At 36.8% G+C, this 72,089-nt stretch overlaps 1 protein-coding gene across 2 annotated transcripts; it reads right to left on the reverse strand.

Moving 5' to 3' along the window:
• Positions 1–15,310: 15,310 nt before the first annotated feature.
• EIF4E (eukaryotic translation initiation factor 4E) lies at positions 15,311–59,678 on the reverse strand. 2 transcript variants are annotated; one of them, XM_041759367.1, is made up of 7 exons: positions 59,552–59,678; positions 34,270–34,376; positions 23,883–23,978; positions 21,159–21,222; positions 20,351–20,464; positions 18,925–19,064; positions 15,311–16,397 (listed from the first exon to the last, which is right to left on the reverse strand). In XM_041759367.1, exons 1-7 carry the CDS (start codon positions 59,567–59,569, stop codon positions 16,283–16,285), a joined length of 654 nt encoding a protein of 217 aa, XP_041615301.1. In that variant the 5' UTR covers positions 59,570–59,678; the 3' UTR covers positions 15,311–16,282. The 2 variants fall into 2 exon arrangements, with proteins under 2 accessions (XP_041615301.1, XP_041615300.1); XM_041759366.1 differs by lacking the exon at positions 59,552–59,678 and adding an exon at positions 59,068–59,160.
• Positions 59,679–72,089: the final 12,411 nt, after the last annotated feature.

A 72,089-nucleotide genomic window follows, 5' to 3' on the forward strand; every position in this document is an offset into this window, starting at 1 on the left:
ACATTTCACAATTCACTAAATATCTTTTTTAAATGGGCACATCAAAGATACTATCAGAAATAAAACAGTGGTGCCTGGGTGGCTTAGTTGGTTAAGCATCAGCCTTCAGCTCAATCCCAGAGTCCACATCAAGCCCCTCACGGGGCTCCACACTCAGTGGGGAATCTGCTTCTCCCTCTCCCTCTCCCTCTGCCCCCTCAATGCTAACAAATAATAAAAATTAAAAAAAAAATAAAAAAACAACAAAACTGACAGATGAAAGAATACTCCTCCAAAGAATATGAAAATTTATTGTAAAAAAAAAAAGAACAAAATGGTTTTCAAGGCTATTTTGGTAGCAACTGAAATCTAATGAATGTAAGTAAAAGGCAAAGGGATTTATTTGCCAAGTGATGCAGAAATTAGTGAACAAAAAACAGAAAGAGTAGGGAAATATATGGGCTTCAGGAACAACTGGAACCAGGAACCCAAAACCACCAGTTCTCACACTATCCTTATTGATTCTAGGGGATGCATGCATGTGCGTGCACACACACACATCTTGGGAAAGGCATATAAATGTGGCCAAAAAAGTTTTTTTAAGAACAGAGCAGGAATTTCCAGTCCTGCATGATTGATTACCTGGTAACTACCTGAGGGTCCATTAAAAATACCAGAATAATTATAAATAAGTAAAAGACAAGAACAATTTTTAAACATACACAAACTCAGCCCTTAAAATATATTCAACACCACTCAAGGTAAGAGAACACTAAAAGTATACCAAAATACCATTTCTTCATTTTCCACTGGCAAATATTCAAATATTAACAACATACTCTGTTGGTGAAGTCATTGGAAAACAGGCACTCTCAAATACTGCAGGTGGCAATGTACATTGATGTAAACTTTAAGGGATCAACAAAAACTACATACACTTATATCTTTTAATCAAAGAATCCTGTTTCTAGGAGTTTAACCTGAAGATATGTGAAAATTTAATTGCAAACAAATATTCATTGCAGCAGTTTGAAATTGCAAATATCGGAACACAAGGGAGAGTGGTTGAATAAACTATGGGACTCTGTAGCTATAAATAAAAATAAGATCTTTATGAATTGATGTGAAAAAATTTACAGGATACTCTCAGGCAAAATAAGCAAAATACAAAAGATATCTGTAGTACATTACCCTTTGTTTAAGAAATAAGAGGAAGCAAAAATATATATCTATTCCTTTGTACAAAAATAAATAAATATAACCTGGGTACTCATGAATTTAGTTACCCACAGGAGGTGGGCTGGAATGGGGTAGAAAGGACAAAAGGAATTAGAGGGAAGAAGATGTTATTTTTCTGAATATAGCTTCATAAACCATTCTGTCTTTTGGAATGTTAATGTTTTACACATTCAAGGAAGATGAAAGGAGAGAAAGGGGAAAGGGAAGGAAGAAAAAAAAAGGAGGGAACAGAATAAGAAAAATATTTGAACTAAATGCCCTACATCTAAAGATTAAATGAACTCTGAACATATCTTGAATTCTTAGATTTCCTTTTTTCTTTTGGTAAAGACAAAGGCTAGTGATTATTAACCTATTTTCTGTTTCAGGACTGAACAAATAGGTAAATATATTAGGGATAATGTTCTATTTTCTCACTGCACTCAGAAAAGAATTACACATATGAAAAGAGGGAATACAAAGACCCCTGTGGATGTTGCATTGGAATTAGAGATAGTTGAAACTCATGGATTAAGATATATATACATATATAAAATTATAAAAAGGCATGTGTGTAAATACACACATACTTCTATTTCCTAGTTCTGTCTACTGTGAGAACTTTTAAGCAGACACTTTGGTAGCAATGAGCATACCATATCAACTGTCCAGATCTTGGATAAATTCCATTCTCCATTAAAGGAAATCAGGCTCCATGGAGAGATCAACAATTTCAGAGCTGAAGTAGAGAAAGTACAAGAGGAGTCAAGAAAAGTCTGGGGGGGGATCCCTGGGTGGCGCAGCGGTTTGGCGCCTGCCTTTGGCCCAGGGCGCCATCCTGGAGACCCGCGATCGAATCCCACATCGGGCTCCCGGTGCATGGAGCCTGCTTCTCCCTCTGCCTGTGTCTCTGCCTCTCTCTCTCTCTGTGACTATCATAAATAAATAAAAATTTAAAAAAAAATAAAAAAAGAAAAGTCTGGAACATTCTTTTGTACTCAAAAGTAAATTCCACTCAAACAATGCTTTGCATGTCAAAAAGACAAGGAGCCAGGTTGAAAGAGTTCCCACTAGCCAAATCTGGGACAGTACAAACATCAAAATAATGATGGTAAAGGATTACTATCAATCAAATAGAAATCCTTAGCCTGCACTTAAAGAGAAAGCTCTAACAATATGAAACCAACTAACAAATACAGAAAGGTGATAAAGTAGAAAAATCACCATTTGTCAGTCATCATAACTGAACCAGTACCATCATTTGGCACTAAAACTTTGTGCATAAAATGTGTGGAGAAACAGGAAGTTCCACTACAAGATACTTATAAACTACAAAGGGAAAATTAGTAAGTTTACAATGGAGAAACTCAGAAATTATCTAACTCAAGTGATAAAATTAACATCACCAGTAATGGAACAAACTGGCATCATGAGTTCCTGGTAGGATGTCTTGAGAAAAATACATAACTTCTGTTGTATACTTGCCAAAAGTTCATAACCTCATTCTAATCATGAGGAAACATTATTCAAACCCAAACTGAGAAATATACTACAAAATAGCTGGCATGTTCTCTTCAAAAATGTTAATGCTATTATTAAACGAAAAGGAGAGCTAAGAACCTGTTCCAGATTAGAGACTGAAGAGATATGCCACCCAAATGCAACATATAAACATCAACTGCTATGAAGGAAATTACTGGGACAGATGATAATACCAGAGTAAAATCTATAGATTTATACTATTGCATTCTATAGATTTATACTATTGTATCAATACTAATTTCCTGATTTAAATCACTGTATTATGCTTATGTAAGAGAATGCCTTGGCTTTTAGAAAACATGCAGTAAATATGCTAAGAAACTTACTGAAGTATTTAGGGCAAAGGAGGGTATCAGCTATTCTTAAGAGGCTTGGGGAAAAGTTTTAAAGTTAAAAAAATTTTTTTTTTTTTAGATTTTATTTATTTATTCATGAGATAGAGAGGCAGACAGACACAGGCAGAGGGAGAAGCAGGCTCCAGGTAGGAAGCCTGATGTGGGACTTGATCCCAGAACTTCAGGATCAACGCCCTGAGCCAAAGGCAGATGCTCAACTGCTGAGTCACCCAGGCATCCCTAAAGTTTAAAAAATGTAAAGCATTTAAAGATAAATGCTAACATTGATGAATCTGGGTGAAGATATATAGAAATTTTTTGTATTGTTACAATTTTTCTGTACTTCGAAATAGGTCAAAATTAGAAATTAAAACAATATTTTCTGGAGTTCACACATAAATAATTATTGCTCTGGGATAAACCATTTAAGATTCTAATCTACACTAAAGCCATAGGGATGACTTCAGAAGTAGGGAGTAGAGGAGAGGGGTTCAAGGTAAGTCACATCAGTGATTATCTACTGCAACGGAGAAACATGAACCACTTCTCTGATGATAAAACATGCAATTAACAATGAAATGTCATCTGTTAGCATCAAGTAACTCTGCACTGAATTGTATAGGCATAAACTTTCACAAATACAAAGGGAAAATGAACATACTTACAAACCTATTAGAACAAGATTAGGTAAAATATTTTTGTTCTGCTTTGTTGTTAGTATAAACTACCCTGGCATATAGTAACCATTTAATACATGTTTTCATTTATGTTATATAAACCTACAGATTATAATCATCATGGTGGAGGGGGAAGCATGTCCTATTTTGTTTATCATTGTCTATTCAAGACTTAGCAATGCTTAGCGCATAATAGGTCCTCAATATTTGTTGAATGGCTAAATACTAAGCCTGCTTATTAATACTTGTGGGAGACTGAGTACTAAGAAACAACTTTAATAGATAAGAATTCCAGTGGGATAAAGTTAATGTGCATATTCCCTACACCTTCTTTTTAATTTTTAACTTAGTAAGTTAATACCACACTTGGATAAGATGAATATAGGCTCCTTTGTTATACAAAGGTAAGTAAGTTTTCAGGTTATTGCAGAGGATCCAGGTTTACTGTCATGAACTGTCACCTTCAATAGGCAAGTAGTTTGCAATATATTATTGCTCCCCCCCAAAAAATAATTCTATAGAGTACCTACCTAAAACCAGCATTACTGGGGCACCTGAGTGGCTCAGTTGGTTAAGCATCTGACTCTTGATTTCAGCTCAGGTCATGATCTCAGTCATGCTCCATGCTGCAGGTGGAGCCTGCTTGCGATTCTCCCTCTTTCTCTCCTTTTGCCCCTGCCCCCTCCACCCACTTGCGCTCTCTCAAAAAAATAAAATAATAAAACCAGTATTATCACTTCTTACAATGTTTTAACTATTTTAAGTGGTCAAGACTTAACACTGCCTACTGATTGCCTAGGAATATATTTTGTATTTGTTGGAGTCTAATTAAAATCTAAAAGAACTCAAATAGCTCAATAGCAAAACAAAAGAAAACCGCAAAAACCCAACAACACCCAAACAATCCTATTAAAAAATGGGCAGATGGGGGATCCCTGGGTGGCTCAGCGGTTTGGCGCCTGCCTTCAGCCCAGGGTGTGATCCTGGAGTCCCAGGATCAAGTCCCACATCAGGTTCCCTGCACGGAGCCTGTTTCTCCCTCTACCTGTGTCTCTGCCTCTTTCTCTCTGTCTCTCTCATGAATAAATAAAATCTTTAAAATAAATAAATAAAAATAAAAAATGGGCAGAGAATCTAAATATATATTTTCCCAAAGAAGATGTACAGACAGCCAACAGACACATGAAAGATGTCCAACATCATTATCAGGGAAACTGCAAATCAAAATCACAATGAGATACCACCTCACATCAGTCAGAATAGCTACTGTCAAAAAGACAGAAATAACAAGTGTTGGTGAGGATGTAGAGAAAAGGAGTCCCTTGTACACTGTTGGTGGGAATAGAAGTTGGTACCACCACTATGGAAAACAGTATGGAGGTTCCTCAATAAATTTAAAATAGAACTACAAGATGATCCAGCTATTCTACTTTGGATATTTATCCAAAGAAAACAAAAACACTAATTCAAACAGATATAGGAGCCCCATTATGTTCATTGCAATATTTAAATAGCCAAGACATGAAAACAACCTAAGTGTCCATCAATGGATGGGTGAATCAAAGTGTGGTTTACACACACAATGGACTACTACTGAGGCATTAAAAAAAAAAAAAAAAGACATCTTGTCACTTGAGACATGGATGGACCCTAAATTATGCTAAATGAAAGAAGCCAGAGAAAGACAAATAACATATTTCACTTATATATGGAATCTAAAATACAAACTTACAAACACAACTCATAGATACAGAGAAGAGATTGATATTTATCAGAAAGGAAGAGGATTGGAGGGTGAGCAAAATGAGTGAAGGAAGTCAATTGTATGGTGACAGATGGTAACTAGACTTACCGTGGTGATCACCTTGAAGTGTATCAAATTATGTCATACACTTCAAACTAATATATACTAATTTTACTTCAATCTTTAAAAAGTTAAACCAGGGCGCCTAGCTGGCTCAGTCAGAAGAGCATGCAAATCTTGACCTCAGAGTTGCTGAGTTCCAGCTCCATGTTAGGTATAGATTATTACTTAAATAAATATAAAACTTTAAGAAGTAAAAAACTTAAACTAACCAAAGATAAACAAACAATGAAGGCTTTATAAATACTTTTCCATGGCTAATGTGGCCAAATGGTATAAAATGCTTTATAATTTTAGGGGTACCTGGCTGGCACAGTCAGGTAAGCACTGGATTCTTGATTTGGACTCAGATCATGATTTCACGGCCATGAGATTGAGCACCAGGTAGGGCTCCGTGCTCAGCAAAGTCTACTTGAGGCTCTCCCTTCTCAGATAAGTAAATCTTAAAAAAACAAAACAACAAAACAACAACCCTGCTTTATAATTTGAATAGGCTCACATTACCAGGTATATTTCCTATGGTGTATTTTCAAACTGCAGATTGTGACTAAATGAAGATCAAGACCAGCATAAAAAACAAACAAACAAACAAACAAACAAACAAACAAACAAACAAACAGGGCAGCCCCAGTGGTGCAGCGGTTTAGTGCCGCCTGCAGCCCAGGGTGTTATCCTGGAGACCCAGGATCGAGTCCCACATCAGGGTGGAGTTGCCTGCTTCTCCCTCTGCCTGTGTCTCTGCCTCTCTCTCTCTCTAGCTGTGTCTCTATGAATAAATAAAAACTTTAAAAACAAAACAAAACAAAAAAACGAAACAGACTAGCATAGAAAAATCTCAGAATGGGTCCCTTACGGTAAAGTTGAGTACAGCTTAGTGATTCTCTTGTTTTGGGATATACATATACAGATAAACTGAGCCACAGTACAAAATGTATTTCTTATTGTAGGTTGTAGTAAGAGAGATTTTTGAAAAATGCCATTTTATGCCTTAGAACTCCTTCAGTATGATCTAGATCCGTCTGTGCATATTTGGTGACATTCCATTCACGTATGTGTCTTTATCAACTTTAACAAAGAGAACAGCAGTCTTATTCCAAACACTGCTCCTAAAGCATATGATCACAAACATAGCTAGTTTTTCAGATAAATGTCCAAAAGTAAAACTCATTGGTTTTGAGACCTATTAAAAGATCACTTGAGACACAGTATTCACTGCAGTTCCCTAATAGAACTTTCCACAATGATAGAAAAATGTTCAGTATCTGAGCTACCCTTTTGGACAGTGCAGACTCAGAATTGGGCCTGAAAAGTGTGGTCCATGGATTACAATAATCATCTGAATCACTCAGAAACTTCTTAGAAATGCAGAATTATAGGTCTGATACAGGTATAATGAACAGAATGGCCAGCTGATTCATGTGCAGAATGAAAACAATCTAAAGGACTGGCTGTCAATGGGCACAGTACCATTGAGCACTACCATATCAGTGGAAATTCACAAGATACTTTGGTTGTAGCAATTATAGGTAGAGTAATGCTGGCATTACAGATAAACATACACAAAACAGATCTACACACCTAAGGACTAGTATCTCAAACAACATTCAAATATCCTGCCAGACATTCACATAAACTTTAAAAAAATCTGTTTGTATTAGACTTTAGATCGAAAATTTTGAATCTAACCAATTTTTGCACAACCTTAACATACTCTGAATTTTCTAGAAATACCATATGTATATTGAAGATAGTTTTAGTCCAGAACTTAAATAAGTATCATTCACCATTTCAGTGTAACTTAGTACCTTACATTTTAGAATTGCCACATTCCTACTGATAATAGGTAGAGGTTCAATTATCAGACTTCATAATATAGTTATACTTGAGATAAAGTAATTTTCCTAAAAACTACTTCCCTCTAACTTTCCTTCTCTTGTTACTCTATTATTATCGCTATTGTTTTCTAGTTAGGTTATTTGTTAATTTTTCTTTAAAATGTGAGTAAGAGGGCAGTCCCGGTGGCCCAGTGGTTTAGCGCCACCTTCGGCCCGGGGTGTGATCCTGGGGACCCGGGATCAAGTCCCATGTTGGGCTCCCTGCATGGAGCCTGTTTCTCCCTCTGCCTGTGTCTCTGCCTCTCTCTCTCTGAGTCTGTTGGGAATAAAAATAAAATGTGGGCAAGCAAGTTGTTGTATTACTTTTGAATTTCACACTTCAAGATAAGAATGTGCAATAATACATTTCCTTTAACATATGTGGTACTATGCCTAACAGATTTAAGAACTACTGATTTAAAGATTTATGCACATTACCATCACCCTAGATCGGGAGTCCTTAATTTGGGGATACAAGGACATTCAGGCTAATAATCCATGGCATGGCTTCAGGAAGTCAACAAAACTCCCCAATACTACACACAATTCAATATATGCATAGCTACCCTGGGGGGGGTTAACACAGAACTTTGTTCCATCAAAAACTATTATATTAAGAACTATTACATTACACCCTGAGACTCTGTACTGGGTGGGATTATAAACTTGGATCTCAAAAGGTAGTTGAGCCCCCTACCCAATTACATTTACAGAACTACAATTTGCATCACTTCACCAGCTTACATTGACAAACGTTTTTAAAAACCCCATAAAAGAATTACTATACAATGTCAGTCATTGTATTATGTACACTACAGGTGTTCTAGCACACTAGTTTTTTATGAAGACCCATAGAAGATGACTAATATTCAATTCTCATTCACAACATACCAGGAACTGCACTATATTTTGTACATGTCACCTAAGTCAACTGCCCTCTGATGTTAGTATCACTCATATCACAGACGAGAAAATTGACTTAGAGAGCTCAATGAATTTGACTAAATTTATATACTTAATAGATGGCAGAACTGGACTCTGAGCGCAGGCTGTTAGACTCGAAAGCATGTGTGGTTTACTGGAGCAGTAGCTGTTTTTCCTTTAATCTTTCTATGGAATGCCTACTGGATCCTGTCTTCCTTTGGCATAGCCTGTTAGATTACTTACAGCAGAAACTGGCCACAAATGGCAGTTGCCCAAGCATGTTATTAGCATCTCTGAATTATTTGCTTCACCCTTTTATTTGGTCACTAGATTGACTTCATGGAATGAATGCATTTTGCATGCTAATCTTACTTCTGGCTTAATCTTTTCTCACATTTCCCCCCCTTTCATTCTTCTACTTCCTGTAATTTAACAAGGAACAAATAAATGCATACCATAAACTGCTTTAGATAATATAGTAAATATATTAGAGTCCTACAGAGTGAGTACAAGCTTTCTTGGATAATTCAAAAACCACTCTGCAATCATTTTTTTTTTTAGAATTAAAAACACCAGCTATCACTCTGATAACTAATACATAGCTCCAATATTTTCCAGTTGGCAAAAACTCTGGTTACTTTGTTTTCAAAAGAGCAATAAAGGAGTTCTTAACCTGTAGATAAAATAAGCATCCAAAGACATGGGCAAAAAGGAGAGAGTTCAGTTGGGATGTCTTTTAGCGTAAAAACCCAAACACTAAAAAAGGGACCATTAGGAGAAACTGCAATGGATTCAGAGATACTATAAGTGGAAGATGAAAGGAAATAAATGTCAATGCACATCATACTTACTTGACTGTATTAACAAAGCCATCGGGTGGGAATGGGGTTAGGGATTTGCCTAAGAGAAAAGGGGAAGAGGATAAGATACTTGGCTTTTGCCAGTAACATCACTGCTACAAAACATTTAGAGTAAAGATCAGACTTAAAAAAAGAAATGAAAAAAAGATCAGCCTTTTTTTCTGTTAAGGGTCAGGTAATAAGTATCTTAAGCTTTGCAGGCCACAGTCTCTAACTAGCCAACTCTGCCACTGTAGCACAAAACAGCCACAGATACGTAAACAAATGGATGAGGCTGTTTTAATAAAATTTCATTTACAAAGTGGAATACAGACGAAATATAGCCTATGAGTTGGTATTTTGCTAACCCTTGACATAAAAAGTCCAGTAAGTAGGGAGACACAGATCTGAAGCCCAAGAGGTAGGTGATGGATAAGGAGAAATATTTGGAAGTCACTGTCACAAAGTGATAGAATAGATAACCAAAGAATAATAGAAATGGAAAACATGAATACTTAAATACAGAAACTTTATGAAGAACAACACTTTAGGGGAGCCTGGGTGGCTCAGCGGTTTAGTGCCACCTTCAGCCCGGGGTGTGATCCTGGAGACCCAGGATCGAGTCCCACATCAGGCTCCTTGCGTGGAGCCTGCTTCTCCTTCTGCCTGTGTCTCTGCCTCTCTCTGTGTCTCTCATGAATAAAAAAACAAACAAACAACAAAAAAAAACACCACTTTATAAAAAGCATGAAGAGGAGGTAAATAATTAGTAGTTTCCTCAAAGTAGAGAAAAAAGATGTGAAATAAAATTCATGATTCCCTTAAATGTCATTCTGGCTCAATTACAAATCCCTTATGCCTGAAGAAGTGCAGAACACTGCAGTATTTATTTAACCATGGTCATTACCTGGAAGGCAGAGCCAGAACACAGAAAAGGCCCCAAATGTGTATATAATACATGCAGGGCCTCGACAAAGACAACACAAAGTAGGGTCAATTTGGAACAAATCTTATGCCTCACATATTTCATAGAGTATCCTATACCAAAACAAAATCCATACATATGCATTTCACAGAAACTATTTACACAAAATTGAGTCAGTGGTTGAAAATAAAGAAAAAAAAATACCCTTAAAAACAAAACCAAATGTCAAGGGAAACGGGTTACAATACATAAATGTATTTGGGAAATGCTCATTTCAAAAATTACGAAGTTAAATTCATTACACTGCTTAAAAATAAAACAGGGCCCAATATCAGTGTATTTGATTAGAGCTTTTTCAATATTTACAGGTGTAAAATATAACAGGTCTTATTGCTTGTCTTTGGGAAAAAAATACAATCCAGCAAATAAACTATAACTTGTATTTATAACAATGCTGGCTCATTAGAAGATAGTAAAGCAATTAAAAACCACTAAAAAAAATATCACAAGGGGCCCAGAATTGCAAAACTTGCAAAGAAGCACTGCAGGACAGTTACAAAACTGATGATTTATGTATGTGGATTAGAATAGTCTGGATGGGGAAGGGTAGAGAATGAGTCCCACTTAGTACTGCTAAAGAACAGAAAACTATTTCCTTTACACATACCAAAAAACTACAGTATAAAAAGAGAAGACTATAATTTACACTGGGGACCATAAAAGGCAAAAATGACAGGGAAAACAGGCAGGCAGTCCTCCAATAAGGCATACATTCATACAATGGGTCACTAGACAATGAACAAAAATAATGTTCTGTGTGTTCAATGACAGGTAAAAATGTCTAAATTAAATGAGAAAACACCAGAAAATGATTTGTGTTCAAAGAAAAGTTACACACACATGTATCTGGCGTGTGCACAGAAAATTTAGACATTTACAAGAGATGGGAGTGGTCCCCTGAAAAAGAAGAGTAGGATTAAACAAGACAGGAAATTTTCACCTTCTACCTTTCTGTAGTAAAAATAAGCATACACTATGTTTGCTCCAACATTAAAGGAAAAAACACTATCATTATTTTGGGAAAGTGGCTAGAGGACTGCTACCTATATAAACCACACCAATGTAGACATGATCACATCTAAAATGCTTCACCATACTCAATATGTTAAATGATAAAGTTGTACCTTTTTAAGAGTACAATCACATAACCAAAAAAGAACCACCAAATTTCTTGTGGACACTACTGAAGTCATAATTCACTAACAAAAAGTAAAAATTAAGTCTTGCAAAAGCTATATATTTGCATGTGAGGGTCTAATCCAATCATTATATAGTGTGATCTGTTGAATGTTAAACAACCTCATTTTATATGTACCTCTAGACTACTCACTCCTAGTAAGAGAGACCCAAGGAGTTCTATTTCAATAACAAACTATTTGTAGGAACACCTGGGTGGCTCAGAGGTTGAGCCTCTGCCTTGGGCTCAGGGCATGATCCCAGGTTTGGGAATGAGTCCTGCATTGGGCTCCTGCAGGAAGCCAGCTTCCCCGTCTGCCTGTGCCTCTGCCTCTCTCTCTCATGAATAAAATCTTTTAAAAAAATAATAAAAATTTAAAAAATTAAAAATTGTTTGTAGAATCTTATGGAGAGATTTATTTTTAAAACATGTCTGCTGTTAAAAGTTTACAACACAAGGGAAAGCCCTGGTGGCTCAGTGGTTTAGCGCCACTTTCGGTCCAGGGCCTGATCCTAGAAACCCAGGATCGAGTCTCATGTCGAGTTTCCTGTGTGGAGCCCTCTTCTCCCTCTGTGTCTCTGCCACTCTCTGTGTGTCTCTCATGAATAAATAAATAAAATCTTTAAAGTTTACAACATGAGCCAGGTCATTCCATTTTCTGCTGTATGCCCATCACCTAGAATATAATAAATATAAGTACTCAATACATATTTGGGGGGGGGGGTGTGGAAAAGTAGGAACAGAACCTGTGTAAAACTATGAGGTATTATAAATTATGAATTCAAGGAAAACAGGACAAGATTAAAACATGAAAATAGGTTCCTCTGAATTAAAAAAAAACAACACAGTACTACATGTGACACATGCCTGCAATTTCATTTCTTGCTTCTAACAATGGAATAGTGACAGCAATATTAAAATCTAAACTATTCAAAGTATTAGGAAAGCTGCCTAATGTCTACTTTAGAATTCATAGTAAGCAGGATACCACACAGTATTTAAAGATGCTACAAATTAGGACCGAAATTTTGACACAAATCCAAAAGGTGTGAGGAAATGAGGCATAGAGCAATAACAAACCTAGTTGTTTCAGGGAAGGATGGGCAAATGAGCTGGCTTTGGCTCCTGAGGAAAACCACCTAGGAGTAGTGCTTCTCAAATTATATGTGAGGGACCAGTCTTAACCCTTATGTTGTACTCTGTCAAAAACACACTTCTATAAAATATATTTTCCAAAATTACCAGAAAAATGATCATATGTTTTAATGTGACAGCAACATCAAACTGCTATAGAATATAACTATTCTCAATTTCTACACTGGTCCATAGAGAGACACTGTATAACAATGCCTTAGCATTTTGTTTAGTGTCAGTCTCACCTGAAATCTTGCATTTGTCTATAGAGTCTGACTCTGAGTGAGAAAATTCAGTTGTTTTTTCTCCCCCTACTAAAAAATGAAGACAATCCACAACAATTAAAAAGTAGCACAGAAGGACACCTGAGTGGCTCAGTCGGTTGAGCGTATCTACCTTCAGCTCAGGTCATGATCCCAGGGTCAAGGGATCCAGCTCACATTGCATCATCACATCATCCAACTCCCTGCTCAGTGAGGAGCCTACTTCTCTCTCTCCCTTTCCCTCTCTTTGCTGCTCCCCCTGGTTGTGCTCTCTGTCAAATAAATACATAAAATCTTAAAAAAAAAAAAAAAAAGTAGCACAGAGACTTGCCATTAACTTGTTTTAATTTTAAAATGTAAAACATTGCATTATCATACTACCTTAGAAAATTAAAATTATCCTTTTAAATGTAAGCTACAGCATTTAAGAATGTGGACTCCTATCAACTTGAAAATTTTGCTTTATTTTAGAAGACAAGACAGACACGTGAAAGTTGTGTATGAAAATATTCACTTAATTTTAGTAACTCCTTTATCTGTAAATTCCTGTTATCTTTGTCTCCATGTTCTCAAAACTCCCCCAAATGATTTAGTTGATTGCTAAAAGGATGAGCCTAGAGGGGCTATTTTAAGTTCCATTACCAGAGGAAGTAAACTGTCTGGTCTATAAAATGACTACAATCTGATGTAATTTACTATATAGCCTGTAAGAGAGGCTCTACACTATTTAGAGTCTAATGTGATTAACAGGGTCTCTGGAACCAAACCCATTTTGCACCTTCCAAGCTGTAAAGTGACTTACATCCTCATTGCTTCTGTTTTATCTATGAAATGGGGATAAAAGCACCCACATCAAAGGATACTTGTGCAGGTTAAAGTGCATGTAAAGTGCTTGGAACACTCCTTGGCACATAATAAGTAATATATAAGTATTGTAATTATTTAATTCTTACACAGTATATCTCAAATCCTTCTGTAGAACTGGGTTAACAATTAAATTGGTTAAATATGTCGCATCCCTATAATTAATTACAATTCTTCTGTTAAAAGACTTTAATTCTCTATTATGAAAATATATTTATTTATAATCGCCTATTGGACAGGGAGAAAAAAGTTAGAAAATCATATATAGTCTAATCATATTTAGAAAAGAGGCTAATGAAGTTAAGAAAAGTTGCAAATCATTGTAATACTTATGTGGCATCTGCCAAAAGTGACTCAGTAATTTATCATCTTCCCCACCCACTGGGAAAAGACTTAAAATAAAACTGATTATGATTCTAAAATGGTAATAATAAGGATAATCAAATGCATATAAACCAGGTTCTTAAAAAATTTAGAATAATGTGTACATTTAATTCATTATTCCTCCTCCACTCCTGAAAGCTGATGCTTCTTAAAATGGACTGCATCTTAGAATTAGGAAAGAGCTTTAATTTCTAATAGATATACTACTCCAATCCCACCCATTGCCAACACACCACAACCACCATCACTTATAAGCAAGCTCCTGAAGTGCTCACAACTACACATATCAACACAGACAATAAATAACCTTAACCAATCACTCAAGCTTAAGCAGCAGATATTAGATATATTCTATTGAGATTATAAACACAAACAATTCAGTATTTTTAGAATACTGAACAAGAGGTGTTTGTGGTATTGAGAATACTTAGATGGTAGCCTGTGGTACCCTTTAAACTGTTTTAAAGTTCTTCAATAAAATCAATACTATTAATATCATATTTACTTATATAAGATTTTTGTCAAACAACAGTTTTTAAGTTAATTCATAATCATCATTTAAAGACAAATTTTCCTCTTATCTAAATTGATTTTCATTCTCTAAGTTGAGCTTACCCTTTTGTCTATAATAGCCATATTTCATTTTACTGCATCTGAAATACACAATTATCTATTATATACAAAGTTTTTCACACGTGCTTTCAAATGCCTAAAAAGAGATCAAGTTTTAAAATTTACATAAAACCATACTACACCAATTTACCAATATAAATATGTCTTCATACCTATTTATTCCATTCTCTTTAGACAGCAATACTAACAAAATGTATAAGCCCCAACCACCTGTTCTCTTTCCCTATGCTATCATGTTGACACTTAGAAAACAACATCTCAGTTAAGCAACCAAATTTTATAACTGCCATTCCTACCAATCAAATGGTAATGCACCAAGATAACAATTCTCTTGAATTTTAACACATTAAGAGTACATTATTTACCTAAGACCGAAGGACTATGCCTTCTTGTATAAATAACAAAGATAGCCAAATCAATTTAATTCCATATATATGATGCTACCTATTCAATTTATTAAAAATTGTAATAAACATAATAATCAAACTAGTGCTCCAAACTTATGCTGTTCAGGTGAAGACACTACAAGAAGACACAATAGAGACTGCCTGGCAATAAGAAGTACAAATTCCTTCTATAGAGATGGAGAAATAAAAGGACAAATCTAGTTGTCTAAAAGACAATTCACTGTACACATTTTATTTACAGTTTTGTACACTGTCTTAATATGAATGGGACCGCTTTTCTACTTGAGCCATTTTTTTTAACCAAAGCAAAATAACCTAAGTAATACAAAGTGTTAAAATACAGCATAAAGATACAAAAACAGACATACTAATTCTAATTAGGAATGTAATTATGATGTTACATTTTTTATAATCCACAATTATGTTTAGGAAATCACACAAACATAGATCACTGATTTGAATGAAATGCATAAATTTGTACCAAAGCTTTGCAGTTACAAAAAAACAAAAAAAATTACCAAAGAATGCACAAAATTAATGTTTATTCCACCTTTGTGTCATATTCCTGGATCCTTCACCAATGTTACATGAGGAAAAAAAACAAAAGCAAAACAAATGAAAAACTGAAATCAGAATCACTAATGTTATCAAGTAGGGAAACAAATAAATTAAAATCTAGCAGCCATCAGCAAGAGTACAGCAAAGACAATGCTGTAAAAAGAAACAAAGAAAATTGCTAGAAAACTGTATGCATCATACTCTTTCAAACCAGCAAAATATGCTCCTGCATACAATGGAACATAAACAGAATTTTTTTCCTGTAAGGTATAGAAATGGAAGTTCTTTTTTGAATATTGTGGATGGGCAAAATGTGTTTATATGGTAATTCTACTAAGCTATTACAGAGTGGGCCAGGAACACATTTATGGATTCTGGGGACGATGTGTACTGTTAATTCTTTGATTGGGATAGTGGACACTCTAGCCAAAATTAAAAAAAAAAAAATATATGAACACAGAAGTACAAGACAAAGGTGAATGAGACTTCTCTTATATCTTAGCAACATTTAGATGGAAATCAAATTTAAATGCAGTCCACTCTGCTTTTGAAGAGGCTTTGGTTCAGCTCCCAAATCTCGATTGCTTGACGCAGTCTCCTATGAGAATACTCAGAAGGTGTCTTCTTAAACAACAAACCTATTTTTAGTAGTGGAGCCGCTCTTTGTAGCTGTGTCTGCATGGGACTGATAACCAATCACTATCTTTGGAGGAAGTCCTAACCTTTCCTTGTATACCCTCCTAGAAGAAGAAAAAGAAAAAAGGTAGTCATTAATTTTTATTCACATACACCAAATTTGATATTCTTGTTCTTTACATAAAAAAAAAAGTTCAGAGCGTGAAATAGGAAATTGCACAACTTTTTCCTTTTAGCAAATCTGACTCATTTTCACAACAATCTTGGTTAAACACTTAACCAATATTTGAGACTCCACTATGTTATCAGGTACTATGTAATTACTAATAAATCAATAAGCAAAGCATGGACAGTCCCTGGGTGTTTATAGTATTTGATTATTCACACAAACAAATAATCACAAATACATACAGTGGAGCTGCATCACATGCATAACTCATTTATACAAAATTTATTGCCTATATAGGTCTACTTTAATTCTTTCATCTAAAATGCTACAATTAGGGCAGCCCAGGTGGCTCAGAGGTTTAGCACGACCTTCAGTCCAGGGCATGATCCTGGAGACCTGGGATCGAGTCCCACGTTGGGCTCCCTGAATGGAGCCTGTTTCTCCCTCTACTTGTGTCCCTGCCTCTCTCTCTGTGTCTCTCATGAGTAAATAAATAAAATCTTTAAAAAATAAAATAAAATGCTACAATTATATTTTATATATAAACCATAATAAATATATTACTGCAAATCACATTTACCACTTATTACTTTATGATATTTCCAGAGTAATTTAAAACATACATCATTTCTGCCTTATATACTAACTCTGCAACCTAATTTTCAAATAACATGTGACTCTATTTTAAGAACAAACTATGACGAGTGCCAACGTGGGTAAGTACAGGGGCTGTGATATTGTATAACAAGGATGATCTAATCTTGTCTGTGAAATTAGAGAAATCTCCCCTTTAAAAGTCATGAGGTTAAAAGTAAAATGCTGAGAGAATGAAGCACATCTGAAGGCTGGGAACTAAATAAGGCTGTGTGGCTACAGCTCATAAAGAAAGGGAGTATGAGTTAAAAAGGTTAAGTAAAACTGAGGCTAGATCACAGAGAGCATCACAGGTAAAGTTAGGAATTTGGACACTTATTCTAAAGAAAAGACAGCAAACCTTCAAACATAAGCACCCAAATAAAATAAAAGACATACATTTATATATATTGGAGCTAAATTCTCCAATATGATACTAGGATAGTTTTATTCATACTCATACCTTCCAGAAGATTCTACTACCTTCCTACAAATAGTTTCTAAAAATAACTTTCTAACTAAAATAACCATTATCAGATTTATATGATGATACAAAGTATTCCCTTCCATTACACTTAATCATAAAAATGCCAGAAAGCCAGAGCACTCAGCCATGTAACTTGGGTCAAAAACAAAAACAAAACAAAAAAAGTTCTCCATTACAAAACTGAAGTCAAATATTTCACAAAGACTTCAATAATTTTAAATACTGACACAAATACAATATTTTCAGAGGAAAGAACTTCATACTTATTTTTTAAATTGTTTTTTTTTAATAATCAAAACTATTAAGTTTTGATGCTGAAAGGTTAAGAATATGATGACAAATCAACTTCTTCTCTTCTTTTTTTTTTTTTTTTTGATTTTATTTATTTATTCATGAAAGACAGAGAGAGAGAGAGGCAGAGACACAGGCAGAGGGAGAAGCAGGCTCCATGCAGGGAGCCTGATGTGGGACTTAATCCCGGGTCTCCAGTATCAGGCCCTGGGCTGAAGGCAGCACTAAACTGCTGAGCCATCCAGGCTGCCCTCAACTTCTCTTTTAGAGAAAACCTGGAAAATCTCCATTATCTTTTAATCTAGAAAGGAATTATGTTCATAGGAGAATTCATATTGTTTGAAAACAATCACGAAGGGCAAACCAATTACTTTGTGACCTATGACCAATACTTAATTTTAACACAAAATTAAAAGTCAAATATTACTAATTTAAAAGTAATAAAAAGAGGATCCCAGTTAATACTGATCAATGTTTGGGGGATAGGGAAATTCCAGGCAATTATTCACCGTGCCCCAAATTTAAAAACTTACACATGTAGGTTTTTAAAATATGGACACAACTAAAATACTATTACTTAAATGTCACTGAAAATTTTACACACATGTGCACAGAACAGACATTTAAAATATGGACAGAACTAAAATACTATCATTTAAATGTCAGTCACTGAAATTTTTACACACATGTATACAGAATATATACTATTTGCAAATACTCACTGAATTACTATTCCTATGAGTATTGTAATACTAATGTTACGATTTTAAAGTAGAAAAAAGACTTAATATTCTCATAAATAAAATGCTACATGCCAAAATAGAATACTCTGGTCATTGATTACATACTCCATTGCGAGGAAAAAAGAAATTTTAAAAAATATGGACAAGACAATGAAAACCAATAGAGCAGGTTCAAGATTATAAGTTTTCATGAAAACAATACAAGGAAAATAATGATCTACAAATCCAAGTATTTTTAAAGTTGTAACAGTACTTTGCTTTTAGTTATCTTAATATTTTAAAGGAAGTATAAAAATAGCAAAACTTACCCTATATGTGTAACAGCCTCTCTGTTTTCACATTCAGTAGTCCATATTGCTATCTTATCACCTTTAGCTCTAACATTAACAACAGCTCCACATACATCATCACTGTAGTCATCAAAAGATTCTCCAATAAGGCACAGCAGCTTTAAAAAAATTCAATCCCAAATTACATGAAACAAATTATTCACTGCTTATTAAACTACAAATGTTTCTTACATTTGTATATATACAAAACTGAAAACAGTTTTTAAACCAAAAGTTGACTTTTTCAATGTCTAAATTATATTTATATATATTGTTCTTTGTCCTGACTTTTTAAAGATTCATTTCTTTGTTTAATATCAAGAACATTAACAGTTGATTTTAACTTTTTTTAGCAAATGGGGCAATTGATGTCAGGGCACATATGAAAGGTAAATTATGTTAATATTCAATTGCTCTTCTGCTTCTACTTGCCAGCAAACAAATAATGGAAGGACTGAATCGTTGTGCAAGGTTAAATTAACTGCCTTATGATCTTGCTGTTTTTCATGAACACAGTTTTTTTTTTTTTATTGTGGCAAATATATATAAAATTTACCATTTTAACCATTTAAATAACGTTTTTTATTTGAGTATAGACAAAATATGACATTAAATCACTTAACCATTTTTAAGGGTATGGTTCAATGGCATTAAGTATACTGACAACATCGTATAGCTATAACAATCATCCATCTCCTGAACTTTTGTCATCTTACAAAACTGAAATGACTAATTTTTAAAGTGGAATTCTAAATGGTATTTACTGATAATCTCCAAAAGCAAACTTAAGTTTCTTCATTCAAAAAAAGAAAATTCATGCAAATATTCACTGTTTAACTCATTAAATGCTAACTATAAATTAGACACTGTGATGAGTGCCACGAATCCAAGAGACTATTATCCCTACTCCTAATAGCTTAGAGCTTCTAACTTCTCACTATAGAAAATGCCAATTATCTCATATTTAATATATGTCTTAAAAAGCCGGAAGTTTTAGATTATAGTACAATACATAAGGTAAATAATATCAAGCTATGCTTTCATTGTTTGCTTCACTGACCTAAAAAATTTATACACAGTAATACTCTAAAGAAGGTTGTAAAAACTTACACTATGCAAAATGTGAAGTTCTGCAATTTTGAAGTTAATGAAATGACCAGGAGAAACTTACTGTGGAAGGTGAGAATCAACTACCAATCACTTTATATCTGACATGTAATACGGTAATGGGTTTCACTGGACTAGTATGTAAAATATACAATGTTCACATGATATAACAAAATAAATTGCTGGCTTAGACTTTATAGGGTGGGTATCCTCATCTCTTCAGAAGTAACCAATGTAAAATGTAATCCAAATTAAATTTTTAGTATTCCAAAACTATTTTATAATTTTAAAACCTTACTGTCTCTAGCCAAAAGCGATCCAGGTCACTACGTCTCTGCTGCTTGTTCAATGTAATTAGCCATCGTCCTCCTCGTTTGTTTTTCTCATCTTCCCACATAGGCTCAATACCATCCTACAAGGTTAGTAAGTAACAATATTAGACAAAATTGTTATTTTAATTGAAGAGATCACTAGAAAGAGCAAGCAACAACTCTGTCAACTTCTTGTTTTTTTCTCTTCATAAAACTGCTATTGATGTAGTGGGGGAAAAAAAGCAGGCAGGCCTTAAATCCAGAGGCAAGGGACTACAGAATTAAGATTCTTGATATAGACACTTACTAGCTATCAAACCTTGAGTTTCTTTTGAGGTTCTTAAACACAGAGTAGCAGATACCCTTGAGAAGCTACATACATGTCTATGATCTAGAAAAATACATGCAAAATTATGCAATTTCAGGGTTAATGAATGCCCCACCTCCTACCACTTGACAAAACTGATTTATAAATACCCCAAAGACCAATACATCCCAGGTTAAGAATTCTGACAAACTCCAGCCTACTCAAATATATAAAAGAGACTGGACTGGATGAACAAAGCTCTCTTCAAAAATCAATCACACTGTGTGCCCATAAAGTAAGACTCTCAATTTCAATTACTTACAGCAATAGGGCAAAATTTGTTTATGTGAAAGCCCAGTAAAACTAATTTAATTATTCTCCAAACCTCAGAGCATTAACTATTCCTAAGTTTCTGACAAGATCTCTTAATGAGTAAATGAACAGTCCAGTCTTGTAATAAATATATGAAATTGCCAGTTAAAGCATACCTTAAAAAGTGAGTAGTCACAGCCAGGCATTAAATTACTAGACAACTGGATGTGGTTGTACAGACTAGGTAAAAGAAAAGGACAATTATAAACATAGAATATGTAATGCAGTTTAGGTACCTACATATACATTTAGAAAATATGATAAGATAAAAGTTCATGTTTACTTGTTTTTCTACTGAGTTAATTTCTTTAATGCATCAAACAGGTATCTTAACGGTCAGTTCAAGAATCAGCATTTGATGATTTTCAGGAAAATATGTTTAATAATTTTATTCTGATAAAAATATATTTTGATATATTTCTTAACTCAATGCATACATATGTATATATAAGAAACTGGGAATAGGAAGCCTGAGGTGGCTTTAAGTACATGAAAGAATTCATGAGGCTAATGAGCAGTTTTAAAGACACACACACACAGAAAAAATCCAGAGAAAGTAAGACAAACTTCCTATCAAGGTTGCATGATTGAAAGAAGACAACACTATTATCCTTGAAGGTATCCTAAACAGACCAATGGGTCTCAAATACTGCAGTCATTACTAGTCAGTCAGCACAGCAATCATTTGGGAAGCTTTGGAAAAAAACAAACAAGCAAACAAACAAAAACCACACCTGGCCCTACTCCTTGTGATTTTAATCCCTTAAATACGGGCTAGAACCCTGGAATCTGTATTTCTAAACTTTTCCCCAAATATCAATGTAACTTGGATATTCACTAGCCTGAAAGTAAATATTAAATGCAGAAACATGATCTTTACTACATCTGCAGACCATGGACAAAGCTACTATTATCCTTAGTTAGATTCTCTTGATGCTATTTTAACCCAATCTAGAAATATCTCAAATAGAATTTTAAGAAAGATTCTGGCATCCTTTGGATCACATCCCACAGGATAACATATAAATCCAGTTTGGGGAAGGTAGAGGAGGACTGAGACCTGTTTAATTACTCAATGGTCACTCTTCCCAAACTACATTACCACTTGCAACTACCATCAGGCAACAAATGAGGCCTGGGTTAGTAACCATAGAATAAGCACAACTTTATGAAATTAATGGACTGCCTTCAATGGCATCCAAGGTAGAAATGACCAATGTTTATGTTGTCTCTTTTCTCCTTTGTGATGCTCTAAGGTCTCTTAGTTAAGTTTATAGTAATGAGAATCTGTAATGACATATTTAAATAGAATCAGAAAACTACAGACAAGACTAGATAAATCCCAAAGGGCTCAACAGCTGTTCACCACAAAATCTGCCAGGAAAAAAGGAGAAATGAGTAAGTGCTTAGGTATTTACAGAAACCTAAACAATTCCTTCGTATGTCTAAGTCCACTATGCAATAACATTGCTTGTACATAACTAAAGTGTGGGGCCATGTTCTAATTAGAGGTCCACTTAGAAACTCAATTACAAAAATTGGTGAAAAGCCAAACAAACTAGATAAACATTAAACCTGATTCAATGGGGAAATGGTTCAAGACTCTTGCTCTTCCTCCATTAGGAGACTGGAGACTTTTTGGTTTAGAAGATTCAAGTAAATACAATTAAAGAAGAAAATCACTTAATGTTTGATGAAGGGCAAAATACAATAACCCTCTTTAGACAATTAAATCTGTGAATTACTGGTGATTTAAATATAGTTTCATTACTTAAAAAAAAAAAAGCCAATGATTTCAATATAAAGTGACTGCTCTTAAAGCGTATAGCTCACAATTTAAGAGTTTTCTCTAATTAGTCTATACTCCCCACCCCCCCCACCCCTGCCCCGGGATTTAAATGCATACTAAATGCCTATTATATGGGCAAATCACTGGAAAGATACAAAAGAATATTGTCTCTACCCTGGAAGAAGGATAGATATATGAATCTTCTGACAATCTGTTCTTTTGTGTGGGCAAAATACATTCAGTGGATTAATATATAAGAAATGCATCAATGATTTAACATATATAGGATCCAAAAATATACTAGATGTACAAACTAGAATTTTTAGGTAACTGCTAGTTAGTTACACCTCTTAAAACGGTTTTAGCAAGTTTTATCTTTGACATAAAAATTATTTTTCAAATAAATTACATATTAAGTTAATTGTTTTTGGAGAATACTACAAAACTTCTTGAAGAGACTTTACAATTTTCAATTTTACGTCAAAGTCAAGCAAAGTTTTGACCCCCAAATCTTAATGTTTTGTTAAATCTGAAAAGAAATCTCAAAGATATTACAACTATTCTTGAAATTGATCAATTACCATCACAGATACTTGGACAAACCTGAATTTTGAGCACTTCAGCCTTTAAAAAAAAAAAAAATCGCAGAATCTCTACCATAGGAAATCCCAAGTGTTTCACTAAAAAAAATCTGCACAAATGGGAACCTAACAAAGCTCTGGAGTATGGAGCAAAGGTATCTGGGCAATCAAGAAAGGGAACAGGTTCTAAAAGATTGTCAAAAGTTCTAGAAGCAACAAAGGGCTCTTAGGAGAAGGATCTCTTAGGACAAGGAATACAGAATATACACAGGGCTAAAGGATGACAAGACTAAAGCTTTCTAAATGATGAGATATAATCACCAATTCAAACAGTTGTAAGGAGATGGACAAACAAAAGGTAGGTCTATAGATGAATATTTATTAATTGTTTACCTTAACCTTCATTTTGTGAATGTGACTCAAAATGAAAAATTACACAATTAAACAAACATCCTAAATAGGTTACTTACGCCCAAAAGTCTTCAACAGTATCAAACTTAGAGATCAGCCGAAGGTTTGCTTGCCAAGTTTTGCTTTTATCATTTTTAAAAAACCAGAGTGCCCATCTAAAAGTAAAAAGTCAGTGTCAAACATGGTAGTTTCCATATTCACATTTGTAGCAGCATTCTTCATAATAGCCAAAGGGAGGACACAGCTCAAGTGTCCACTGACAGATAACTAGATAAACAAAATGTGGGTTAAACATACAGTGGGATATGTATCAGACTTAAAAGGCAAATTCTGAAGATGAACCTTAGGGACATCATGTTAAATAAGCGAATCAAAAAAAGACAAACAGTATGATTCTACTTGTATGAGGTACCTAACGTAATCAAATTCATAGAGTAAAATGGCAGGGGCTAGAAGGAAAAGAAATGAACAACTGCTTAATGAGTATAGAGCTTTAGTTTTGTAAGATGAAAAGAATTCTGAACACTAGTTGCACAATAGTAATGACGTACTTAAAACTACTGAAACAACCATACACTTAAAAAACGGCTAAGATGGTAAATTTTATGTTATGGAGTATTTTATTTACCACAATTAAGAATTTACTTTAAAAATAATTTTACATGGTAGATATTAATACAGTGGCAAGTAATGATTAGTTTTCTCTTTCATTTAGAAGTATATATTTTGTACCTACTGCCCAACCTACTTCGCAGAATCTCTACCATGCTATACTTTAGAGACCCCCTGAGGTTCATGCTTCAGAGTAATTCACAGAAATGTAGTAGAGAGACAACAGTGTGCTAAGTGCTATGATAGAAATAACCAAACACTTAAATGAGAAAAATGGAAGTATTTAACCAGAAATGAAAGCGGAGAGCAAGAAAGTTGAATTCTCATAGAAATGAAAAAGTATTAGTCAAGAGTGGAAAATGAGACTCCTAAAAAAATGGGGGGAAAAGTATTAAATGCAATTCTCTGTTTACTCAAACACACAAATGGGAAAATAACAAAATAAAGGGATACATTGAGGAATGCTATCACAGACATGTTCTGAAACAACGTATACTAGTTTCTACGCATCTGTATATACTTGTTAAAATGTTTTATTCTAATATCTGGAAGATAAACTCATGTCACATCAAAGTTATACTTAAATATCCCTAGATAATATCTTCAGTACAGTTATATTGTCTGAATTACTATACCAAAGGTAACTCAAAAGGGAAATTTCACTTTCTCATTGAGAATAAGGTTGTCTGAAGACAGGTTTCCAAACAACTCCCTGATTAATGCCTGGATAATCTGACAAAAAAATGAGATACATTTCAACATCCACTTGATAATGTGAATTTGCCAAGCCGCTACCCAAGGACAAAAAAGAAAAAAGCAAAGGTGTAAAAATTATTAAACATACATGTAATAAGGTCAAATACTATACTCTGGTTTTCCAAAATTAATTAAATCTTTCCTCAAAAAAATAAAACTACCATATCGTCCAGCAATTCCATTTCTGGGTATTTATCTCAAGAAAATGAAAACAATAACTCAAAAAGATATATGCACCACCCTCATGTTCATGCAGCATTATAATAGCCAAGATATAGAAACAACCTCAGTGTCCATAAATGAATGAATAAATGGATAAAGAGAATGTTGTATGTACATAATGGGGTATTATTCACCTATACAAAAAAAAAAGGAAAAAAAAGAAGGAAGAAATCTGTCATTTGTGACACTGGATGGACTTTGAGGGCATATGCTAACTGAAATAAGTCAGAAAAAGAAAGACAAATACCACATGATTTTATTAATATGGGGAATCTTAAAACAGAATACAAACAAAAAACCCAAGGTCATAAATACAGAAAACATATTGTTGGCTGGCAGAGGTAGGGGTTGGGTGAAAACGGGTTCTTTGGGCCAAAAGGTACAAACTTCCAGTTATAAAATAAAAGTCATGAAGGATATACAATATGGTGACTACAGTTAATGACAATGTATTCTGTATATACACAAGTTGCTAAGAGTAAATTTTTTTTTTTTTTGCTAAGAGTAAATCTTAAAGAAGTTCTCATCACAAGGAAAAAAACCTTTGTAACTATACATGGTGACAGATATTATAAATACACTTACTGTAGTGATCATTTCACAATATACACAAATACTGAGTCATGCTGTACACCTGAAACTGTTATATGTCAATTAGAACTCAATTAAAAATAAATCTTTTTTTTTTTTTTACTGCATCTAGCCATTGAACATATAAAAATTTACCTTAAGAACATAATTAGATGATTAGGCAAAAATGTTTGTATAAAAATGTTCTTAATGTTGGAAAATGTGGAAACATATTATGTGCTTTCAACAAAGGATCATTTAAATTCAAGTTATCAAAACGTGGTTTGCAGACCCTTTAAGCTCTAATAAGAACTATTTTCATAATAATGCTAATAAGACATTATTTTATTTTTCACTGTGTTGACATTGCAATGGTAGGGTAAATCTGCTAGTGTCTTCTTAGCAAGTTCCATACAATGGCACCAAATTGTATTAGCAGTCACTGTACCCCTTTGTCTTCACCACCTCTCACAGTAACAATGTCAGTGGCAGGGCAGCCCCAATGGCGCAGCAGTTTAGCACCGCCTGCAGCCCAGGGCGTGATTCTGGAGACCCAGGATTGAGTCCCCCCCGTCGGGCTCCCTCCATGGGGCCTGCTTTCTCCCTCAGCCTGTGTCTCTGCCTGCCTCTCTCTCTTTGAATGAATAAATACATAAATCTTAAAAAAAAAAAAAAAAGCGGCAGTTAAGAATGCCACTGATGAAGCAATAATTACTAGTTTCATTAAATTCTAATCTATGTACACTTTTTTCATATTCTGCAAAAATTCAAAAACAACAACAAAAACACTTCTGCATTCCAAAGTACGATCAATGCTTAAGGAATTGAATTGTGAAGTGAACTAGCCACTTTTTTCATGGAACTCCATTTTAACCATGACTGATAGATAAACCATGGTTATTTCTTAAAAGAGCTTTCAGGAGAAAAATTTTGGGAAGCCTCCATTTGCCACTGCGACAAACTTACTAAAATTTAAGTACACTTGTGAGGAGTTTAGTAGTGGTATTAATGAATGTTACTGTTTTCATACTGTATAATGAAAAGTACCAATATCCAGAAGATCTGCATAATTCACTGAACCAGTGCTTTCCAGATGAACCCTGGTATTGCAAAATCATGCATGGATAAAAAAAGACCCATTCCAAATGCAAGATAGGCCAGTAGATTTTAATGTAACATAGAAGGAAAGGTTCTTGGATATGGTTTCAGATTCTCCATTGCAGTTGACCTACAAAAAACCTATTATCAAAGGAGAATACCTATAAGATCTTAAAAGGCTATTAAAAAATCTTCCTTTTCCAACCATGTACTTGTATGAGGTCCTATATTCTTATACTCTCTATGAAACAACTTATCTCCTTCACAGGCTGAATGTAGAAGCAGCTATGAAAATACATACCACTAATTTCTATTGTCAGGCACCTGAGATTTATAAAAATGCAAAAATGCCTTTCTTCCCACCATATTTTTAAACATTTTTTTCATAAAACTATTTGTTAACATGCAATGGATTTTCTAAATGAATATGTAATTTTACATTTTCTCAGGTTACTTTCTAACATACTAAATGGAAATAGATAAAAACCTATATAACCAAAGCTCTGTGGAGTCCTCAGTAACTTTAAGATTTTATTTACTCATGAGAGACACAGAGAGAGAGAGAGAAAGAGAGAGAGAGAGAGACAGAGACAGAGACATAGGCAGAGGAAGAAGCAGGCTTCATGTAGGAAGCCTGATGTGGGACTTGATCCGGGGAATCCAGGATCACACCCTGGGCCAAAGGTCAACTGCTGAGCCACCCAGGGGTCCTGTCCTCAGTAATTTAAGAGTATAAAAAGGTCATGAAACCAAAAATTTGAGAACTGCTGACTTAAATAAAATACAACCATAAAAGAGACTGCTGTGCAACTATTGAAAAGAATAATTATGTGGGTAAAGTTATTCTTAAGATGGGCATGAAACCCAGAAGCCATGGAGGAAAGGTGATACTACGCTACGTAAAAATCTAAACCATGTAACAAACATATAATTGCACAATGTTAAAAGACAAATGATTTGGGGATTTTTTGTTTTTTAAAGATTTTTATTTATTAATTCATGAGAGACACAGAGGCAGAGACATAAGCAGAGGGAGAAGCAGGCTCCATGCAGGGAGCCCGATGTGGGACTCAATCCCGGGACTCCAGGATCATGCCCTGGGCCAAAGACCGGGACTAAACTGCTGAGCCACCCAAGGCTCCCCAAGACAAATGATTTTGGATAATCATTTTCAACCTAATGCCTTACATGGCTAAGTTAGCATCCTTAATTAGAATACTTGGAAATAAACTTTATTTTCTCTTTAAGACTTCTTTAGAGAGATAGAAAGTTGGGGAGTGGGGAGTAGGGCAGAGGGAGATGGGGATAATCTCAAACTGAGCAAGAATCCCAATCTAGGGCTTGATCACACAACTCTGAGATCACGACCTTAGCCGAAATCAGAAGAGGGACACTTAACCAACTGAGCCACCCAAGCACTCTGGAAATAAACTTTAAAGAATACCCGCCCCCTACTCTTAGACAAAAGAACTGAGCCGAATGTCCAGAGATAAAAAACAAAAATGATCAATATATATGGAACGGCTTAGCAATGTCAATAAAAGAAAATTTAAAATAAGACACTGTCCACATATAAAAACAAAAATGACTGATATATAAAACAGTTTTGCAATGTCAATAAAAGAAATGCAAATGTAAAATGATAAGACATTGTTTTTATAAATCAGACTAGGACCAACAACTGGCGAAGATGCAGAAACCAGGAACTCTCAAACTGCTAAGAGCCTAAGCTGATAAAAGGAGGATAATTTGGCAATTATCTATTAAGGTTATTAGAGCATTGTCTTTAACCTAAGAAATCTGAAATTTTATCTTATATTCACACAAGTGTACAAAAAACATAAATATGCATAAATTACAACACTGTAAATAGGAAACAAAAGTCTATATACCCACTAAGATAAGCCTGATAAAATACATGACTATTCACTTAATACAAAGCAGTAATTTAAAATAACAAGGCAAAATCTGCACAAACAAAAATGTCAACACTACTGTCACCTATATGTAAAAAGTAAAGATACATATGCACATTAAAAAGCTTTGGAAGACTACAAACCAAATTTAACACTTACTACTCCAGGGAGCAGAGTAAAGTAAAATGGAGAAGAGAGTATCTGAGGAAAACAGATTACTTTTACTTTATATATACTTGTACCCTGATGATTTACTCTTTCTAATAATTATAAATTTTTTAACAATGCATAATAAATTATGCGATATTTACAAAAAGTAAATAGTGAGGAAACTACCAAGATCTGAACATATAACATCTTGGAACATTTTTCTAACTATTATTTTATCCAATATTATTACTGAAGTAGAATTCATAGAGAAATTGAAATTCTCAGAGACTTCATTTTAAGGTTAATCAGTTTATTTACTAATGAAAATTTTCAGGACTCTTCTCAGATTTTATTCAAGCTGAGGAATATATGCCTTGATTACTTTTCCCAACAATAATACTAAAAAGTGTGTTCATAGACAAAAGGGATACAGAGTTAGCTTTTGATAAGATAATACTAAAAACATGGGAGAGAAAAAACTGGGGTGCCTGCGTGGCTCAGGCAATAGTGTCCAACTCTTGATTGTGGGTCAGGTCATGACCTCAGGGTTGTGAGATAGAGCCCCACATTGGGCTCTGCACTCAGTGAGGGAGTCTGCTTGAGATTCTCTCCCTCTGCCCTACCCCTTCCCCTGCTTATGTATGCACACTCAGTGTGTCTCTCTCCCTCTAAAATGAGTAAATCTTAAAAAAAAAAAAAATCTAAAAAATACATTAAGGGTTTTGGTGCTACTCTTAGGTTGAATTATATGAAATTGCAGCTAATCAATTGTTCGACTTTGATATAATGCTTTCTTGAGGAAGAATTTTACTCTTTATGAACTATTTGACCTGTGATGGCTCACTCACTAGCTGACAATGTCCACTGTCTAGAGAATTAATTTCTTCCTCCCTATAGGATACGCTGAACCACAGGTCTCTTACGAAAAAACTACATATTGGGGATCCCTGGGTGGCTCAGCGGTTTAGCACCTGCTTTCGGCCCAGGGCATGATCCTAGGGTCTTGGGATCAAGTCCCACATCAGGCTCCTTGCATGGAGCCTGTTTCTCTCTGCTCTGCCTGTGTCTCTGTGCCTCTCTCTCTCTCTTTCTCTGTTTCTCATGAATAAATAAGTAAAATCTTTAAAAAAAAAAAAAAGAAAAGAAAAGAAAAGAAAAAACTACATAAAACATGTTTGGACTTTTATTTTGATAAATCTACCATGATAATGAAGAAATGATAAAAAAATATTCAGGCCATAAAGTGAAAATGTTTTTTTTAGATATTTATAGTTTCACTATAGGTATACATCAGAGATACTGCAGATGCAATTGCAAATCACCATAACAAAGCAAGTTATCACAATAATGTAAGTCAGACTATTGAAGTTTTTGGTTTCCCACTGCACGGAGAAGTTATGTTTATACTATATTTGTCTAGTAAGAGTAACATTATTATGTCTAAAAAACTACTATAACCTTAATTTAAATGTACTTTATTACTAAAAACCATCATCTGAGCTTTTAGTGGGTCATAATCTTTTTGCTGGTGGAACGTCCTGCTTTGATTATGCTGGCTGCTGGCTGATCAGGGGTTGGTTACTGAAGCATGGGGTGGCTGTGGTTAAGAACTGTGGTTAAACAATGAAGTTTGCTCTATTAATCGACTTTTCCTTTCACAAAGGATTTCTCTGTAGCACGCAATGCTGCTTGGATATTTTATCCACAAAACTTCTCTCAAATTCTCTCAAACTGCTGCTGCTTTATCAACTAAGTTTGTGTAATATTCTAAATCCTTTGTTGTCATTTCAACAATCTTCACAGCATCTTCATCAGGAGTAGGTTCCATCTCAAGAAACCATTTTCTTTGCTCATCCATAACAAGCAACTCCTCACCCATTCAAGTTTTATGAGTTGCAGCAATTCAGTCATGTCCTCAGGCTCCACTTCTAGTTCTATTCTTTGCTATTTTTACCACATCTGCAGTTACTTCCTCCACCAAAGTCTTGAAGCCCTCAAAATTCGTCCAGGAGAGCTGGAATCAACCTCTTCCAAACACCTGTTTCATGTCAGTATTCTGACCTCTACCCATGAATCACAAATGTTCGTAAAGGCATCTTAGAATGGTGAATCCTTTCCAGGTTATTTTATTTTTTTATTTTTAGATTTTATTTATTTATTCATGGGAGACACAGAGAGAGAGAGAGAGAGAGAGAGAGGGGCAGAGACACAGGCAGAGGGAGAAGCGGGCTCCACGCGGGGAGTCTGACGAGGGTCTTGATCTCAGGTCTCCAGGATCATGCCTCAGGCCGAAGGCAGCACTAAACTGCTGAGCCACTGGGGCTGCCCCTCCAGAAGGTTTTCAATGTACTTTGCCCAGATCAATCAGAATAATCTCTATCTATGGCCGCTAGAGTCTTACTTAAATAGTAAGACTTCAAAGTCAAAATTACTCCTTTATCCAAATGTTGTATATAAACTGCAAAAACAGATGTTCTATTAGCAGGCATGAAAACAACATGCATTTGGTACATCAGAACTCTTGGGTGACCGAGTATATTGTCAATGAGCAGCGTATTTTGAAAGGAATCCTTTTGTTCTGAGCAGGTTTTAACAGTGGGATTAATATTCAGGAAACCATTTTGTAAACCGAAGTTCTGTCATCCAGACTTTACTGTTCCATTTATAAAGCATAGGAGAGCAGATTAGCATAATTCCTTAGGACTCTAGGATTTTCAGTATGGTAAATAAGCACTGGCTTCAACCTAAAGTCACCAGCTATTATATTAGACCCTAACATAAAAGTCAGCCTGTCCTCTAAATACTTAGGCACTGACTCCTCTCTCACTATGAAAGTCCACCCAAATGGCATCTTCCTTCACTAGAAGGCTGTTTCATCTACATTGAAAACCTGTTGTTTAGTGTAGCCATCTTCATAATGAACTTAGCAAAATCTTCAGGGTAACTTGCTATAACCACTTACTGCTTCACCTTGCACTTTTATGTTAGAGACCATTTCTTTCCTTAAACCAAACCTATGTTAACTTTAAACTTTTCTTTGGCAGCTTCCTCACCTCTCTTAGCCTTCACAGAATTGAGGAGAATTAATTAAGTCCTTCTTCTGGTTTAGGTTTTCGGCTTAAAGGAATGTTGTGGTTGGTTTGATCTTCTATCCAGACCACTCAAACTTTCTCCATATCAGCATAAGGTTGTTTCACTTTCTTATTATTCATGTGCTCACTGGAGTAGTACTTTTAATTTCCTTCAGGAACTTTGGCTGTTTAGTACAAGAGGCTTAGTTTTTGGCCCATCTTGGCTTTTAACATGCCTTCCTCACTAAGCTTAATCATTTCTAGTTTTTTATTTAAAGTGAGACATGTAGGACTCCTCCTTTCACTTGAATATTTAGAAGCCACTGTAGGGTTATTAATTGGCCTAATTTCAATATTGTTGTGTCTCAGGGAACAGGGAGACCCAAGGTGAGGGAGAGAGATGGGGAACAACTAGTGAGAGTAAGGCAATTAGAACACACAATATTTATTAAGTTTGTAACTTTATATGAGCACAGTTCATAGTGCCCCAAAACAAATATAACAGTTACATCAAAGATCACTGATTACAGATCACTCTAACAAACATGATGAAAAAGTTTGAGATATTGCCAAGAATTGCCAAAATGTGACACAGAGACACAAAACAGCAAATGTTGTTGGAAAAATGGCACCAATACTTGCTCAATTAAGGTTGCCACAAACCTTCAATTTGTAAAAAATGCAGTATCTGCAAAATGCAATAAAACAAGGGATGTCTGTGAAACATACACAGGCCTATGGGATCTGTAAAGTAGATAGGGTAAAAAAAAGTCTTGGGGTAGGGAAATGAAAGGAACTGAATTTTCTTACATTATTTCTGCATTGCATTTGTCTTCCCCCACAATCAGCTCTCAGTGCATTTATATTAATTTTCATCATATGAACCATAAAAACACAAACACTGGGAAGGTGTGAGGTAGAGTTGAGAAAACTATATGAGCTACTACTATTCAACTACTGTAACTATGAAGTTTAATTCTTTTTTTTTTTTAAGTAGGCGCTACATACAGCATGGAGCTTGAATTTACATTATAACCCCTGAGATCAACAAGAGTAGCATGTTCTTACCAATTGAACCAGCTACGTACCCCGAAACTTAACTCACCTTAATCTCTCTTTTCCTCGCCTAACTTGTCTTAAATACAAACCAACTAACCTGCAGATGCCACATCCCCTAGCCTTTTCTCCTTTACAGCCCAACTTCAAGTTGTTTCTTCTTGCTCTATAATACATTTATATTCACTCTCTACAAGCTATTCCAATCTTTTTCCATCATCTACATTCTACTAAACTTTCCCCTACATTAGCTAGGACTTTATCATTCAATCCAATGGCAATTTTGAGCCTTTTTAAATTGTTTAATCCAATGAATATCTGATCTTTTTATGGAACATATGCTATTAATCATCTGTCCTTAAAACAAACCATTTTCGGGATGCTTGGGTGGCTCAATGGTTGAGCGTCTTGTCTTCAGCTTAGGTCGTGATCCCAGGATCCCGGGGTCGAGTCCCGCATCAGGCTCCCCACAGGAAGCCTGCTTCTCCCTCTGCCTATGTCTCTGCCTCTCTCTCTCTCTCTCTCTCTCAAGAATAAATAAAACCTTTAGAAAACAAAAATAAAAACAAAAAACCCCCACATTTTCTTTGTTTCCCTGACCACGACTCTGTCCCAATTTATAGTTTATGTGTCTAAACCCTTCGTAGGCATTATCCCCCCAAAAAATCCCTTATAAGTTGGTATTCCAAGCCTCTGTCTGGTTCCAAGCCTCTGTCTTGAGTCAAGTTCACTTTAAAGATGATTCATTTACTACTATAATTTCACTTACTACCAATTACTGACGAATTTCAAACCCAATGTCTCAACCAGTGCTCTTATCTGAGCTCAAGACTCACACATAAAACTGCCTGCTATAAACAGGTTATCCAAGTGAAAATGGAATCCTCAACCCAATATATCTAAAACTAATCTCACCCTGTTTCCTCCAAACCTGTCCTATTTCACCATTTACTTCATTGTCTAAGTCAGAAGAACCTATGTGTCAGAAGGCTTACCTGTTCTGTAAAGGATGTTTAATATAGTGTTCTGGGTTAGCAACCTCCTGGTTAGATTCTGTTTTCTCTTCTTCTGTAGGCGGGGGATTAGGAGTAGGGGTGGTTTCCTAATGGAAAATAATAAAAATTATTTTAAAAATTTTAACATAACTATGATAACAATACTTTAAAGCAATTCGAACCAATACTGCCAATACTCTTCTTTTAAGGAGAATTATAAAAGCATTTCATAAAATAGACCACGGACCAACTGCTAGAACTAAGAAAAGCACCAGACTCTCCAATCTAGCATTTCTTCACTAGGAACAGAAGACTTCTCAATAAAAATATAATAACAATATTATATGCAGTTTCTGTCACTTACACATTTTGGTATCAGAAAGATTGTTAGACACCATGCAACAAAGTTAAGATAACAAGCAGTCTTCCTAGTCTTCCCTAACATACTATTAACATACTATGTATGGTTTGGAGAGTGGGGGAAGTATAACTTAAATTTGGTGAGTATAAGAACTATATTACAATGGCAAAAGAAAGCTTTATAAATTGATCAAACCAATACTACACAGGTCCTTCCTTCATGTCATACTATTGTAACATCTGGTTAACTTAAAAGTGCTATTATTTTCAATTGGCCCGAGGCAAAAAAAAGCTCAATGTTGGCTTGAACCTAAATCTTTTTCTAGATTAGACCTAATTAATATAGTCATCTAAAAAATCAGGGAAAGGGATGCCTGGGTGGCTTAGCGGTTGAGTGCCTGCCTTCAGCCCAGGGCATGATCCTGGAGACCTGGGATCGAGTCCCACATCAGACTCCCTGCATGGAGCCTGCTTCTCCCTCTGCCTGTGTCTCTGCCTCTCTCTCTCTCTCTCTCTCTTTCTCTCTTCTCTCTATTATTAAATCAATAAAAATCTTTAAAAAATAAAAATAATAATAATAAAAAAATCAGGGAAAAAAAGGAGTTTGGGGATAATCTGTGTTCTCCACATTGCTCCATGTAGCTCTTCACTCAATTATAAATTACTGTCAACAAAACCGAATGCCAAAGAAAGGCACCAGAAGCTAAAACAAAAGCTGATTTTTTTCAAAAAAAGGCACTGCAACAAGAGTCTGGGGACTGAATTTAAATTGAGCCAGCAAAACAATGTATGCTCACATTAACAAGATTATGTAAATCAGAGATGAAGGATCTAAAAGATCTCCTAGTGGATAGTTGGTAAATATTCATTTTACAAAATACATTTTTCTTAACAACATGACATATGTAGGAACTAATTTCTACTAGCCTATGAATAGTCACTCACAGCAGAAGCTATGTCTTGATTTTGCTCACAACTATAATGCCAATGAGCAAAGTGCTATACTCAATAGGAACTTATTGTCTTGATTTCTTAAGTAGTAAATTTAAATGTTTACAAAGCAATTAAGATCCTAAAATTTACAGAGTAGTCAATGCCTTAAAATCACCAAACATTTTTTACCAGCATATTTCCATCAGAGTCAATTTACAACTTCACAGAATTACCAAATGCCATTCCTTACCCCACCAGCTTAAAATTAATGACAGTTTCCAGAGGCAGTCTCAAAGGATCAAGAAAATAGGGAAGTTAGGAACTAAGTGGGCCTAGGGCGACAGGGTACTACCAGAGGTGTGAACCTCAAAACTCTATATAAAAATCCCTCAGAGGTCCTTGGCTAGGCTAGTTCCTAAGCTGTGATGTTCAGAGTTCAACTCTGGATAGTCTAGAAGAGAACAGCTGAGCCAAGACTTCAGAGGCTGAATACCACTGGGAAAACGGTTCAGATCCAGACACAGTAGGTGAGTGAAAATCCTCAGCTTTCAGATGAAATCCTAGAAAGGCCATGCCCTAGGAATCAGGGGAAATATATCTGCCTAACAAATCCTAAAACCAGTCATTGACAGGATCAAGGTAATCTACCTATAAATTAAGTGCCTCCAAGAACCAAACTCTACATTCTTCAGAAGAGAACATAATCGGGATCCCTGGGTGGCGCAGCGGTTTGGCGCCTGCTTCTCCCTCTGCCTGTGTCTCTGCCTCTCTCTCTCTCTCTCTCTCTCTCTGTGTGTGTGATTATCATAAATTAAAAAAAAAAAAAAAGAGAGAACATAATCCTCTGTCTCTATGAATGTTATTTACCTACCAAACAAACATTACTAGACATGCAAAGAATTTTAAGTCATTAATGATCAAGAGATTAACCTATTCACAGAAAAACATCCAGACACGACCAAAGTAATGGGAGTTTATAATTATGATCACTATGGTAAAACAGCAAAGACAAAATAACCAAGATTACTATAGTAAAATGAAGACAGAAAAAAGGATTTAAGAAATGGGGAGTATTTGAAAAGAAAACAAATCTTTAAAAAAAAATAGACATTATGGAACTGCCAAGTACAATGCCTGAAATTAAGAGTTCACTGAATGAGGCACCTGGGTGGCACAGTTGGTTAAAGCATCTGACACTCAGTTTCAGCTCAGGTTGTGATCTCCTGTCATGAGATTGAGGCCCACGTGAGGCTTCATGTTCAGCACAGAGTCTGCTAGAGATTCTCTCACCCCCTGGTCCCTTCTGTTCATGCTCTCCCTTTCTCAAATAAATTAAATAAATTTTTTTTTTTTTAGAGAATTCGCTGAATGGGGCAGCCCGGGTGGCTCAGCGGTTTAGTGCCACCTTCAGCCCAGGGCCCAATCCTGGAGACCCAGGATCGAGTCCCATGTCGGGTTCCCTGCATGGAGCCTGTTACTCCCTCTGCTGTGTCTCTGCCTCTCTCCTCTTTCTCTCTCTGTGTTTCTCATGAATAAATAAAATCTTTAAAAAAAAAAAAAAAAAAAGAATTCACTGAATGATTAACAAATTCAAAGACTCAAAGACAGGTGAACTCAAAGACAGTCAACAGAAAATATTCAAATAAATATAGAGAAAAAAATAGATGGTAAGAAACACTGTGGAAGATGGTTATAAAAGTCTAAGGACAAGAAGAGAGAATGGTACAGAAGCAATATACAAATAATGACTAAAATTTATCAAATCTCATCGGAAACTCAAAGTCATAAATTCAAAAAGCTGAAGGAACTCCAAGCAGTAAAATACAAACAAAACAAACAAAACAATACAAACAAAACTATATCTGGGCACATCAGATTCAAACTACTGAAAATTCACAAAAGTCACATCAAAAGCAGTTAGGAAAGGGACAGGAACACGGACACACACACTATGGAAGCCATTAAGACAACAGAATGACATCTCCATTCTGAAAGAAAAACTGTCAACCTAAAATTCAGTGCCTAAAAAAATAAAAATAAAAATAAAATAAAATAAATAAAATTTCCAGTGCCTAGGAAAAATATCCTTCATAAATAGAGAAATATGCAGATGCACATAGGCAGACACAACCTCTCCTCCATCAACACATACACATAAGTTGAATATAAGAGGAACACCAAAGGGAAAGTCTTCAGGCTAAAGGGAAAAAAATGAAGCCCACATTATATGAAAATGCAAAAAAGAACAAAAAGCACTAGAAAAGTTAAACAGGTGGACCAGTATGTAAAAGACTATGAACAGTTTATTTTTTTAAAGGTTTCATCTATTCATGAGAGAGACAGAGACACAGACAGAGGGAGAAGCAGACTCCATGCAGGGAGCCCGATGTGGGACTCGATCCCTGGACTCCAGGATCAGGTCCCAGGATGAAGGCAGCGCTAAACCGCTGAGCCACCCGGGCTGCCCTATGAACGGTTTACAAAGCAACAATGAATGATGATGTCTTATGGATTTTTAAGGTAGAGTGTACAGCATATTCTTCCTCCAAAAGTTAAGTACTACAAATTCTCTTATTTATCTAAATTAAAAGACAAGTAATATTTACTCATAAGTTCCAAATCCTCAGCACAAACCACACTTTCACAATATTTATTTAAATAGTTTGTCAGCAACACATAAAAACAATGGATTAATTACAGTATGAATAATTATAAGTTTTACGAGGTCAAAAACGTCACCTGCCCACTCAGTATTTTCCCTTTCTTTTGTGTTACTCCACTCTTTTCACAATTAGGAGAATGATGAAAAACTTAGATGATATCAAAGATCTCTGGACACATAGGAACTAAAAGCAGATAGTAACTCAGGAAAAAGTACACTCAGTTCCTAAAATTTAAAAGCTTCTTTTGAATTAAAAGTCCTACCTTAATGTTTTAGTCTTTACATTGAGAATCTATATTTTCAATTTTTCTTATAACTAAAATAAAAACTACTCAACTTTAAAGTTGCAAAATCTTTCAGTGTTCACTTTTAATATTATACAAATACGCTAGATGTTAAGAATACTCTAAAAACACTCTAAAAATATTTATCTTAAGAGAGTATCATCTTTTCAGTATTTAAACCTTTCTTTTGGGATCCCTGGGTGGCGCAGCGGTTTGGCGCCTGCCTTTGGCCCAGGGTGCGATCCTGGAGACCCGGGATCAAATCCCACGTCGGGCTCCCGGTGCATGGAGCCTGCTTCTCCCTCTGCCTGTGTCTCTGCCTCTCTCTCTCTCTCTCTCACTGTGTGCCTATCATAAATAAATAAAATTTAAAAAAAAATAAATAAATAAACCTTTCTTTTTTTAAAAAATTTTTTTTTTTTTTTAATTTTTATTTATTTATGGTAGTCACAGAGAGAGAGAGAGAGAGAGAGAGGCAGAGACACAGGCAGAGGGAGAAGCAGGCTCCATGCACCGGGAGCCCGATGTGGGATTCGATCCCGGGTCTCCAGAATCGCGCCCTGGGCCAAAGGCAGGCGCCAAACCGCTGCGCCACCCAGGGATCCCTAAACCTTTCTTTTAATGTAAGCAGTGGACATTTATTTAGCCTTTTAAGTTGCCATCCGCAATTTTAATAGTCTCCTGTTCAAATTTTTAAAGATTTTTTTTTTTAATTTTTAAAGATTTTAAAAGAGAGTTTTGAAAGAGGAAGAACACGCCTGCATGGAGGGGAGGGGCAAAAGGAGAGGGAGAGTGAGTCTTAAGTGGGGCTCGATCTCACAATCCTAAGATCATGACCCGAGCCAAACCAAGAGTCAGATATTTAACTGACTGCATCACCTAGGCGCCCATCGTGTTCAAATTTTAACTTATGAATTTCTTAAACTCTGTTAATAAACCAACAGTAGTTTTAATAGCCAATTATTTCCAAGATAGAATACTCTAATACTCAAATACTCTATAAAAATACTCATTCACACAGCACAAACCAAATCTAATAAAATTTTTAGAAATCACTTCATGATGGCATTTACTTATGAAAACATTAATATTAAAAACCACATATAAAAGAGCACATTAAAAAAAATCATATTGGGATGCCTGGGTGGCTCAGTGGTTGGTTGAGTGTCTGCCTTTGGTTCGGGGCATGATCCCGGAGTCCTGGGATCAGTCGAGTCCCACATCAGGCTTCCTCATGGAGCCTGCTTCTCCCTCTGCCCATTGTTTCTGCCTCTCTCTCTCTCTCTCTCCCTCTCGGTCTCTCATTAATAAATAAAATATTTTTTAAAAAGTCCTATTTTCTTGGCATACATTTCTTCTTTAGGCCATATTTTGTTATGAGCATCTACTTGTCTAATTCATTTTTTTAAAGATTTTATTTATTGATTTGGCACAGAGAGAGAGCCCAAAAGCAGGGAGAGCAGCAGAGGGAAAGGAAGAAGCAGACTCCCCACTGAGCAGGAAGCCCAATGTGGGGCAATGTGCGGCTCAATCCCAGAACCCTGGGATCATGATCTGAGCTAAAGGCAGATGCTTAACCAACTGAGCCACCCAGGTGCCCCTCACCATCCATTCATTTTTTAAGTTTATTTGAGAGAGTAAGAGAGAGCACAGTTGTGCATGGGCAGAGAGCAAAAGAGAAGCAAACATCTCCCTGAGCAGGGAGCCCCTGTAGGGCTTGATCCCAGAATCCTGGGATCATGACCCAAGCCAAAGACAGGCAGACTCAAACAATTGAGCCACTCAGGCACCCTCAACCAATCCATTCTGAATCAGCAGAAATTTAAACCAAAATCTAAACCAAAGGGCAGCCCAGGTGGCTCGGCGGTTTAGTGCCGCCTTCAGTCCAGGGCATGATCCTGGAGACCCAGGATCAGGTCCCATGTCAGGCTCCCTACATGGAACCTGCTTCTCCCTCTGCCTCTCTCTCTCTCTGTGTATCTCTATGAATGAATAAATAAAATCTTAAAAAAAAAAAAAACCAAAAATTTATCATTCATCTTTAGTTTCTTGCAACCAGGTTGTAAATTATTGCAAAGAAAAAAAAAAACAAAAAACTTGAGACTCTTGAGGCATCACTGCTAGGAATAGGGCCTGCTGCCATCCTCTCTGCCAATTTCCTTCAACTTACTATTTTGTTATATTTTCGTTCTTTTTGATGGCTAAGTAATATTCCATTGTATATGTATTTATAAACGTCTTCTTTATCCATTCATCAGTCAATGGACATTTGGGCTCTTTCCATAATTTGGCTGTTGCTGATAATGCTGCCCTAAACATCGGCTGCATGCATTCCTTCAAATCAGTATTTTTTTTTTATCCTTTGGGTAAATACCCAATAGTGTAATTGCTGGATAATAGGATAATTCTATTTTTAAATATGGAACCTCCATACTGTTCTTCAGAGTGGCTGCACCAGTTTGCATTCCCACCAACAGTGCAAGAGGGTTCCCCTTTCTCCACATCCTCTCCAACATCTCGTTTCCTGTGTTGTTAATCTCATTTTTTAACCTAAAAAACAAACTATAGTTGTATAACATATTTCAGGTGGGCAGAATGGAGAGCACAAAGCCATGAGATGCTGCAATGTTTAATTAGAAGATGGTAAGGAACCAATGAAGCGGAAAGAGAGGGCTCATGAAACCAAAGGTAGACTAAAATAGTAGGCTGAAGGAAAACTGTGAAAGGCCTCAAAGATCTGGCTAAAAGTATACTTTTCATCTTGTGAATAAAGGAAATCATTCATTAACAAATGAAAGTGATTAAAGACTGATGACAAGTAAGGGAATAGAAAAGACAACCATTTTAAGTGCAAAATATTAAACCTGGTTTTGGATTTGCTGAGTTTATGAGGTCCAAATAAAAATGTAGTCCTATAATCAATTTAGTGATTCCAGAGCTCAGTAACTGTCACAGCAAAAGAAGAAAGCTGAAAAAAAAAGTAGAGCAAGGGTGGGGTAAGTCTAACAATTAGCTGCAAAGAATCTCAGGCAGTTTTTGAATATTGCTACATCTCAGAATGCAGTAACATTCTGCAAAAGCCAACACATGTATCAAACACAATACTAAATTTGTTAGACAATCCTAGTATTATAAAGCTAAATACTTCCCAGATATAGTATCATTTCTTTAATCTGACTAAAGTTTAGATTCTTCCTTCTGGCCACATTCAAATCTACAATGGTTAAATTCCAAAGCCATGGTGTGCTTTTCCATAGTTGTGGACACTCAAGATTTTTCATAAACTCTCAACCTAAACACACTTACACACTATCTCTTCTAGAAATAACAATGAGCCTTCCCCTCAGGACACCCAATTAGTATCTTTCCTTACTTGACTGAACAAGTATTATTACTAAGAACTTCCAGCACCCTGCCCCCCTCCACCCCTCACAGCTTTGGGACGTCACCTAAAACTTAATTTGAAGTAAGCAAAAATCAATAGTTCCCCTGGCACTAATAAGGGTTAATTTTTTAAAGGATTCTATTTATTCATGAGAGACACACAGAGAGAGGCAGAGAGACACAGGCAAAGGGAGAAGGAGGCTCCATGCAGGGAGCCTGATGTGGGACTCGATCCCAGGTCTCCAGGATCATGCCCTGGGCTGAAGGCAGGCGCTAAATGGCTGAGCCACCCAGGCGTCCCGAAAAAGGGTTAATTAAAGCAGTAACTCAAACCTAACTCAAACCACAGATTTCTGTTGGTTATAGTCTACAATCAGGGTAGGTATAGAATTAGAACGTAAATACTCAGAAAACTTTATAACAATCTGAGAGTATTTTTGTACCTGTCAAAACTAATTACAGCACCTTCAGGCTCTTAGTTTTGTGATTTTTTTTTATTTATCCTATTTCTATGATTTACAAAAACATTACATGAGGAATTGTTTAAAAAGAAAGTAAAAAGAGTGCCTGGCTGACTCAGTCAGTAGAACACGTGCAACTCTTGATCCTGGGGCTATAAGTTAAGAGTCCCACATTGAATGTACAGATTATTTAAAAATATATATATAGACTTTAAAAATAAGTAAATAAATAACTCACTCACTCACTCTCTACCAGAGTATGAGACACACTGGTTTTAGATTACATACTCTGGAGCCATGCTACCCAGGTTGGAATCCCAGCTCTGACATTCAGTTTTATAATTTCAGGTAAGTTCAGCAAAGCACAGAATAAAGGATAATACCCTATTTTCAATAACACTTCCTTACATTATTTCCTCTTTCTTGCTTCTATTTTTTTTAGTTGAATTAGAAAAGACCATTTGTGGCTTTAAGAGAAATGTAAATGCTATTACGGCAAAGACAATTGCAATTATCTGTACAAGTTACTCATCCAAGATTTCCATAAACTGAAGGCACTACATACATTAAATAAAGATATGGAATAATGAGAAGAGTAAGCAAATAAGAACAGAAAAGAATGCTGCTTTATGACTTTTAAAGTGGTAACACCACCCCCACACTTCATCCAAACAATGAGTTTTTACTTGATAGGTAACATTTACCAAGCAGCTACTACCAAACAGTGTGCTACGTATTTTTTTATATACGTTATTTCAATATTTATATAACTTCAACATATTCATTCTTTCAATTCTGTGAAACTACTAATGCTCCCTGCTCTTCAGATTTAAGTGCTGCAAGTTAAACGGCCTAGCTGTCTTCTACATTTGAATCCAGGACTATCAGGGTTCACAGCTAGAGATACTATATGTCCTGGTTTTACCTGCTTATTGTTTCACTATATCAGCAGAACCTTCCTTCACTCCCAGAAGTGCTCAGAGGTGGATAATAAGTTTTATATGGTTATTGAGGTACTCTTTCCAGGCCGCATAACCCTACCGTATTGTACTATGTTTTGTGCCTCAGCCTTAGACTCAACACCTTCACTATCTTGCAAATGCATGCCACTGCCAATAAACTAGAAAAAAGGGATGAATGGTACAGCTCACACTCCCAACACACACACACAAAATCCCACTAAGAAAAAAATCAAGTAAATGTCAATGACCAATTATAGAGAGTTTATATTATTATACAAGACAGCATACTAAAAGCCTATATATATATATATATATATATATATATATATATACATATACATATATATGATCAAATATCTCAAATACTGGCAAATACTAAGATCTGTAAACAGACCTCAAGAAGCATTCTTCTTTTTGGTCTCCAAACATTCAGTTCCCAGGTCTCTTTTTAGCAAACAATGCATTTCCCCCAGCACCCACCCACATGTCAATTAGTATAATTAATTAACTAATACACAAGAACAAGTAGTCTTACCACTTGCCTTGTAAAGAATTTTTTAAAAAGGTGTAAACTTTGAAGGTTACCACAAATGATTAAATCAATAGTTTTGGTTGTTAAAGTAATACCAGCTAATCTGGCATCAGTCATCACAAAGTAGAGGCTGGATTTTGCAGATCTTCTTCCTTATCTGTAATAAAGAATCAAAATAGTGACCTTCATGCTCTAAAAAGTTGAAGTATAAAAAACAATCAGATTTACCAAGATACAAACCTTTTAAGCTTAAAGCACTGGCTCTAATGGAGAAATTTTTTCCACATTAACGGACTGGGAGACCCTATATATCAATTCTGATTTAAAAGAGTACAAAAGTACTTTTCAATTGATGTAAAATGACAACAAAAAATACTGGAAGCTGAGCTATAGAGGGGAAGAGCTATGATGATTTGTACAAATTGTGTCAAAGCTATAAGTACTGCAAAATTTAATAGCTGTTCAACCTATTTAAGTAACAACAACCTAATTACATGACTAAAACTAATGACTGGCACTAAATTTTTCAGTGATGCTCCTCTATAGCTAAAAATGGATATTTCTGGACAGACAGCAAAATATACTTAACCACATTTTACTAATATTAAAAAAAAAAAATCCCTACAGGCCACACTTAAATTACTGATTTTCTAGAATACAATTCTTAAAACTTGGATGCACATATCTTTAACTCTTTACCAGAAAGACTTGTAGGCATCTTGTTTCATTTAAAATAATCTGTCAAACCTGTCAACCAGGGTGCCTGGGTGGCTCAGTTAAGCATCTGCTCAGGTCAAGATCCCAGCATCCTGCTCAGCGAGGAATATGCGACTCCCTTCCCCTGCTCTTGCTAACGCGCTCTCGCTCTCGCTCTTTTCTCTTTCCCCCTCCCAAATAAATAAAATCTTTTAAATTAATTAATTAAATAATCCATCAACCAAATTACTATGTGTATCTTATGGAACCTAAGAGAAGATCTCAAATTCAGAAAGTGTGATGATAGAGACATTAAGAAATAAACAAGAATGATAACAAGGCTAATGAATAATTTAAATGTCAGTGTTATTTAAACCAAGGCTACCAGAAGACTCATATTTTACAATAACTAAGGAAATTTATAGAAGTTTAACATTACACAAATTAAAAAAGTGCTTCAAATAACATTAAAATGTTAGGTAGGACAAGCATTTTCACTTCACAAAATTATACTGGTTCCAGTAGCATGGCAATTTCTATTTCAATTATTCTTTTAAAGCTTTATAATTACAGAATGAAGGCAAACATTTAAAAGAATTTTTTTTTAATTTTTATTTATTTATGATAGTCACAGAGAGAGAGAGAGAGAGAGGCAGAGACACAGGCAGAGGGAGAAGCAGGCTCCATGCACCGGGAGCCTGACGTGGGATTCGATCCCGGGTCTCCAGGATCGCGCCCTGGGCCAAAGGCAGGCGCCAAACCGCTGCGCCACCCAGGGATCCCCATTTAAAAGAATTTAACTGCTGATTCTTTTTAAGTTTATTCCTTTTAAAATTATAACTAAAATTTAATGACACTAATTAAATGTTTTTTAAAAAAACAATCTTTACAGTCCTGGTTAAACAAGTAAGCAGCTGCTTTCTTTTTACAGCTGAAGTTTCTAAATTCTACATGTTTTTTTAAAAGTTCTATAATGTCAACTACTAAAATTGTGATATAAACTATAGTCTTGGGACACCCGGATGGCTCAGCGGTTAAGCTCTGCTTTCGGCTCAGGGCATGATCCTAGAGTTCAGGGATCCAGTCCTGCATCAGGCTCCCTTCAGGGAGCCTGCCTTCTCCTTCTGCCTATGTCTCTGCCTGCCTCTCTCTCTCGCTCTCTCTTATGAATAAATAAATAAAATATTTAATAAATAAATAACTATAGTCTTTTTAAAAATAATCTCTACACCCAACGTGACGCTCAAATTTATGATCTTAAGATCAAGTCATATGCTCTACCAACTGAGCCAGCCAGATACCCCAAAATAATAGTTTTAGTAAAAAAATTAGAATTGTCCTTTCATACTTCAAGTATTTAAATTATCTTCCAGGGATCCCTGGGTGGCGCAGTGGTTTGGCGCCTGCCTTTGGCCCAAGGGCGCGATCCTGGAGACCCGGGATCGAATCCCACATCGAGCTCCCGGTGCATGGAGCCTGCTTCTCCCTCTGCTTGTGTCTCTGCCTCTCTCTCTCTCTCTCTGTGACTATCATAAATAAATAAAAAAATTTAAAAAATAAATAAATAAAATAAAATGCAGATGAACTAGACTTTAAAAAAAAAAAATATCTTCCAGAAGACATCAACCTTTATTTCTTTAAAAAATTAGGGAATGAGGGACAGTTTCAAATGTCCCCAGGTTTACAGAGTAGGTTATATACTTCCTCTTACTGAGCTTAAGTTAATGAACTATCAAGCTTCCAAATATAAGACCTATAATCTTTAAATCAGTAACTATACTTCTAAGATTTCTTCAAAGTATCAGGGCACTAACAATTTTGCATATTTCCTGTTAGGAAATAAAAGTAGAGTCAACATGTATCAAAAGATACAACCAACAAATAAGAGATATATTATGGTGTTCACAATTTAGACATTAAATGTGATACTTAGAAAATTATTTTATTTTATTTTTTTTTTTCAAAAGGCTTTGATATATTTTTTTTAATTTTTATTTATTTATGATAGTCACAGAGAGAGAAAGAGAGGCAGAGACATAGGCAGAGGGAGAAGCAGGCTCCATGCACCGGGAGCCCGACGTGGGATTCGATCCCGGGTCTCCAGGATCGCGCCCTGGGCCAAAGGCAAGCGCTAAACCGCTGCGCCACCCAGGGATCCCTAGAAAATTATTTTAAAATGCTAATGTAAATATAGGAAAAGGTAGATTACAGAACTGTTTAAACAAGGAGCACTTTACTTTTTTGGTAGATGTACTTTTTAAGAAGTCATAAATAAACTGTGGGACATCCACACAATGCAATATTGTTCTGCACAAAAAGAAATGAGCTATCAAACCATGAAAAGACATGGAGGAACCATAAATGTATATTACCAAGTGAAAGAAGCCAATTTGAAAAGACTACACGCTGTATACGATTCCAACTATGCCATTCTGGAAAAGGCAAAACTATAGAGGCAGTAAAAAAGATCAGTGGTTGCCAGGGATGAGAAGGGACAGATGAATAAGCAGAAAACAGAGGATTTTAGGCAATGAAACTACTCCCATATGATTCTACAATGGTAAATACATGTCATTATTTATTTGTCCAAACCCAAAGATTATATAATACCAAGAGTGAACCCTAATGTAAACTAAAGGCCTGAGACAACAATGATGTGCCAATGTAGGTTCATTCGGTGTAACAAATGTGCCACTCTGGTACGGGATGTTGTCTGGGGGCGGCGAAGGCTGTGCATATAGTAACAGAAGTATACCAGAACCCTACCTTCCTCTCAATTTTGTAGTGAATCAATAAAAAAAATATACAAAAAAAAGTGAATCTAAATCTGCCCTAAAAAAAATACTCTTATTTAAAAGCAAAAGTGGGGCAACCGGGGTAGCACAGTCGGTTAAACCTCCAACTCTTGATTTTGCCTTAGGTCAGGATCTCAGGGTCCTGAGATGGAGCCCTGCAATGGAATCCAGGCTCAGTGTGAGATTCTCTTTCCTGCCTCTGCCTCACCCCATCGCTCATGCGTGTGTGCCCATGCACGCTCTCAAATAAATAAACCTTTTTTTTAAAGATTTTTTATTTATTCATGATATACATAGAGAGAGAGAGAGAGAGAGGCAGAGGGAGAAGCAGGCTCCATGCAGGAAGCCCGATGTGGGACTCGATCCCAGGTCTCCAGGATCACACCCTGGGCCAAAGGCAGGCACTAAACCTCTGAGCCATCCAGGGATCCCCTCAAATAAATAAACCTTAAAAAAAGGAAAAGAGGTACAAAGAAGAGATAAGGTAAGAAAAAAGGATCCACAAACATGTAAACCAAATTACCAAAGAAAACCTAGTTGTTGGGATTACAGACGATTCTCATTTCTTCACACGTGTCTATAGGTTCTGAATATATTACAACAAATATTATACAAAATTTTAAAATATATTAAACCAAATATATACTTGAGTCTACTGGACTGCTCAGTTTGTGATCTGTCAGTCCCATTACAGCACATTATTTTTTTAAACATTTATTTATTTATTCATGATAGACAGAGAGAGAGGGAGAGGCAGAGACACAGGCAGAGGGAGAAGCAGGCTCCATGCCGGGAGCCCGATGTGGGACTGGATCCCGGGACTCCAGGATTGCACCCTGGGTCAAAGGCAGGCGCTAAACCACTGAGCCACCCAGGGATCCCCGCAATACATTTTTAAAAGTTAACCTTGTTCAGTACTTTCTCATTCACGTTTCTCCTCCTCTTCAAAAATTTACTGCCAATTCTCATTTATTTACTCTTTCAAATAAACTTTACAATCATTTTACAAAGTAGGGGCTTGCAAACTTTTTCTCTTCTTTTTTTTTTTTTTTTTTAGGATAGTCACACAGAGAGAGAGAGAGAGGCAGAGACACAGGCAGAGGGAGAAGCAGGCTCCATGCACCAGAAGCCTGACGTGGGATTGGATCCCGGGTCTCCAGGATCGCGCCCTGGGCCAAAGGCAGGCGCCAAACCGCTGCGCCACCCAGGGATCCCGCAAACTTTTTCTATAAAGGGTAAGGAGAGTAAATATTTTAGGCTGGTGATCTATCACTTTTTCTGTTTTGTTTTACAACTCCAAAACACACATTTAGTTAGCAGGCCACACAAGAGTAGCCTTAAGGCCAGTTGTGGACCTCAGTATATTGTTCCCCATCCCACTGCAAAGATTTTGGTATTTTGATTCAAAATATACTCAACTTAAGCACTAAATCATATAAATAATAAATCATATTCCTCAGTAGAATTATACAGCCTTCATTTAGGAATCCTGCAAATTACTAACTAGGCTTATAATTTCTGAACACTTGAAGGCATTGGCACTTGGGTACATGAATATGGCAAATTACTTGCTGCCACTTTTACCTAGTTTCAGAAAAAATGTAATACTGTGTTCTATAATCAGAATGCAACAATAAGTTACTTTTTAAAGGGTCGTCAAGCTAAGTGTTTTTTTTTTTTTTTTTTGCTATTCAGTAATTCAGTAACTTTAAACTCAAAGGTGAGGTAGGTTAAGCACTCCGCAATGTCTGACATGATAGGTACTCAAATGCTTGACTAAATGAATAATCTGAATTTTATTCCCTCTCAAAATCCCACTAATACTGTAACATTTTTTTTTCCAAGTCCACAACTATGGGAAGAGCAGGGGGAAAAAAAAGAGCTGGAACACAGACAAGTGGTTACTGATCGATGTACACTGCTAGATCCTAAAGTCTCACCCACCTTAAGAACTGGGGGTGAAGGGGAAATAAAAAAGAACTGGAAGTGAAGGAAGGAGGTAAATTAAAGAGAATGAGGTGAAAGCTACTTGAAAAATAACTAGATCCTTCAATTCCCTCCTTCTACCTTAACAGGACTGCTGCCACTGAGTTCAAAAATACAAAATAAGCAACTTGGAGGGAACAGGCAGGGTAAAGAAAATGCCTTCATATATATATATATATATATATATATATATATCCTCAAAAGGTTAAAAATGTTGCATCCCAGTCATAGGAAGCTATAAAGTGAACATTCAGAAAAGAGAGACAGAGACAGAGAGGGAAGATATCTAGAAATTAAAATTATGACAGAGAAGACTGGAAAATAAAATTCCTCAGAAAATAAAAGAGAAAATGTAAGCAAGAAATCAGAACTATGCTAGAAGATCCAGTATCTGAATAACTGTTTTTTTTTTCTTTTTTAAAATTGTATTTATTTATTCATGAGAGCCAGAGAGAGAGAGAGGGGCAGAGACAGTCAGAGGGAGAAGCAGGCTCCATGCAGGGAGCCCAATGCAGGACTTGATCCCAGAACCCCGGGATCATGCCCTAAGCCAAAGGCAGACGCTCAACCACTGAGCCACCCAGGCATCCCTGAATAACTGTTTCAAAGAAGAAAAAAAAAGGGAAGGAAAAATCACAAATTAGATAAATCTAAAGGGATGAATAGGAGTGCAATGACAAAAATGTGCAATGAGTACCTAGCACAGTGGATGAAAACACCCATACTAAAGCATGTCATTGTGAAATGGGAACAAGAAAAATTTCTGGGGCAAAGTAGAACTGGACCAAAAAAAAAAAAACAAAAAAAAAAAAAACAAGAAAAAGAAGTTGCCATTAGAATAATATCTGACTTAACAGCTACAACAAAAAATGACCTTGAATAATGACTTTAAAATTCTGAAGAAAAGAATTCTACACCCAGCCAGATATGATATTGTTTAATAGGCAAGATCTCAAAAATATTTAAGTCTCATTTATCTTTTCTCAAAAAACTTACTGGAGATATGATCTACCAAAATGAAATAAGAAACCAAATAAGAAAATAAGGGCCACAGCAAATGGACAGGCACACCAAGGAAGTCAGATGAGAGGGAATCACGAGTATAGTCAAAGACAGGTGTGCACCAGATATAGAGAGCAACATCCAGATTGGAGCAATGTGATTCAGGCTACATTCTTCAACTGATGGCTGTAATGATCAAGATGCTTATTATTCTATCCTAAAAAAAACAAAACATTGAATCCCATGGTTTGTTTGGCCCAGACTTCTATCTATACTTAACTCAGCTTAACCTGGTGTCAACAAAGCTCCATTTCTCTCCTTTGTGCCGCCCTTCTCCTGAAACAGCTACAAATGTCACACCAAGTGAGTTCAACTTTAACCTACTCTTAAAATACATAAAGCATCTTACTTAATTGAAGGTTCTTTGCCTGGCCAACACCAGGCAAAGAACAACTGTGGAGTCCTATGTTTCCCAGAACATGTTCATGATCTTGCCAAATGATTTTCCCCAAATGGGGCTTTAGTAGAGATTCTAAGAAGCTGAGACCATCATGAAGACATGATGTCTTAGGTGATGAATACACAGGTGTTCAGTTTATTTCTCTAAAACTTATGGAAACATTTTTATGTTTTTTTTTTACATATAAATTATTCACAATTAGAAAAGGAGGGGTAGCTGTAAGAAAAAATGATAGCCTGATAGTCAACTATACAGTCACAGTGTTTTATCTAACCAGTAGAGTTTTAAAAATTTTCAATTTATTGCCAAAACATTTACCTTGCAGCTATACTATCTCACATATGGAATGATACTGGTGGAGGGCTACTGACCACAAATTATCAAATGGTGGGAATTAACCCAAATGTATAGAAATACAATATAGAACTATGTTTAAGACCAAACCATGCAATACATAGCATCAGGAAAAAAAAGTGAAAGCTTTATACGCTGATATGCAATGCTCTAAAACACTATTATTGAGTGAAAAACATGCCATGCCATAATAATGTACACAGTTGACTACCATTTTTTAAAAAAGAATATATATCCTTTTGCTTGTATATATACAAATATCTATGGAAAGATAGGTAGTGACAATGCTGGCTGTCACTACAGATGATCCACCCGGATGGGATAAGCTTGAGAAAGACTTCACTATATAGTCTTTTGTACAAACTCTGAATTTCAAACAACATAAAGTACTACCTACTCAAAAAAAAAAAAAAATGTTCAACAGAAAAAAAAAAAAGGCCATAGGACAATTTTAATTATTCGTACAACAGCAAATAATTGCCTTTGAAAGTTTAAAATATAGACAGAAGTGGGGATCCCTGGGTGGCTCAGCGGTTTGGCACCTGCCTTTGGCCCAGGGCCTGATCCTGGAGACCCGGGATCGAGTCCCACGTCGGGCTTCCTGCATGGAGCCTGCCCACCCCCCCCCCCATGTCTCTCATGAATAAATAAATAAAATCTTTAAAAAATATATATATATATATACACACACATATATATATATATATATATATACACACACACAGACATTTTCACACAATGAAATTAGATATTTCTCCAAACTGGTTATATCTAACGGTACCTTACAAAGTTAAGCCAAATATAGTATATATATGTTTATTTACACCAGTTATGTCTAGATTCTACACCTACATTGTCCAATTTAGTAGCCACTAGAGACATACGAAATTATATTTCAAGTAATTAAAAAGGATATTTAAATTAAAGTTAAATGAAGTTTTTAAATTCACTTCCTTGGTTGAATCAGTCACAATTCAAGTGCTCAAAAGACATATTGAGCTAGTGGCTACTGTACTGAACAGCACAAATACATAACATTTCCACCATCACAGAAAGTTCTCTTGGACAGCACTTATCCAAAAGAATCCTCAAAAAACTGGTTAACAGTGTGGATGCTTTGGAGAGGGGAACCAGGTAGAAAGGAGAAGACAGACAGGAAATAGGTTTTTCACAATAAAAAAAACCAGGACTGGGGCACCTGGGTGGCTTTCTCAGTTGAGAGTCCCAACAGTTGGTTTCAGCTCAGGTGGTTTATCTCATGGTCATGGGATAACCGGCATCAGGCTCCAAACTCAGTGGGGAGTCTGCTTGAGATTCTCTCTCCCTTTCCCTCTGCCCCTCCCACCCATGCCCTTGACAGAATAATCTTTAAAACAAAAGGACTGAGCCTGTGCCAGGTAGCATCTTTAAAGTTTCATATAAACTCAGTTAATCCTTACTGTACTTCAATATAATAAGTTTTCCTTGTAATCCTAAGTATTTTATTTAATGCATTTAAAAACATTATTCTGATAATGGGGCCACAGGCTTCACTGCTAAAGGGATCCATTGGGATTTTGGGCCATGAGCATGTGTTACTAACTCAAGAAAAAAAGTTAAAAAAAAAATAAAGAGATTTTTACAATCCTAAACATTACTAAAAAAAAAATAGTGTAGAAGTTCAAATTAAAAAAAAAAAAACAAAAAACAAAAAACCTTGTATTGCTCCATGTCACATACAGCTCATAAATCATCTGGTACATCTTTTCAAAGATGGGATTTTTTTTTTTTTTTAAAGATTTTAGAGAGAGCACACACAAACCCAAGTGAGGGAAAGGGCAGACAGAAGGAGAGGGAGATAGAGAAGCAGACCTCCCTCTGAGTACAGAGCCTGACCCTGGGCTCAATCCCTGAACCTTCGGATCATGACCTGAGCTGAAACCAAGAGTCCACCGCTTAAGCAACCGAGTCATCCAGGCACCCCTTCAAAGATAGGATTTTATATTTAATTCATTTGTGCATGATGATCTATGCAGCAATTTTATGCTTAAGGAAGGAGTTTTACTGAAGATAAAGAGTTGGACTTTTTAAGTCTTGGGTGAACATTTCAATTTCTTTTTTTGAACAGAATAGTAACACAGCTTTGGGGCCAGAATCTAGGTTTGAGTTTGAAGCTCTCTCACTTAGAACCATGTGACCCTAAAAAAAAATAAAAAAAAAAATAAAAATAAATAAAAAAAAGAACCATGTGACCCTGACAAGAAAAAAAAAATTACTTAAAATATGAATTTCCCACCTATTATTTATTTCATTGAGAGAATTGGGGGGAAAACTACAAGAGAAAGATATACATTTCATCTTTCCTTAGTTAATACTTGGAAGTTACCAAACTTTGTGGCTGCAAAGGCTACTGCCCTAAGATGACCACGTAAAATCCCATAAAAATTCTTTGTAACAACACTAACATGGTACGCCTGGGTGGCTCAGTCAAACATCTAACTCTTGATTTCAGCTGAGGTCACGGTCTTAGGGTTCTGAGATCAAGAACCATATCAGGCTCCATGCTCAGCACAGTCTGTTCAATATTCTCTCTCCCTCTTCCCCTACTAGTCCTCCCACTTGCCCTCTATTTCCCTTTAAGATAAATAAAATCTTTAAAAAAAAAAACAAAACTATCATCAGTTCAGGTAAAGATCTTATTGACTGTTGCTATAATAAGCAGAGCACAGGAAGTTAATTTCGGTACAGCATTTTTTACTAAGTTTAAAACATATAGCTAAAAACGCATAAATATACGTTTTAGCTCTAACAATTACTGCAGACTTGAGTTTCAAAGAAATGGTCTGACTACTACCTTCCTGGAACAATTCAGCTTTTAAGACTAGCAATATTAAGGGTACCTGAGTACTTCAGTCAGTCGAGTGACCAACTCCTGATTTAGGCTCAAGTCATGATCTCTTGAGATCAAGTCTTTCTGGCTCTACACTCAGCAGGGAGTCTGAGATTCTCTCTCCCTCTCTCTTCACCCCTCCCCTGCATGCTTGCTTGCATGTACACATGCTCTCTCTCTCCTCTCTCTTTCATTCGCTCTCTAAAAAAAAAAAAAAAAAAAAAAAAAAGGAAAAAAAAGACTAGCAACATTACTATGCTGAAACTTTTTCAAAACAACTACTTAACTCTTAGACCTTTCACCAAAACTACTAACAGTACAAAGATAGTTATGAGCAAATTCCATAATCACAAATTTTTAAAAATTCACTCCATTGGTTTTAATACCAAAATATTTTCACTGGCTGATCATTTGAAGTGACAAGATTCAGAAATCAAATGAGAAGGGGGAGAAGGGAAGTGATCACTTGCTTTCTTCAGAAATCTATCCAAAATGTTCTGGACCAGCTTTTAAAATACAACCTTATGTGTAACTACTTGTTTAGTCCTTAAATTTAAATACTACAGTACTATTTTCTTACTGTACTTTGGTTATCAGTTATCAAACACTGTAGTACAGAAGAGCCTAAAATGTCTACATATTTTTAGAACTACAGCAAAATACCTAGAAAGTTTATCAAATTATTGTTCCCAAATCACATAAGAAAACATATTACATGGCTACTGGAAAGACAGGGTCATGGTTTGGCTGGAATTTGGCTGCTTTAGTTAGAACTCCACCCCACCATTTATTAGCTGTGTGATCTTGAGCAAGTTAGTCACACACAGTTACTTAATCTCTTTGTGCCTTGGTTTTCTCATTTGACTTAAGGATAATAATGCCTAACTCATAGGGCTGCTGTGGGATTAAATGAATTCATATATGTAAAAATACTCAGTGTGGTACCTGACATATAAAAGTGCTATAAGGTAGCTATTATAAAGAAATAATGAGGTGCCCGGGTGGCTCAGTTGGTTAAGCAACTGCCTTGGACTCAGGTCATGGTCCCACATGGTCCTGGGACTGATCCTAAGTCAGCCTCCCTGCTCAGCAGGGAGCCTGCTTCTGCCTCTCCCTCTCTATCTCCTCCCTGCTCTCTCTCTCTCTCAAATAAATTCTTTAGAAAATACAGATCTGCCTACATTAAAAAAAAAAAAAAATCACTGTTACAAAGAGGTTGTAGTTAAAGATCATTTTTAAGGCAGTTGCTTAGAACTCTAAACCCATATCCCTGGAAATCCAATACTGGTTAGATTTGACCTAAGGCCACAGAAACTTATTGAACAAAGTGACTAAATTAGAGCTTCCCATTGTTTCTATGGAATAATGTATCAGAAGTTCCAACCCCGAGGAAAAACCTTATTTTCTGACCAGGTTCTCAGGCACCTGAAAGCCAAAAGTAATCTTTACTTTTTTCTCCAGACATAAATAGGAACTTCTGAAGGAACACTAGTGATTTTTATGATAGGTATAGGAGTGAGAAGAGTATCTCAGGATTGCAGATCATAAGCCTTTAATTTCTTGCCAATGACCAGGGGTTAACAATCAAAAAATGGCTATGTGAATTTCTTAGCAAAGAGGGGAAAAGGTGAGTATATGTATGCATAATACACCTGCATGCAACACCTTCATGGACTATGAACTTGGTATACCTAGTTCTTCCTAACTGACAAACTGTCATCTCTGAATACCGAACTGGAAAATCAAAATCACTGCAAGGTATCTTATTCCCATTTTCTCAGCTAGACTTAGAAATTTAGTCAAGGTCATACATATTAAAATCAGACTATACTCCACGCTCATTTTTACCTCTCTCAAATTTCTACAACAAAGATGGAAAAACTCACAAGTACCCGAAGAGGAAGAAAATTTCCAAGGAGTAGCATAGAAAGAAAAGTAGAAATTACCATTGCTAGAATAACCATTTCACAAGTTCCTTGTTACATCCAGGCACTCTACTACATTCTTAACCTTATATAAATTAAACAATATATTTTAAATTTTGCCTAGAATTTGCTGTTCAAATTGGATTAAGCTTACCAAATTCATTTAACACTGTATTCTCTTCAACTTCAGTGTATAAACTATGACTGCTTTCTAAACTGGAACTAAGTCAAACAATTACGCATAGTACAGTATTAACTCAAAGTGTAAAATCAAGTGAAATTTGAAAGATAAAAACCAGAATCAAATTTATTTGGTTTATGAATAAACTGATACATGTACTGGGTTCTTTCATTAAGGCAAAAACACATTAATTTGCAAGGTCCGCTTGTCAATCAGCAGTCTTTAATAAACCCAAAACACTGCACTATATACAATGCATTTGTCAATATTATTTTTAAGTCTTATTTACTTTTAATAAACTCTTTGCAGAACATGTTTCTAAAGAGTAAAATTGGAAACATTTGATTAGCGGCCTGTCCAAGTTGATTCCATTTAAGCGATTAATGTAGTTTTAAAATCCAGGAGATACAATGTAAAAACAAGTTAAACTATATACCTTTAGTTTAACTTAAAAAAATAAATTAAAAAACCTCTTATCTTAAAGAACTGTAAGTCAGAGAACACCCCAAGAACACGGAATGAAGACAAAGCTACAAAGAAATATGAGCCACTGGAAGCAAGATGACCTGGGAAAACTGTCTTGCCATCTTCACAATATTGTCTAATTTTGACCTAGCCACAATTCAAATGCCAAAAGAATAACAGGAAAGCACTGTTTATCTCAATGTTCAAAACTGTACCATATTACCTATAAAAAGGTAAAATGCTTCCTTTAATTTGCCCTATCAAGCTGTTCAAAAAACTTAGAATTTGTAATCCACAACTTAAGGTAACAGACCTCTTACACACACTTGAAGAAAATCAAATACTGAATTGAAAAGGACTGATATTTTATGTAATTTCCATAGATAAAAATTCCCCTAATACCAATGAAAGGTGGGACAAGGAGGAAAAGCCTATGACTCTTTTAAGTGCTTATGATTATGCTCAAAATAAAAGCAGTAAGGAAACTCACAACCTAGTTGATATAGCAATGAACAAATATGAATATGGTTTTTGTAGGCTTCAGTACTAATCAGCTGCTGTAAAAAAACAAAAAACAAAAACAAAACAAAAAAACCCCACAACTCCCGCTATTTAAAAATCAAAGAATTCTGAAAGACTAACCTGTGAAAAAGGTGCATTCAGAGTGCTAAAAATTTGCCATTCTAAGAATGAACACTTCAATGTATTTTTCATAGAAGTTCAAACTACTACAGGCCTTCTACTTTCACACACTTTGGGTTTTTAGGTTCCCTACTCCCCAAATTTAAATGCAGTACCCAAATTTCCCTGAGTCAGCACTAGAATGAATACTATTAATGTATTACCCCCACACCACTGGGAATTAACCTCCTTAAGAGACTTACAGTCAACAAGGTAGAGAATCACATTTTGTATAACTTTGTGTTCTAAGGAACATTTGGTATAACCTCCTAAACATAACAGAGGCTATAAATATTTACTGACTCAAAACAGTCCTTCAATACTTTGTAGGTCTATTCTGTGCTATTTAAACAAAACTGCATAGCTTTGCAAAATCCAAAGGACCTAAATGTTACTGAAACTTCACAGAATGCGTTATTATTTCACAGTTTAGAGGTTTTAGCCTTGCCCCTATAACCAGCTGTAATGCTTTTTTAATGATACTGGTACAGGGGTCAGGAGGGCAGATCCAGTAAAAAGTGGACATGGGAAACTGTTAAAAGAGAATATTTTCATAGTCATCCTTTACCTTTTTATTTATGTAACATTAATGTTCTAAAGTCAGTTAACTGTATCAGCAAATTAAAAGCCAGTTTTGCAGAACATAAATGAGAACACGTACCAATAAAAAAACAAGTAACCAAGCAGAAGAGCTGCCTTAAATTCTGGCAACAAGCAAAGGATAGTTCACACCAACGTAATGAAAAATTAGTCTTTTTGTACTCTATAAACCATCCGCGAGGTTTATAGAATTCTTGAGCTAGCTATGAAGTCTTTAAAAAGTCACAACAAATTGGTAAAAGTCATCATCAAAATCACAAACTATCATTAAAGATACACAAAAATATCTGGCAACCAAGGTCCAGAACTGGTTCCAGCGTGTCAAAGGTCTTCTGGTGGTTAAAATATTCCATTATGCCTCTAAAACAATTTCACTCAGATGTGACAATCCTAAAACAGCAACACAGGCCTGTAAGTTTCAGGGAGCCAGGGCTGGCAAACCCAAACTCTGACAAAGATATCCTCTCCTTTGGGCGGTAACTACCAAATTACTGTTCTGGAGTCGGCTTGCTTCAGCTAAGTTTAAGATGGTGCCTAAACTGAAAGGAAAGCGTTATAACGAGTCAAAAAGAAAAAAAAAAAATAGAATAAGAAAAAAAGAAAAGAAAAAAAAAAAGAAAACTAGTTTTAAAAGTTAAGTTCCTATTTCCAATAAACCGTGTCTTAGAAATCTTTCAGAAGAGAAAGGCTCGGGAGAACGGATGGATCAAGACCCATCCGCATTCTCGGAGCCGTGCGCACTGCGCGGAAAAGGATGAATGAATGGAAGACAGGCGCGTGTGAAATGCAGCAGGTCCGGCCGGCGAGCAGACCAGCAGCAGCCGCGATCAGTAGGCCTCGCTCCTCCCCCTTCCCTCCTCCATGACAGCCCAGTATCAAGCATGGAGGGGAGAGGACAATGTGATCCCCCTTTCTCACCACCACCACCCTTCACCCTACTCCGAGAGCTCTACCGCGCAACACGAGGTCCTCCTCCCCACCCCAAACCTTTCTCGCCTCCCCTGCCGCCAACCCCGGCAACTCTCGGGCGCGCTGGAGTAACATGCGCTTGCCCCTCTCGGCTCCCCCTCGGCTCCCCCTCGGCGAGGTCGGAGCTTCTCCGCGCGTGCCGCGGCGCCACTCCCGCCCGCCCAACCCACCCTCCGGCGACGCGCGCCCACCGGCTTCCCTGGCCCACCGGTCTGAAGAAGACCCGCGCGCGCCTACCACGCGAACCCCCGGGCTGGGGCTCGGCAGCCAAGGAAGCACGGCAAGGCTGCCCCGGAGCTCCCTCCTCCATCTCATTCCAGGCCGGCTTGCCGCCCACCCTTCCTGCGGATCCCGGCGCCCGCTCGGAGCCAGCCCGGAGCCCCTCCAGCCCCGAGACACAAACCGCACACCCCTAGCCAAGGGCCCCCAGCACCCTGCACCCTAGCAGACGACCTCGCGGAGCCGCGGGAGGCTCCGTGCCGCCCCTCCCCCACCCCGCTCCCCCAGCTCTCGGGCCCCCACTGGAACGTGTGCGCTACACGCCGCCGCGGCCAGCCTCCCGGGCACTCCCGGTTGCCCGCGGAGGTCAGGCCCGAGAAGAGGGGGAGGGGGCAGCAAGAGGTAGCGTGCGCGCCGGGAACGCCGCCCCGCGGGGTCCCCCCGTCCGAAGGGAGACGGAGCGCGGGGACCGGTGGGGGTGGGGGCCAAAGGCAATACTCACCGGTTCCACAGTCGCCATCTTAGATCGATCTGATCGCACAACCGCTCCTGAAGGGGGGGTGAGAGGAAAAAAATGAGATTCAAACCGGATTGGCCGGCTCCTGTCCACGTGACGGACGTGTCCGTTTGGCCCCGGCGGCGCCTGCGCAAGACTGCGGCTGCGTGGAGAACAAGAGGCTTCTGGGAAGTGGAGTCTCTCTCGCTCACTCCCCCTCTCTCTCTCTCTCTTTTTTTTTTTAAGGGCGAAGAAGTTTAAAAAAAAAGAAAAAAGAAAAGAAAGAAAAGACTGGTCACGTGGCTCGGTGGGTAGGGTGCGCGGTTGTCGGCGGCGGACCGCGGCGTGCTGGAGGTCGGTGTTCAGTCCCGTGCTCTTCCGCCTGGAGAGCTGCTGTCGCGTTTACTGCCAGGCATGCCGGCTGCGCCCTTTGTTGCCCTGTCCTCCCATCTTCCCCGGAAAGTTGGGCACCGCAGGCTCAGCGCGCGCAGTGAGGCTGCATTGGCTTAGCTGAGGTCCCAGGGCAAGCTAGCTGCCTGTTTATTTGGATTTTGTCTGACTTCCCACCATTTTCTCTGGCTTTCAGAAAGAGGCGGCGATGGAGAGTCGTGGTGCGAGGCAGCCGACCCTCCCCCGTCCCCCGTCCCCCGTCCCCCGGCTCTGCTAGCGCCGGTGGTCACTCATGGCCACTGCCAAAGGGCGGGGGGGGGGGGGGGCCGAGCCGCCCGCCGTACCCACTTGCCACGGGCTGGGGGAGGGGGAGCGCACCCAACTCCTGAGATTACGAGCTCAGGGCTAAACCTCGAGTGGAAGGAAAAATTATTTGAAAGTTCTGCCCCGTCGGCTCCACTACTCTCCCTTAACGTGAGCGGAAACAGCCCAAGTCCAGGTGCCAGCCAGGGAAGCCACTCCGGGCCCCGCTGACTAAGCCCTGGACTGACCCTCCGGAGTTAGGTAGGTCAGTCAACTATGACTCTTGACGTTGACTCATTCTCCTCAGGCAAGTGACTGAATCATCCAGCGCCTCGGCTCTTTCATTTATGAACCACAGATGATAATACACTTACCTCACAAGGGTGTGCTGCGGTAAGGATTGTAACCTGCTTTGAAAACGCATCGGACTCGATAAGCGCTTGTTAATGAGCTTATCCTCGTGCCTCCCGAAGGATAAGCTGCCTCCCCTGATGTTACCTTAAGCCGCCGTGTTTAAAGGTTTTTCTTCTGTCTACGTTGTTTACATTATTATGTACGCGAAGGAAACCTTACAGTTTCAAAGCAGCCCTTTTGTGTGTCAGTGTAGCTGCTACCGTCCACAGAGGCTCTAATGTTCAGGAAAATGTTGTTATATTCACAACAATCACAACAGTCACAAGTTTATGCTCACGCTGGCATCCTACATGTCCTTTTCCTCTAAGACACCGTGCTGTTGTTTCTTAAGACCGTGTTATTCTGTACAGTCTGGTCAAAACAAATGGAGATAAATCTAATAGAGCACTACTGTGAAGTTCTACTGAGGAAGACGGTGTATCATTACTATTTTCCACGCTTAAGAATGTTAACGCTTGGGGATCCCTGGGTGGCTCAGCGGTTTAGCGCCGCCTTCAGCCCGGGGCCTGATCCTGGAGGCCGGGGATCGAGTCCCACGTCGGGCTCCCTGCATGGAGCCTGATCCTCCCTCTGCCTGTGTGTGTGTGTGTGTGTCTCTCTCTCTCATGAATAAATAAAATCTTAAAAAAAAAAAAAAAAAAAAAGAATGTTAACACTAGAAACATCAGTATAAGCAGGCTGCCTGTGTCTGCCTGCTTACAGTGTTGCTGATGTCCAGAGCTGTGTCATAGCTATTATTGAGTACATAATGGTTGCTTGAGTTGACTGACACATAATTGAGGCTGTATGTGCAAAACCATTGCCTTTTCATATGTGTTGGTTTCCCTGGATGTCAGAGGTGATTTTTCCAGTCAGCTTAGCTCTAGTAGTCATAAAGTAGGTGGAATTCTAAATAAATAAGTGAATGAATTTCTACTTACAGAGACTATCTACTGGTACTTAAACTATCCAAAGTAATTACAATTGATCTCGGTGATATCTTCTATAGTATCTGGTTATCTTCTTTTTCTTTTTTAAAGATTTATATATTCATGATAGAGGAGACAGAGAGAGAGAGAGGCAGAGACACAGGCAGAGGGAGAAGCAGGCTCCATGCAGGGAGCCCGACGTGGGACTCGATCCCGGATCTCCAGGTCACACCCTGGGCTGAAGGCGGCGTTAAGCCGCTGAGCCACCAGGGCTGCCCCTAGTACTTCTTTAATACATGTATATGCTCCTATTCTTTGTAGCTTAGTTTATTCCTACTTTGGATACACTTTGTTGCATGTGTTTTATGGCACATTCATGTGTCTTTGCCTAACATCACCATTAGATTTACCATGTCAAAGATTTAGTGATTAGATTTTTATCTATGTGTCTATGTGGTTGTATTGTTTTTGTCACTCTGAATTTTTTTTTTTTTTTTTAATTTATGATAGTCACACAGAGAGAGAGAGGCAGAGACACAGGCAGAGGGAGAAGCAGGCTCCATGCACCGGGAGTCCGACGTGGGATTTGATCCCGGGTCTCCAGGATTGCGCCCTGGGCCAAAGGCAGGTGCCAAACCACTGTGCCACCCAGGGATCCCCTGTCAATCTGAATTATAAAGAGTAGAAATGTTATACTTTATTTCCCTATTAATCTACAAAAAATTACATTTGTCGTCTTACCATCATACTCATGCTTATACTTAAGGAAAAGAAAAGGGACAATAAAGAGATCTATGAAACAGGATATGGTATTGAAATACTAGTCTATTTCGAGTTACTAATGGCCCAGCATAGTATCATGGTAACTGTTACTTATGAGTCTGTGATGAATGGTTATCATTTAGCATGTATAAATAGTCATGATGTTTCCCTGCATAATATATTCCTCAAGCTGGTATGTTACTAGCCTTTATAGACTTAACTCATGGTAGAAGATTTTAAATAATTTGATAGAATACATCAGTTGTTTTTATTTATTTACCTCTTTGTCATTGGAACTTTAGGTTTTCTAGATAATCAGAGTCCTTGTTTTGCTGAGCATTGTTCAACTGTGGTTCAAATTGATCACATCTGTTATAATCAATCCTTCAAAAATATTATTGCTGTACTTTCCGGGATTTTTTTTTTAATGCCTGGAATTTTAGACAATCTGTCCTTATTTGATGCCTTCTTTAGCCTTTCTTAGTCTCTGATCAGCATTAAGCAACCATTTTTCTTAAAATGAGTAGATCTTCAGACAGAAGATATGAAATTGCATAATAAAGTAAAATATTACAGTAGTGGCTATTAACTTTAGATATAATCTAAAGCAACCTCTAACATTAACATTGAGTTTTGGGGGTTTTGTTTTGTTTTTTTAACCTTATTCACTCTCTTTTTAAACTTGCTCATACCTTAAACTCTATTTTTTTGTTACTGTCACTTTCTACAGTGATGTTCCTTTAAGAAAGACCTAAGGTGATGGCTTCGGACAGGATAAGTAATCTTTTAAATTACGGTTGCCTAGTTTAATATTTAAGAACATGAGCTGTAATATCAAATTATCTAATCTAATCCAAATCCTACTACTTACTATATGACCGTATGCAGATTATTTCATCTCTTTGTGTCTCATTTTTTTGATAATTTTTTAAATTTATTTATTCATGAAAGAGAGAGGCAGAGACATAGGCAGAGAGAGAAGCAGGCTCCTTGCAGGTAGCTCGATGTGGGACTTGATCCCCAGACCCGGAATCACACCCTGAGCCAAAGGCAGACGCTCAACCGCTGAGCCACCCAGGCATCCCTGTGCCTCATTTAAAAAAAAAGTTTTAAGTAGTCTCCACACCCACCATGGGGCGTGAACTCATGACCTTGAGATTAAGAGTTGCATGCTCTACTGACTGAGCCAGCCAGGAACCCCATCTTTGTGCTTCATTGTTGTCATGAGTTAGAGGGCCAGAATAATAGTACCTCTATGATTAGTGTGAGAAATAAGTGAGTTAATCTATGTAACATGCTTAGAATAGTTCTTAGAACATAGTGAACCCTCAAAAAAAAAAAAAAACCAGTGAACACTCGATGTTAATTATAATTATCATGCTGTAACATTGTAGTAACATGAATTTCTTACTTCTACTTTTTAGTTTGGTCTAATATGCTTAAGAATTCTTTTATGCAGAGATCCAACCCCAGCCCATAAGCTTTAAGGATACTTTAAGCTTTCAAAGTCAAGTAACATTTATCAATTTCCTATAACATACCAACCATTTTTCATATCAATTACTTCATTCGACTTTTACAACAATTATGTGAATTATGCATTATAATTCTCATTTTATAGATAAAGAAACAAAAGCAATAAAGTTAGGGGACACGCAAATCCACACAGCTGGTGGTGAGCTAGAATTCAAACCCAATTCTCTTGACTCAAGATTCTTTCCTCCATACCATAGCAGCTTTCTTTTGATAGATTCTTCCAAATGTCTCTTCCTTTTCAAAGGACTTCTAATACTGAATTCATTTACAGAACTGACAAACCATGTACTAAGTCAGTAATGGGAAATGTGTAATCACAGGCAGATATTTAAAGCACATGGAAAGCCCAGTCACTTCCTTCCTGGACTGTAAAATCTGCTTGGCATCCTAAGTCATAGAAATATAAATAGTTCAGTACCCATATAAAGAAGTGTGACTAAGAACCAAAAGGATGCGGCTAACAAACACCATAACAAGCACTCATTCATCTAATAAATGAGACAGTAACATAGTTCCTTCCCTCTTTTCACTCAGGTCTCTGTTCTGATGCCATCTCCTAAGGGAAGTCTTCCTTGACTACCCTAAGTTAGCATGCTCATTACTCTTTATCTCCTTACTTTGCTTTATTTTTGTTTTCTTTTTTTTTTTAACATTTTATTTATTTAGTCATACAGACACAGAGAGAGAGAGGCAGAGACACAGGCAGAGGGAGAAGCAGGCTCCATACAGGGAGCCCGATGCGGGACTCGATCCCAGGTCTCCGGGATCACGTGCTGGGCTGGAGGCGGCGCTAAACCTGCTGAGCCACGAGGGCTGCCCTTGCTTTATTTTTCTTCAGTCCACTTCATTACCCTCACTCTATACCCAAGAGTATATATATATATATATTTTTAAATTTTATTTATTTGAGAGAGAGGGAGCATGAGCAGAGAGAGGGGCAAAGGGAGAGGGAGAATCAGACTCTCGCCTGAGCAGGGATCCCAGGACCCAGAGATCATGACCTGAGCCACGCAGGCATCTCACCCAAGAGTATATTAAACACTGTTTAATTAATTGCAGGTTGTCTCCACTATTAAAGTATTAGTTTTTTGATGATTTGTAGGTAGATAACAAATATTTGCTAACAAATATTTGGGAAAATTCAAATATAATTTTAAAAACTACATAAAATTTCTAGCCTGAAAACTAATAATGTAAATAATAAAAAATTATTATTTGTCAAGCACCATGTTATGCAGTTTACTTGCCATGGTAATAACCTCATTTTTTAATAACCTCATTTTATCTTTAAAACAACATTCTGAGATAGATAAGGATACTGAGGTTAAATAACATTCCCAACAGCACAGTTTGGTCTTCAGGGCTCTTAACATTATATAATATTGACTGGATTGTGATTGGACTGTCTAGTAAGTGAGATCATTGAAATAATGAGAAAGAAATAATCTGCAAAGAGTACATGAAAAATTCATGTAAATGGTATGTTGGGCAACAAAAAGGTAACTCCCAAAATGAACTTAATTTACCTTTTAAAACTGAAATTAAGAAAAAATGTAAGCATATGAGATGAAATCAACAGTATTTAGAAATAGTCTACAAGATTGTAAACATCCAAAATTCAGGGAGGCATGCTACATATGTGAGTAAATGCCTGCATTAGTGGGTGATAGATGGCCTGCTTGGTATCTATAAAAAAGAAATCTAGAATGACAATATTTGACGATCTGTCTCTAGCATTGTTCAGCAGAAAAGGTACTCTGGCAGAAAAATATGGATCTCTGGTCCATTGTTCTTCATTAGACACCAACCATACAACTAATTCACAACTAATTCACCTTGCTTTGATTCCAGGTTCACAACCATATGGTAAGCTTATCTTCCCATATTGATTTATAGAAATGTAGGACTGGAAACACAAATATCCAGATCCATAATAGTTATACATATATTGCTCAGAGTCCATTAATTTTTTTTTTTTTTTAATTTAGCTCTACATCCAACCTGGGGCTTGAACTCATGACCCTGAGATCAAGAATCATATGCTTACTAATTGAGCCAGGCAGTCACCCCAGAGGCCCTTTTTTTAAAAAAGTATTTATTTATTCATGAGAAAGACAGAGAGGCCAGAGAGAGAGCAGGCTCACTGCGGGGATCCTGATGTGGAACTCAATCCTAGGACCCCAGGATCATGCCCTGAGCCAAAGGCAGCACTCAACCACTGAGCCACCCAGGTATCCCCTGCCCGTTTTTTTTTTTTTATTAATAGTACTAAGTTTTTGTTTGTTTGTTTGTTTTTTATAATCATGGTCTCTGAGCTTGGCAAATGGAAATACTCCCACAGAATGAATTTTCTCTGTGTCCTCAGATTGTTTTTTTTTTTTTTTAATTTTTAAAAAGATTTTATTTATTTATTCATGAGAGACACAGAACGAGAGAGAGAGAGAGAGAGAGAGAGAGAGAGAGAGAGTCAGAGACACAAGCAGGGGGAGGAACAGGCTTCATGCAGGGAGTCCAGTGTGGGACTTGATCCCCGGTCTCCAGGATCACGCCCTGGGTTGAAGGCGGCGCTAAACCGCCCGAGCTTCCGGGGCTGCCTTGTGTCCTCAGATTGTAATCATTCTCTGAAGAAATGTCAGTCTGTAGGAATTGTCTGGATGGCTAATCAGCCTTCGGCCTTTTTATATTCCAACTGCATCTTTAGAGATCTGTGAATTAGGAATTTTTGGCTTACCTGCCTCTAAACTCTAATTTTCAGAGTTTGAGAGATACCAATCCTTGTTTAGGAAGTTGCTTAAAAACATGAGATATACTAAAAATTCTGATATGACCCTATGTGTTTCAAGTAGCTAATGGAAAACCATGATTGTCTTGCTAATATGAATTATAAATTAATACTAATATTCAAAGAGCCATTTGTATCTTGAAAAAAATGAGAAATCACTATTAAAGACATGCTATCTGGGGAAAGCTTTTGCCAGCTCTATAGGTGCATTTATTTATTTATTATTATTATTTTTTAATATTTTATTTATTCATGAGAGAGACAGAGAGAGAGGCAGAGACAAATGCAGAGGGAGAAGCAGGCTCCATACAGGGCCCCGACGTGGGACTCGATTCTGGGTCTCCAGGATCACACCCTGGGCTGAAGGCAGCGCTAAACCGCTGAGCCACCCAGGCTGCCTTACAGGTGCATTTAGTACAAATAAACAATAGCATTCAGAGTTCTCAAATGGAAAGTTAGGAAACAAGGGTCTATACTTTATCGTATCAGTACCTGAGATTATCAGGTTTTAAGAAGGGGGAAAAGGTTTGATCCAGATATATTAACAGACTAGATATATTTAGCTTGTAAAGACTGACTTCTAGGAAATGCGAAAATACCATTTTGAGCCGAGTTCTGAAACAAACTGTTAGTTTAATTGCCAGGCAATTTATGGAAATAGCACCTTAAAAAAATAATCTGACCTTTAAAAGTTCTTCCTTATATCCTTATATGCTTCCTCCCACCCACCCCTGCTAAGTTGAGAGAATTTATTCAGATGAAAGTTAAATGTGGTAACTATTCCATTTTACAATAAAGCAAGATGGCAAGGTGAATAAACACAATATTATTTTAATAGGGCTTAACTTTTACATTCTGTAAAATTTTACATAAATTTTACAATCCAAAAGAAAATTTTGGAAATATATAGGAAAATATCAGCAGCTGTTGTTAAAATTAAAAGGTCAAGGGGAAAACAGTGTTTTGTTAAATACAAAAAACTGGCTAGGAACACCTGGGTGGCTCAGTGGTTGAGCCTCTGCCTTTGGCTTGGGTCGTGATCCCAGGGTCAAGAGTCAAGAGATCAAGTTCCACATCAGGCTCCCCACAGGGGGCCTGCTTCTCCCTCTGCCTGTGTCTCTGGCTCTCTCTCTGGGTCTCTCATGAATAAATAAAACCTTAAAAAAAAAACCTGGCTAAATATAATACTTGAAAAGGCAGAGCAATCAACAGTACTTGACTGAAAATAATTGAGTGAAAGCCTTTAAATATTTTAGCTTACTTTTTGTCTTAAAAAGCAATGTTACATTCTATGTCAATTGTACACATAAAGCTGTTTGCTTGTTTGTTTGTTCTTTAAGATGAAAAGAGAATGTTAAGAAAATCCTGCTATTTTCTAAATCTCAAGTGCTGACAAAGAGGAGTGCCTGGGTGGCTCAGTCTGTTAAGCATCTGACTCTTAGTTCAGCTCAGGTCATGATCTCAGGGTCGGAAGATGGAGCTCCATAGGCTGTGTGCTCTGTGAGAAGTCTACTTGTCCCCTTCCCTCTGCTTCTCCCCTGCTCACCTCTCCCTCGATCTCTCTCAAATAAATAGATAAGTAAAATCATTTTAGAAAAATAAAGTACTGATAAAGAAACTTGGAATTATGTTGCTGTTTTGGGAAATTAAGTCAGATATCTGATAGGAAATAACATTACTTAAGTCTGGTGCTTAGCTCATTAAAAAATCACACCCACACAAAGATCAATTTGTTTTATTATTCATTTGCTTTTTAACTTAGAGTTGGACTTTAGTAAATTTCACTTTGGGGTTGGAACAACAGACTAAATCAGTTTGCATCTACAAACTTTTGTTTTTCAAAATGGTTTAGGAACCTAAGCAGAATTAGAACTTTACCAGAAGAGACTCTTAATCATAGGAAACAAACGAGGGTTGCTGGGGGGTGGAGGAGGGGCACGGACATGGTAACTGGGTGATGGGCATTAGAGAGAGGGCATGTGATATAATGAGCACTGGGTATGATATAAGACTGATGAACCACTGACCTCCACCTCTGAAACCAATAATACATTATATGTTAATTAGTTGCATTTAAAATTTTTAATTAAAATTTTTTAAATAATTAAAATTGTTATTCTTCTTATTTCTTATTGTTCTTCCCCTTGGTGATTTTTATTTTTATTTTTTTTAAGATTTTTTTTTTCTTTATTCATGAGACACACAGAGAGAGGCCAAGATGTAGGCAGAGGGAGAAGCAGGCTCTCTGTGGGGAGCCCAATGTGGGACTCAATCCCAGGACCCCAGGATCATGACCTAAGCCGAAGGCAGACACTCAACCACTGAGGTGCCCCAGTTGGTGATTTTTAAATGCACTTAATCATATGTAATGGTTTCATTTTAAACACAATATAACAATATTAAAGAAAAAAAACTTTTAAAAGATGTATTTATTTGAGAGAGATTACATGAGCAGGGGGAGGGGCAGAGGGAGAGAATCTCAAGGTGACTCCCCACTAAGCATGGAGCCCAAAGCAGGGCTCCACACTGGGCTTGATCTAGATCCCACAACCCTGAGATCACAACCTGAGCCAAAACCAAGAATCAGACGCTCAACTGACTGAACCACTCAGGCACCGCAAGGAAAAATAAAATTTTAAAGGAAAATCTCTTCTACTCCAATATACCCAACATGCCAACATTTGATGTTTTTACAATTGTAGGGCATATGCAATTTTGAACTCTGCATCTTTTCCCAGGATTTTTTTATTGCAAATATTGCAAATTGAACATTGGTTACAGACCAGATAACATTTTTAAACATTTTATTTTGAAAAATTACGAAACCTACGGAGTCATTTTAACAGTAAATGCCCACAAATCTTTCTAAATTTGCCAATCATTAGAATGTTGCCTTCTCTCTCAATAGTTCTCTCTCTCTCTTTTTTTTTTTTTTTTTTAAGATTTTATTTATTCATGTGAGACACAGAGAGAGAGGCAGGGACACAGGCAGAGAAAGAAGCAGGCTCCTCACAGGGAGCCTGATGCGGGACTCAATCCCTGGACTGGGATCATGCCCTGAGCTGAAGGCAGACGCTCAACCGCTGAGCCACCCAGGCGTCCCTCCATCATCATTTCTAAGTCATTCAAGAGCAAGTTGCAGACACAATGACCTCTAAGTAGCTCAGCATATTCCTCTTAAGTATAAAGACATTTTCTTACAGAGCCATATAATTAATGACATCACGAAATGTAATACTAATACTTTTATCTAAAATATATAATCAGGGCAACCCCGGGTGGCTCAGCGGTTTAGCGCTGCCTTCAGCCTAGGGCGTCATCCTGGAGACCCGGGATGGAGTCCCACATCGGGCTCCCTGCGTGGAGCCTGCTTCTCTCTCTGCCTGTGTCTCTGCTTCTCTCTCTATGTCTCTCATGCATAAATAAATCAAAACATCTTTAAAAAATAAAATAAAATATATAATCAATATTTGAATTTTGCCAATTGTTCCAATAATTACTTTCATAAAATTGTTTTTCTTCTAGCCCAGGACCATGCATTGCATTAGTTGTAGTGACCCTTAGGTTTTCTTTAATCTGGAATAATTTCTCAGTTTTTCTTTGTCTTTTGAGATATTGACATTCTGAGGAATAAAAGAGAGTTGTTTTGAAGACTATCACTAGGGACGCCTGGGTGGCTCAATGGCTGAGCATTTGCCTTCAGCTCAGGTCATGATGCCAGGGTCCTGGGATCAAGTCCCATATCAGGCGCCCTGCATGGAGATCTGCTTCTCTCTGCCTGTGTCTCTGCCTCTCTCTCTCTCTCTCTCTCTCTTTCTCTCTGTGTGTGTCTCTCATGAATAAATAAAATCTGAAAAAAAAAAAAAAAAGTAAGACTATCCCTTATTTTGGTTTATCTGATTATTTCCTTACCACAGTTTGACACTCCTGATAAGATTATTGTGATCTTGTTATGTTGATACAGCATTTTTGGATTTGTGCATTTTTGATGGAAATACTATATAAGTAATATTGTGTCCTCCCTAGTGTATCACAACATTGGTAACATTAATGGCTTCAGAATATTCCACTGAGCAGGTATATTAGAATTCTTTTACCCAATTCCCCACAGTTATATATTCAGATTATTTCCATTTTATTCTGTTATGAATAATGCTCCAATACATACATTCATGAGTAATTTTTTTTCATATTTTAGGAGATTCCTTCAGGATGAATTTTCAGCAATGAAATTAAACAGTTCATAAGATACAAACAAAATGTTCACTCTTTATACATACTGGAATTCACACTGCTCTCTAAAAGTGTTATATTGTCATAACAGGACACACAAACTTATCAGCATTCAGTGTTAAAAATAATTGAGAATATAGTGTTAATAATTTTTATCAATAGTTTCTATATTTACTTATTCATAGACTTTACCTTTGCTCTACTTTTTATTTTGGAAAATTGTAAATCTATAAAATGTTGAAACACTATAATAAACACCTGTAAACTTTTCATCTAGATTCTCTGGTTGTTAATCTTTGAATCAATAAGGATAAGAATATTTGTGATAATTAAAAAATACGTTGCAGCCAATGGGGCCTGTCCCTCTGAATTATGGAAATAGTAGGACATGAAGTCTTTAGGTACAAAATAGATGGGCAGCCAACAAGAACACGATTTGATTTGTACTATCAAAAAATTATGATGGATGATAAGAAGGCCAAAGGCAGTTGTATCAATAAAACATCACAATTTTTAAAATTCAGTTATGATTAACATACAGAATTCTATTAGTTTCAGGTGTACAATATAATGATTCAATAATTCTATACATTTCTCAGTATTCATCAAGATAAATGTGCTCATCATAATCTTTTGCCCAATTACTGAACCTGAGCCAGTTTTCAGACCCAAAATCCACTGACTGAAAGAGGGGAGTGCCCAAGAGAAAAGAATCATGTAACAGGGAAACAATTTTCCCAGTCCTTTCTCAAATGGATCTATCACCATTTATTTGGGTAATTGTACACCTCAGAGAAGGGAATACCTAAATATTTGTAATACTGTTGGCCTCAACAGTAGTAGTACATTACTTTGATACCCAGAGCCCTGAAAAATCCTCCTGGCTCCCCCTCTTAGAATGAAGGCACATGGAATTCAAGTAATAAATGGAATCCCAGTTAGTGTATAGCTTACAGTAAATCCACGGTATCAAGAGACCCACCTAATCATTATTTTACCATTCCCCAAAGATGTAACTGGAAGAGTCCTACTTGATAGTTGGAACCTTGGCTCTTGGGAGAAAAGATTTTTCATAGTGGTAAAGGCCAAGTGAGAACCTCTGAAACTGCTCCTCCTCCCCCACTGACTCCAGTTAAGATAGTAAGCCAAAAGCAGTATATTTCTGGGAACAATGGTGATAAACCAGAAGACCTAAAATGATAGAGGTGTCAACGGT

This window comes from Vulpes lagopus, chromosome 6, assembly GCF_018345385.1.
Source record: "Vulpes lagopus strain Blue_001 chromosome 6, ASM1834538v1, whole genome shotgun sequence".
Classification (NCBI taxonomy): domain Eukaryota; kingdom Metazoa; phylum Chordata; class Mammalia; order Carnivora; family Canidae; genus Vulpes; species Vulpes lagopus.

Bases quoted from the DNA above. Each gene is read 5' to 3' on its own strand.
- EIF4E (XM_041759366.1), bottom strand. From the start codon at position 59,145: ATGAGATGGAGGAGGGAGCTCCGGGGCAGCCTTGCCGTGCTTCCTTGG. The intron at 20,465-21,158 runs GTATGCTTTAAC...CTAACCTTGTAG, and splicing joins GTGACTACTCACTTTTTAAG to GATGGTATTGAGCCTATGTG. The intron at 19,065-20,350 runs GTAAGGTTTTAA...ATTTTTTTAAAG, and splicing joins ATCGCTTTTGGCTAGAGACA to CTGCTGTGCCTTATTGGAGA.